The sequence below is a fragment of the Lepus europaeus genome, chromosome X (assembly GCF_033115175.1).
Source record: "Lepus europaeus isolate LE1 chromosome X, mLepTim1.pri, whole genome shotgun sequence".
Taxonomy (NCBI): Eukaryota; Metazoa; Chordata; class Mammalia; order Lagomorpha; family Leporidae; genus Lepus; species Lepus europaeus.
Window position 1 is genome coordinate 107,047,485 of NC_084850.1, and position 72,089 is coordinate 107,119,573.

At 40.7% G+C, this 72,089-nt stretch overlaps 1 pseudogene; it reads right to left on the reverse strand.

Moving 5' to 3' along the window:
- Window positions 1-16,594: 16,594 nt before the first annotated feature.
- Window positions 16,595-46,593, reverse strand: LOC133752823 (liprin-alpha-2-like; annotated as a pseudogene).
- Between the last annotated feature and the right edge of the window lie 25,496 nt (window positions 46,594-72,089).

The window sequence follows — 72,089 nt, forward strand, 5'->3', positions numbered from 1 at the left end:
ATCAAGATTCATTTTCAATTCTCTTTATATACAGAAGATCAATTTAGTATAAAGATTTCAACAGTTTGCACCCACATAGAAACACAAAGTGAAACATACTGTTTGAGTACTAGTTATAGCATTAAATCACAATGTACAGCACATTAAGGACAGAGATCCCACATGAGGAGCAAGTGCACAGTGGCTCCTGTTGTTGACCCAACAAATTGACACTCTAGTTTATGGCGCCAGTAACCATCCTAGGCTGTCGTCATGAGTTGCCAAGGCTATGGAAGCCTTCCAAGTTCACTGACTCTGATCATATTTAGACAAGGTCATAAAAGAAAGAGTGAGGATAGTAACCAATGATCCTAAGAGTGGCATTTACCAGGTTTGAACAATTATACAGCATTAAGTGCCACTTAATAAAATGCCACTTAATAAAATGCCACTTAATAAAAGTTTGTTTTTTGAAACCTACTCATCAATGTGATGGTGTTAGGAAGTGGGGGCTTTGGATGTCACTGGGTCACGTGAGCAGAGCCCTTACAAAAGAAGCCACAGAGAGTTGCCTTGCCCCTTCTACTCTCGATGAACCAGGAAGCGAGACCTTACCAGACACAGAATCTGCTGGTTCCTTGATCTTGGACTTCTTAGCCTTCAGAACAGTAAGAAATAAATGTGTGTTGCATATGAGCTATCCAACCTCTGGCAGATTGTTACAGCAGCACAAACAGACTAAAACAGATGTTGAAGAGTCTGGCTATTATTAGAAGCAAGCATTGCTTATGCAACTTCTAGTAGAAACTGTTCGCAGTGTCCCCAGAATCTTTAAGATATTCATTTATTTGATTCCTAAAATCACTTTTACAAAAGCCTGTAACTTATCAAAACTGAAGTCTAGCTATATAAGTGCAGCACAGGTGGAGCTTCTAAATTGTCATGTGAACTGTGTGCACAAGTACTTCAGAGTTTATGGATTAATGATAATCTATTATTTTTTCCTCAGGTTCATATGGAAACATCCTGATTATAAGCTAATCAGCAAAAAATCTCATCAGAGATGTCCAGACTAGCTTTTACAATTTTTATTATACAAAATGTCCACTGTATACAAAGGAGACAGACTTATATAACAGACCTCATCACTCATTCAGCCTCAATAACTACAACATTCTTGCTTCATCATACACTTTCTTCCATTTTCCATCTACTATTATTTCTATAGAGATATAAGGTATATACATCAGAAGCAAAAATCTTAACTGTACAATTTTGACAAATATACAATATAATAACAGATATAAAGTAAGAGCATTCTCATCACTTCAGACAGCTTCTTCATGTCCATTTCCAGTCAATTTATACCCCCAATCATTGTTCTGGTTTCTTTTTTCTACACCATAGGTTAGATTTACTGATTCTAGAATTTCATAAGTAGAATTGTGCAATATATGGTCTCTTTGCTCTTTTGTGTCTAGGATATTTCCCTCAGATAATGTTTGTGATACTTATCCATGACAATGCATTCCTTTTTTTCCTAACTAGGATTCCAATGTATGAATATATCACAATTTATTTGCCTAGTCTCTTAAAATTTGACATTTAAGTCATTTCAAGTTTTTCCTTATTATAAATAAGACTTCTGTGAACATCCTTGTGATTATGTGTATGTGCTTTTGTGTCTGTCTGTCTGTGTGTGTGTGTATGTGAGAGAGAGAGAGAGAGAGAGAGAGAGAGAGAAACATGCTTTTTCTTTTCTTTTGAGTAAATATCTACAAGTGGAATTCCTAAGTCAAAGGGTAAGTGAAATGCTATTTTGTAATATATAAATTAGCTTTCTAGGTTTCCACAAGTGACTTGCAAATATTTCTTTTGAGAAAACCAAAGCATCTTTTAAATTGTTTTTCTGGATAGAGTGTCCCTCAAGAATACATTTTTGCTGTGGTAGGGAGCAACATGATATATGAAGCTAGTACTTGCTAATTAGAAATAATGAAATAGTCCTCTAATTTATATGTGGAAGCTAAGTAAGTCCTGGGGCCCCCTGTGACCCAGTTGCAAAGTTGCAAATGTTCTCTCCACTACCTTTTACCCTTGATAGTTCCATCTATTTGTATATTACATAATAGAAAAATATAATAGAAAATTAATTAAATGAAACTTTAAGAGGGAAAGAAAAGAATGAAGAAGGGGAAACAAACTGTTTGTATTTGTTCTTCTTCAATAAAGTTCTAGAAGAAAAGAGAAACCCCAAAGCAACCATGCATTTCAAGGTAACTTAGCTGAAATTACCAAAACAATTTGTCTTCTCTAAGCTGATTTTTCAGAACGAGTTGGTCAAGGATTGTTTCACAGGAATGCCCTTTTATACATAGCAATAAATTCATCTTGTTTTCTATGTTTAATCAGGGCTTACAATCCAGGTAAGGTTTCAGGTAGATGAGTAAAGTCAACTCTCTTCTATTACTACAGCACTGCCCCCCATCAACATTAGTGTCAACAAATAATTTGGAAAGTTTGTTAAAATAGATTCCTGTTCCCCACTCCACACTTACAGCATCCGAAGCTCTCTAGTTGGAAAGTTTGGGAATATGTCTACTTCGACACAGTCCTCATATGACCCTAATGCTTTTGGAGGACAGCATTTTGAAAAATAAGCCTTATATAATATCTTTCATACACCGCATTGCAATCTCAATTTCCTATTCACCGTATGGCTTTCTTGCATTGGATCTACTTTTCCTAAGAATTGGCCACTTACATAAGATTCAAAAGAATCAAATTTGGGTGTTAGCATAAAAGGATCAGAAAGACTAGTTTCAGGTTTTAGTCTTACACAAAAGGATCTTTCATGCTACTCAGTTTGGCTCACCAGAAGTCATATTGGAATTCAGATTAAGTATCTCTTATGCAAAATGCTTGGTACCAGAAGTGTTTCAATAATTTTTTTTTTTTATTTTAGAGTACTTGCATATACAAAATGAGATTATAGTGATGGGACCTACAGGCTGTAGGTAGTTTTATTTTTGTGCATGAAGAAAAGTTTTTTGATGTGGAATTTTCCACTTGTGGCATCAGGTCAATGCTCAAAATGTTTTAAATTTTGGAACGTTTCTGGATTTGGGATTTTCATGTTAGGGATGCTTGGCATGCAATAATACCAAATGGCCCTAACTGCTGGGGCTGCGCCAGGCTGAAGCCAAGAGGCTGGAACTCCATCCAAGTCTCCCACATGAGTGGCAGGGGCCCGAGCACTTGGGCCATCTTCTGCTTTTCCAGGTGTGTTATCAGGGAGCTTGATCAAAAGTGGAGCAGCTGGACTTGAACAGGGTCCATATGGAATACTGGCATTGCAAGTCGTGGCTTAACCCACTGCACCACATTGCTGGCTCCTCACTGCTATCTTCCAAGCCTTACACACTCAGTTATCTAGAATAGGTACCACTTTACTGATTAGTGAAACAATCTTAGGGGTACAAGAAGGACCAGCACACATGGTTGTATACAATTCCAGGGATTGTATATATGTGTAGGTGCCTTACAGAGTTGTGTGGTATACACTCTGCACAACTATTCACAGTGTACAAGATGATATGTATTAGAACTGATAAGTGGTGTTTTATTAAATTAAACTAGATTAACATGACTGCCTTCATTTTCTAAGTAATTTTACTTGTAACTCTGCCCATCCTATTTTAGCCTCAGTCCTAAAATTTTTAGACTTTGCTTATCAGTCCTTCCCCCACATCTTTCCTATATATCCTCATTCCAAACTTGAAAATTTCTGTTCTATCTCCCTCTCTGCCTGGGGCTCAGGTCTATTTTTTTTTATTTGTCTTTACTTAAGTTAAGAGATATTTCTATTGGACAATTGTTTCCAAGTTCTCAACTCTGTGAGTTTTTAGAAACTGATTTTTCTCTGTTGATTCACTCTGAAACTTTTCTCAATGGAAAACGTTTATAAGAAGCCAGATCCAGCTGTCACAAGTAGACATTTTTATTCATGGCTCCTTTTCCACTGCTTTTGGTTCAAACGTCCAAGGATTCATTAATGTACTTGGCCCCAATACAGTAAGAAAATATTCCTTGCTAGCACACAACATGGCACATGGAGTGAAAAACTTAGACAATAAAGGATGAACAGAACTGTGGACCAAATACCACCTAGACCTCAGCTTTCTCATGTGCAAATGATATGAGCAAAAGTGAGTTCCAAGCCTCACTCTTCCATAAGAATCCCTATTGGGTGCTGAAAATGAAACTCTCAACAAATGAATTTCGGGGGGACACACTCGAACCATAACACTCTGTACCAGATATTTTTCTTTTTATGCCATACTCACCATGTAGTTGGTAAAAACAAAGCAAGTGAGTTCCAGTTGCAGTAAAATTGCAGTAAACACACTCCATCCTGTCTCCCCAAATGATTACAAATAAGAATATTAGGGAACCATTCTCAGAGAAAGTAACTGTAGCACAGTTTGAAAGAAAGTAACTGCGCAGTAGAAAAGTAACCACTCTAGAGCTTAAGTTTGAAAAGGGATGGCCTGATTGGACGGCCTAACTGTAAACCACAAACCAACTGTCATAACCGTAGTTGCCATGACTACGGGACCCTGGGAGGTCAGCGGGTGGGCGGGGCTAGCCTCTAGAAACTGTATATAAGGGGACTCTCAGACGCTGTAAACCAGAGGTTGCTCAGCCTCTCTCTGCGGTCCGTATTGCCTTGTGCCCGTGGGGAGAAGCTCCTGGTCCATAGCGTCTTGTGCCTGCAGGAGTAGGCTTGAGTGATCTCTCCTCCTAGTCACCTAGAGTACCAACAAAATGTGTTTAGCTTGACTTTTCTCAGTCTCCTCGACTGTTTCTTCGTGGCAACCCGGCCAGTTCGGTGAGGGAGAGATCCTGACAAAGAATCCTGTAAAAAATACATAAAGCAGCCACTTGGGGGGTGAGCCAACAGAAAAAGAAAGATCTTTCTTTCTGTCTCTCTCTCTCTCACTAACTCTGCCTGTCAAAAAAAAAAATACATAAAGCAACTAGCAGAAGACTGAAAGGATGATAAGAGCAAGTGGGCTGGATGTAGAATTCAGTACTCAAAGGACAAGTCAGCAATGAGTAGCCTGTTTTCTTCGCTGTCTTCTATACCCCGGCTTAAGCTTTATGGTGACCTGAAATCAAAACTGGGAACAGGCACAGATAAAGTGAGATTCAAAAGAAGCTCACTCTCTTTAACCACAGAAGCAGGAATGAGGTTGGTGTGGAACAAACTCATTCTGACTCTCAAACCTGAGGAAGAAAACAGAGTTCCTTGTCCTCAAATAAGATGGCCAGCAAAGGAAAGGCAGCCGACTCTCCAACTAGTATGGCAGCGACTGCTCCTGTGCGAGGAAGGAGTCCTTATTTTTTTCTTTGAGAGGCAGAAAGAGAGAGTGTGTGCCAGGGTGGGAGCAAAGCTCATTAGTTGCTCACTCCCCAAATACCCACAACAGCTAGGGCTAGACTGAGGCTGAAACCAGGAGCCAGGAACTCAATCTAGGTCTCCCACATAGGTGACAAAAATCCGGGTACTTGAGCCCTCACTACTCTCTCCCTGGAAGCACATTAGCATGCTGCTGGAATCAGGAACAGAGCTAGGACTGAAATGACTGAAACCTGGGTGTTCCGATTGGCAAGCAGCATCTTAACTGCTATGCCACCGCCTCCCACCCCCAGGAGTCCTTTGTGACTCCTTGTACACGACTTTTGGCAAAGGTGGTATCCATAGGGGCAGCGGTGGTAGTCCCAAATGTTCTTTGCTGTCATTATTTTATCCCAAGTAGGCCCAGTTATAAGAAGTACATGAAAATGTGGGAAGGCTAAAACTGAGTTTGTAGCCAGACTGGAAAAAGGATATCTGGTGATCGGAGAGAACTGCTGAGATGATGAAGCTGGAGAAGGGGGATTTAAAATGTCTGTGTGAAGTCTTGGGCTCCCTTCCAAGCTGCTTATGTTTGAAACCAGCTGAAATGGACACCGTAAAGGCTTTACTAATTGAAACACCACCGATCACCACCTAGGTCCAAGATTGGCAGCAAGAATGTGAAACAGACTGCAAACCAGAAGAGGACTTCAATAGCTTTGAAAACTAAACTGACATTGGAACCATAGCTTACATAAACTGGTTCAGGACTTGCAGTCCAGATACAACAGACTTGGCTGCTTGCTAGAACAGATTTACTTATTTATTTGAAAGTCAGAGTACAGAGAAAGAGGGAGACTACGTTCCACTGGTTCACTCCCCAGATGGCTGTGATGCCCAGGGCTGGGCCAGGCTGAAGCCAGGAGCCAAGAACTGCATTGAGGTCTCCCACATGGCTGCAGGGACTCAAACACTTGAGTCATTCTCTGTGCATTTCCCAGGGCATTAGCAGGGAGCTGGATTGGAAGTAGAGTAGTCAGGACATGAACTGGCACCCATATGGGTTGCTGCTGTAGCAGGCTGTGGTTTTACTCACTAAGCCACAACGCCAGCCTGAGTCACATCATATTTTTAAAAATGGATTAAATACTTAAACTTGTAGGGAACAAAACATAGGAAAAACTCTTTGGGACTTCAGGCTAGGCATAGACTTCCTACATATGACACCAAAAGCACAATCGGTAAAAGAAATTGAAAAAGTGGACATCTATTTTTTTTAGAGATTTATTTTATTTATTTGAAAGACTGAGTTACAGAGAGAGGTAGAGACAGAGAGAGAGGTCTTCCATCTGCTGGTTCACTCCCCAGATGGCCGCAATGGCTGGAGCTGCGCTGATCCGAAGCCAGGAGCCAGAAGCTTCTTCTGGGTCTCCCAAGAGGGTGCAGGGGCCCAAGGACTTGGGCCATCTTCTACTGCTTTCCTAGGCCACAGCAGAGAGCGGGATCAGAAGAGGAGCAGCTGGGACTCGAACCGGTGCTCACATGGGATGCCACACTGTAAGCCAGGGCTTTAACCCACTGCGCCACTGTGCCAGCCCCTAATTTTTAAAATTTTCTTTGTGAAAAATACAATAAAGTTAATGAAAAGACAAACTGCAAACTGGGAAATACATTTGAAATTCATATACCTGACAAAAAATCATGTAAAAGTGTGTAATAAGAAAAATAACATGATTTTAAAAGGTGGGCAAAATAATTGAAGAGATATTTCACCAAAAAAGATATATGATGGCAAGCATATAAAAAGATGCTCAACATCATTAGTCCTCGAGAATATGCAAATTAGGGTGGGCATTGTCTGCCAATGTTCGAGGCCATGGAATACCTACATACCATATCAGAGTGCCTAGGTTCAAGTCCTACCTCCACTTCTGATTCCCCTTCCTGGTAATGCATGCCTAGGGAAGCAGGAGAGTCTCTGCCATCCACATGGGAGATCTGGATGGAGTTCCTGACTTCTGGCTTAGGGTTGGCCCAGGTCCAAAAGTGGAGGGCATCTGAGGAGTGAACCAGTAGATGGAAGATTCATTCTCTCTCTCTCTGTCTCCACCCTCCCTCCCTGCCTTTCAAATAAATACTTAAAAATGGATATGCAAATTAAAACCACAAAGGGATAGGATTACTCTCCTGTTTAAAATAGCAAATAAAAGGTACTGATAATACCTACTGCTGGTGAGGCTGTGGAACTACTGAAGCTCTCATACATTGTTGGAGGGAATGCAAAATGGTATTGTCACTCTGGAAAACAGTTTGACAATTTCTTATAAGTTTAAACACACACCTAAAAATGTTAAACATGCAATTAGCATATGACTAAATAACCCCACTGCTAGGTATTTACCCTGGCGAAATGAAACTTACATTCACATAAACACCTGTACATGAACATTTATTTGCAGTCATCAAAATGCTAAAACAACCCAGTGTCTCTGAACAGGTGAATGGATAACCTACCCCAGCAGCCAGCAATCCAAAGGATAGATGCAACAGCACCTATTGATAGATGCACAGCAGGAATGAATCTCAAATCCATTAAACTGAGTAAAAGAAATCAATCTCAATACTAAAGGATTTATTTCATATGGTGTTCTTTAGAAGGCAAAAGTATAGGGACAGACAGATCAAAGGACCAAAGGCAGGGAGAGTCTCTAATTGTGAAGAGGCCACAAGTAGGAATCTTTGGAGAGTGTGAGAATTGTTCTATATCCTGTCAGTGGTAGTTACAAGATCTATGCATGTGTTAAAATTGAACACTGAATTTTTCTATACTCATCTATAATGTAAAATAAGAATACAAAACAACAATTAGCAAATCTGAGATACTGATATTTTAATAAGTATATCAAATACATAATGCAAAATTTTGTGAAATGAAATAGAAAGACAATAAAAAGAAATTAGAGCAAAGTAGGAAAAAGGCATCATGGAAGCAAATATAAAGATATAATAGGGGGCTGGCACTGTGGTGGAATGGGCTAAGCCTCTGCCTGCAGTGCTGGCATCCTGTATGGGCGCCGGTTCGAGTCCTGGCTCCTCCACTTCCAATTCAGCTCTCTGCTATGGCCTGGGAAAGCATCAGAAGATGGCCCAAGTCCTTGGACCTCTGCACCCATGTGGGAGACCTGGAAGAAGCTTCTGGCTCCTGGCTTTGGATCAGTGCAGCTCTGGCCATTGCAGCCATCTGGGGAGTGAACCAGCAGATGGAAGTCTTCTCTCTGACTCTGACTCTCTGTAACTCTGACTTTCAAACAAATAAATAAAGAATAAATAAATCTTTTAAAAAGATATAATTGGTTCCAACTGACCCTTAAAGAGAAAGGGTCTGTTTTCTTTGTTTAATGTGTCTTCCTTATTTTGAAGTAATGATCACTACAAGGTTCTAATGTGCTGCTACAAACTCAGCTGTGTTGTTCATAAAATGAAAACCTTGAACTTGTGGAAATCATCTCTAAAAACTGAATCAACTCCGTTCTAAGTTAATTAATCTATTTCATAGTTGATCCAATTAAATGTGTAGAAACTCATCATGATACCAAATCCAATGAGTAAGAAAATGTTCGGGCCAGCGCTGTGGCATAGTGGGTAATGCTGCCATCTGCAATGCTGCCTTCTCATATGGGTGCCAGTTTGAGACCCAGCTTCTCCATTTCCAATCCAGCTCTCTGTTATGGCCTGGGAAAGCAGAAGATGGCCCAAGTCCTTGGGCCCTTGCACCCACATGGGAGACCCAGAAGAAGCTCCTGGTTCCTGGCTTTGGATTGGCCCAGCTCCAACCATTGTGGCCATTTGAGGAATGAACCAGGGATGGAAGACCTCTCTCTGTCTTTCCTTCTCTCTGTAACTTGGTCTTTCGAAGAAATAACAAATCTTTAAAAAAAAGAAAAGAAAATGGTCAATATAGGGGCAGGTGTTTGGGGTAGTAGTTAAGACACAAGTTAGGACATCCACATCCCACATCAGAGTACTTGGATTCAGTATCAAGCTCCAGCTCCTGACTCCAGCTTCCTACTAACCTGGACCCAGGAGGCAGTGGCTCAAGTAATTGGGTTCCCACCAACCACATCGGGACCCGGATTGAATTCTCAGCTCCCAGCTTCAGCCCTGGCTGAGTCCCTTTCCTTCTATCTCTCTACCTCTCAAATAAATAAATAAAAATTGTAAACAGCCAATTCAGGAGACATATACAGACATAACCTAGGATTAAAGAAAAATTATCCTACCAGATAATGTCCCATTTTTTCATATTCATAAAAATAGCTTTTTGTTTCTATAAACCTGACTACAGTTTTTAAAAGTAACCAAACATTGTAATTTATTTAAAAAAATGTTTCCCCAGCAATTATATGAATTCTTCCAAATTGAGAGGATGAGAATATTTGTAGTGAATCCAGTTTGAATAACGCGGTGGCCTTGTTTCTGCATTTAGAAAAGATGGTTTCATCAATCACAGGCAATGACACTTCTGACAGAAAGAAAATAAGATGTAAATTAGCTAGAGGAGAGAACAGAGCAGTGACTATTCCATTTGGAATAAGAAAGGCTCAGAAAAGCAAATTGTCATGCAGGAATTATGATCCTGTTGCAGTTCCATCACCTAATTTCCAAATGACTTGCAGCCTTCCTTCCAATTATGAAATCTGCAACATTTGGCTTGTTAAAACTGGCCGAAAGAGAAGAGAATCATTTGGCAAAGGCAGAAAGGGAGCAACCTTTTAGGAACCTGATCCATCTCTAGAAAGAAGCACTGTTCAGTAGAACCACTATAATATAAACCATATTTTAACTTTTCTTGCAGCCATATTTTAAAAAGTAAAGAGAGGTAAGATTGATTTTAATATTTTATTTAATCCAATATATCAAAAATAGTGTTATTTCAACATGTAGTCAATATAAAGGTTATTAATGAGATCTGATTTTTTTTCATATTAAGTCTTAAAAATCCTGTGCATATTTTACATTTATGGTGTGTCTCTATTAAAAGCAGCTACATTTTAAGCACTTTATAGTCACACATAGCTAATGGCTAACATTGAACATTGCAGCTCTAGAGTTTTTGTATCCATGGAAATGGGAGGCAGGATCATTTGCTTCACTCAGTAGTTGGCACTAAGGATAAATATTTAGAGGTCAATAAAAATTGGAAGAGAGTTGTTCAGAATGACTTCCTTGAAAAAGATGATAAAATGTGTCATTAGGTGTTAGTAAAATTGATGTTATCATTTTACCATAGTTAAGGGTCATAATGAATATCAGGTCATATATTTTGTTTCATATATTTTGTTTCCTTTGAGAAGAAGCTAAAATCTCACTTGCACCATGAGGCTTTTCTTGATTACTTCCAGCTCCCTATACACCAATTGGTTCGATTTGTTTCTTTTCCTCTTCTTTATTTTCTGCCCTGCCCCACCCATGACAGGTAGTGAGGGACAGTGGCAAGTGCACAGGTTGTGAAGTGAAATGAGAGAGAAGCACTCCTCCTAGCTGAGTCTCACTTATTGCCTCTTGCCCTCCTTATCCCGGTGCCTCTCACTATAAGTACCTGCTCACCAAGTCTGTTAGAGGACAGAGGCAGGACACATAATAGGAACCTCAGAGTCCCCATGGGTAGAACTTAGACTCAACAACAACGATGAGCATTTCCAGACCTCTTATGCTGATCATAGCACTCAGTTTCTGCCTGGGATTTTCCGCTGAACACTCTTGAAAAACTCAGTGTCTAAGCTTTCATTGCTATGATTTGTCTACTGGAGTAGACTTTACTTGGATGCTGAGTATCACCCGAAGCATGCTCAGACTTGCTCAGCCTGTCTTGCTGGGGCGATTCTCTGCAGCTAGATGAGTTTGCCAAATTCCCGTGTCTTCCTGTTAGAGATCCCTCCCATCAACCCCCTAATTTCACACCAGCCTAGAGCCCACTAACAATATGAAGACAGAGTAACTGTATTACATTGAGCAAATAATTTAGCCTTGACTTTCTTATTTGTAAAGTTGAAGTTAATAATAAGTGTTTACGAGATTATTATGAAGATCAATGAGACAATGCATGAGGAAATGTTTTGTAAACTATAAAGAGCTAAGCATTAGTTACTAAGTTTTTGCTTAGTATTTATTATCCTAATGGCATTATACTTAAAAATAACAATCCAAGAGCCACAAGCATTGCGGAAAGTGATATATTGCTGAAATGTTTACATAACACCCTTTGAATGGGACTGTAGGCTGTTATTTAACTGATCATTTTACAGAGAACTTTAAATAGTCCAAGAGAGCAGATTGGAAGCAATATTATTGAAGTCAGGAGCACTATATATGACTCATAATTTAGGATTTCTCATTTTCAAATGTTGTTTCTTCCATATCCTCCCTTGATCAAGTTTATATTGGGTGCTTAATACTTCAAATGTCAAATATAGTTGAAAATATGAGAATTATATATTTTATTCTTAGAAAGGGTTTAGGACAACCTGAATTACAGTGGGCATTGCAAAAATAGTTTTTTTTTCTACAATTTCCAGAGAAATAAATATTAGTAACCACAGATTATTTGGGTAGTGAGACAGATTCATAAACCACCTCACCAAATAAAAACTATAAAAAAACAGATTTAGACTTGGTGTCATGGTGTTCCCATCCCAACCAAAACCCTACAGATCTAATCAAAGATTCATTTGTGCATCTGATACTATACATTTGAAGGAAGAAACTCTCTCAACCATGTTTTAGAAGCAATTGATTCAGATACCAGGACTGCTGGATTACCCAACAGATGAATCTCCTTGCCCATGGTGGCACAGCAGACTCTGACTCAATCTAGTATGGCATCCCTTGCCAAGTGAGGCTACTCAAGTATGTGGCCAAGATGAAGCATGTAGTCAAGTTATATTAGACAGATCCTGGCAGGAAAACATCATCCCAGATGGCTCAAATTAAGAAACTTTATCTAAGGTCTACTTATAAAGTTGAGAACAGAATTAAGGGAATAAAAAAAATGGACATTGAGTCATACAGAGACTGGCAACAGCAGGACGCCATTAGTATTCCTAAGCTTAGGAGAGCCAGAGACTTGAGAGAAGGGCCACCTTTTTAAATTTATTTTTTTTTATTTTTTACCCAGAAGCATTTTATTTAAGGAATACAAACTTCATGCATTTCATAAATACAACTAACTTTAGGAATATAGTGATTCTTCCCACTTTATCAGCCCTCCTCCTCCCACTGACACTCCCACCTGTCTACCTCCTCCATTTCCTATTCACATTCTTACCTTTTACTAAGATCTATTTTCAATTAACTCTATACATATATGATTAACTCTATACTAAATAAAGAATTCAAGAAATTGTATGAAAAAAAAAACTGTTCCTCAACAGTCCACATAAGGGCTATTCAAAGTCATGGCATCTCAAAGTGTTAATTTTACTTCTATAGATTGCCTTTTAGGTGCTCTATTAGTTATCACAGATCAGGAAGAACATATGGTATTTGTCCTTTTGGGACTGGCTTATTTCACTAAGTATGATGTTGTCCAGGTTCATCCATTTTGTTGCAAATAACAGGATTTCATTTTTTACCACTGTGTAGTATTCCATGGTGTGCATACCCATAGTTTCTTTATCCAGTCTTCAGTTGATGGTCATTTGGGTTGATTCCATTTCTTAGCTATTGTGAATTGAACTGCAATAAATGGGGGTACAGATAACTCTTTCATATGCTGATTTCATCTCAGTTGTATAAATTTCGAGGAGTAGGATGGCTGGGTCATATGGTAGGTCCATATTCAGGTTCCTGAATATGGCTTTAACAGTTTGCATTCCCACCAACAGTGGATTAGGGTACTTTTCCCCCCACATCCTCCTTGTTTGTAGATTTCTGTATGAAAGTCATTCCAACTGGGGTGAGGTGAAACCACATTGTGGTTTTGATTTGCATTTCCTGGATGGCTAGTGATCCTGAGCATTTTTTCATGTGTCTACTGGCCATTTGAATTTCTTCTTTTTGAAAAATGCCTGTTTATGTCCTTTGCCCAATCTTAACTGGGCTGTATGTTTTGTTGTTGTGAAGTCTCTTGGTCCTGTGGGAGCTGTAGACAAGAAGAGCTGCTGCTGCAGCTACAGCTGAGTACCCAAGCAGGGAGCTCCTGCCCTCAGATCCGATACTGGAGACTCTCATTGGCCTAATCCAGATAATAAATACTTTAGGCTTTGTGACCCAAACAGTCTGTGTTACAGTTACTCAATTCTGTTTTTGTAGTGTGGCAACAACCATTGATGATAGATAAACAAATGAGTATGGCTGTGTTCCAATTAAATCTTACCTACAAAAACAGGCAGTGGGCTGGATTTGGCCTGTGAGCCAAAAAGCTATTCAAAAAGGAGCCCAGCTGAGGCAGTCTGACAGAGTCAGCCTATTGAGAAACAGAACTGAACAGAGAAATGGACAGAAATGTAACTGGGGCCAGGGGAAAGGCCCAAACATCTAATAGCCAGCATACAGTTGTTCAGGTGGCTCACATTAAGCATACAGAAATGACTTCGTCTTCACATAGAATGTGAAGAGCAATGTTCACTGCCAAAGGTGCAAGGAGCGGATCTAGGAGGAGCTGGGTCAGGGAGCAAAGGATTCAGTCAAGGAAGGAAGCTAGAGCTCAGGATGTCATCCAGAGCTAAAACAGGCAACAGTCTCCTAATCAGGGAGAAAGCTAGAAATTCAGCCACACACCTGAGGCCTACATGAGAAAACGGAAAACAAAGACTGGTGCCGAGTGAGCCTGGGAGTGTCTGGGACTCATGCCAGCTAGTGTTTTGAAATTCTCAGCAGTTATTCATCTCTGGGACTCAGAAATGAGAAATCAGAATTTCTGAGCATTCCCAGGAATTCTCAAATTCCCAATGTATTCTTAAAATACCTCTGACAGCCCTCATACTCTTTACTCATTATTTCTAACATCTGGAAAAAATATTTATTACACAGCAATGCTACGTTTTATAATATTTACAAAGGACTGTAGCCATTAGCAAATATTATTGAGTAGTATTTAATATAACATTTGTATCTCCTAGCTAACTTAATAATACTACATAGAATCACATATCAAAATTGCCAATTTAAGGACTTATTTTGCCCACAAACTTGCTATTTCTTGGAATACCACTCAAAGTATTTGTTTAGAGTATGCAATGTATATAAACTGACTAGTATTTATTTTATTTGCAAGGATGATTCACCACTGGCCCCAGTCAGGCCCGCTTACTTGATGGCAACAGCTGCAAGTCAAGCCAATCAATTTGACTGTGACCACTTCTCTTCTATCTGTTCCTTCTCCCAAAGGGTTGACCTTGATCTCCCACTCAATCAGGCCAATGTTTCCTGTTCTTGCCTTTCATTTGAGACCAGTGAATTCCTTCCGATTGGTAACACCTCTTTGTTGCTTGTTAAGCTTTAATTCTTGCAGGAGAATTATTGTAACACATTTTCTAATTTTCTCCACTGATTTTTATATGGATGCTGGAATTGAAAAAATATGTTAGGTTTCTTGGGAAATTCTAGGAAAGAACTTCCACATGAAACCACACTACCAGGCCCAGCATTTGCAGGACTCATGGTAACTATGTTTGTTTCCACTCTGCCTGTCCATGGGACAGGTCTGAATGAACTGCCAGGCTGATCCTCATACATTTAGGGACTGAGTAAGTAGTTTAAGACCATTTTGTTGCAGTGGGACTGGAGTAGTCACATAAGGAGCAGTCATACTGATTATGGATTTTTTTTTGGAAGTATTTGTTTTTATTGACGATGGAGAGGGTTTCTGTTACCATTATCTTTTGACTGAATCTGTTCAACAAAAGTAGACATCAAAACAAATGTTTATGTACGTGCAAACATAGTAAATTAAAATACAAAAAAAGAAATTACTAATGACAGTTCTTGCGCTTAGTAAGATCAAGCAGTGGGAAATCAGCAGTTAGATAAATGGTCATATTAAATAGGTTTTACTTTGAAATCTCCCATATAAACAAAGAATAAACAACAATAACACCACCAAATGAAGCCACAGGGAAGAGATTACTCTTCTATACTTTTATACACTATATATGTTAATCATTCTGTCTCTCATTTAGATCCTCTGATAAAACTGACTTCAGGGAAGTCGCAACAAGGCCACCTCGGCTAAAAGCTTAGAACGTTGGACATGAGGGTGGCTGATGCCCTGCTAAAATTGACAAAAGGAACAGTTTTCCAGGGTTTTGTTTCATCCGGTGGAGATGAGCTTCCCACGACTGTGGCTGGCAGTCACTTTCGGTCGGCTCAGGATATTTTAATGAGCATGTGGTTTTTTCCCCCCGGTTGGCCCACAGGTAACAAGAGAATATAATGTATCTTATATATTTACATTTTTTAAGTAATTGCTTTTGACTCTTGTAAACATTTGGGCTTTGTTTTGTATCGAAAAGGAGATCGAGCCATCACAGTGCTATTTCTAAAGGTAAAGGACACCCCTGATTGCTTTTAAGGTCTTGTGGGCTCCAGTTCCAGGTTAAATCAATCTTCTTTTTTTTTTTTTACATGATCAGAGGCAGGAGTTCAGCTTTAAGTACTGACAGACTGGAAGGAGAAACATGTTGAAGCATGAAACATGCTTCAAGGAAACATTGATTTGCCTGTTACAATTCAAAAACTGTAAAAATGGTGGAATGGTAAATACAAACAGTACTAGGAATTGTCAAATGTTTACACTCAAGACTCCATGAACTATATATTTTATTTTTTAAAAAATCATACTTATATCCATTTACATAAGACTTACACATTTAAAAAGAAATACACAGTAATACATAAATGCCTAGTATATTACAATAAAACATGAAAAACCAAGTGGTTCCATTTCATAAGAGCATCTGTTGCACAGAGTTTATGATGTGGATGATGTTTATTATTCAAATGACTCAAGCATTTTAATTATAGTAAACTAATCAACTTAACATCTGACTTCCCTCAAAATCACATCTTTAGTGCTTAATAAACCATTACTTATCATGAGAACTTCATCTTCACAAAGGTTTTCACTGCTTGTCCTCTTGGATGGTAGTGCACTTTAGGTAGAGTAGACTGAAAAGACGGCATAGCAGGTCAGTGCTGCCTCCTTTGAGTGGCTTCTCAACCTGAGTATGTATGGACAGTGGCGTGGTCTAACCTCTGCAGTCTTGATGAAGCAACATCTGTTGTCATTTTCCGTGACTGCCCAGATGTTGTGGTTAGCCTAAATCCAGCTGGTAATGTTTCTGCGGGCCCAGGCATCATGCTGATTCCATGGACTTCACGAGGAGGAAAGTGCCGCCTCCAGGTCGACCCACGTCTGAAATTCTTGTCATCACTTTCATCCAGTCGTCGTTCAGTTCCCAGAGCCAAGAGGTTATTGTATTCCAGTTGCAGGATGTGCCATGCCTGGGTGCTCTGTGTTGGAATCTGTAGTAATAAAGCTAGGCTGCTGTAGTCAAAGTTCTCATCCAGGGCTATCAGTGAACCATGCTCACCACTCTCAAGAATATTATTTGCATATTCTCGAAGACCGATAGCTTGTATCCAGCGAATAACTCCATCATTGCTCCACACCAACACATCTTTTATTTCATGTTGGCTTGCTTCTCTCTAGTTCTTTTCTGTCATAATTCAACCTTTTTAAGCACATAAATCCATACTGTAAACTTGTTCGATGGAAGCTATCCACCATTTTTAAATGGACACGAAGATCTTTTTTTGTTAGGTGATCTAGCATTCTTGCATCTACCAAGCATTCCATAAAGTAACTTCTGTACTGGGGTAATCCCGGGCTGGGAAGCCATTCATTTCCAATCCATTCGTGGTTCATATCTCCATAAGCCAGGGTCTGTAGAAAAACCAGACAAGTTCGGGATGTTGGAGGAGCTGAAGGGCTTGTTAGAAAAACCATCTCCTGGATTGCTAATCAGAGCTTTAAGCGAGGCAGAGGATGGCTGATCCCAATTTCTCTCTGTATCTCAGTGTCAGATAAAGCAGACGTGATGGCACCACTCTTCACATTGGCTCAGCAGGCTGCCACATACCAAGCAGGCATTCCCAGCCAGAGCTCTAGCCATGCAACCACAGTGGGCCCAGCCCACTGGACAAAAGGTAATCCCTTTCTCCGGGCTTCTTCAAGAAGTTCATGCTGCGTCCAAGAGCATGATGAGGCTGAGGGCAGTTGTAGGAGTTGAACAGTAAGTCTGTTTCTTGACTATGAACAGTTGGAAACATGCATGACCACATTTTCTCAGCCTCTAGTACATCCCAGGAGGAAACCAGACACCTTGGCAAAGCCCAATCTTTACCTCAGGCCACTTGTGTATTATTAAAAATAGAAAAAATAACTGACTAAATGGCACCCAGAGATGTCCATCGAGTCCTCCGAGATGTTCAGGTAAGTCTAACAGGTCTCTAGGCATGGGGTAGGGGACTTCTAGGTAGGGAGAGACAGAGGGACTCCGTGGCAAGCTTCCTCCTTCTGCCAAAGATGGCCTGATTATGGATTTTTGAGCTTTCTGATAGTCGGTGCCATAAATATGGACAGAAATGTCCATGATCTGTCATGCCAAGAAAATATTCCAATACAATATGGACCCTGCTCCAAAATGTCTTACCAGAACCCAAGTATATGCTCAGTTCAACAATATTAGGAAAACTGAGATATTACAAGGGTAGAATGATTTCCATTTAAATTTCTGAATGGAAATCATCATATGCTCCATCATTAAGAAACCAGTTCTGTATACTAGTTGAACATGATTCCATTCTTTGCACAGATATCCTTTTCCCACCTCCTGACACTTCTTTTGTAGAAAATATTTGTCTCTCTATTTCTTTTGAAAGGTAGAATGACAAATGGAGAGAGAGACAGAGAGGGAGACAAAGATCTTCCATCCACTGGTTTTCTTTCTTTTTTTTTTTTTGTGACAGGCAGAGTGGATAGTGAGAGAGAGACAGAGAGAAAGGTCTTCCTTTTTGCCGTTGGTTCACCCTCTAATGGCTGCCGCGGCCGGTGCACTGCAGCCAGCGCACTGCAGCCAGCGCACAGCGCTGATCCGAAGCCAGGAGCCAGGTGCTTCCTCCTGGTCTCCCATGCGGGTGCAGGGCCCAAGGACTTGGGCCATCCTCCACTGCACTCTCGGGCCATAGCAAAGAGCTGGCCTGGAAGAGGGGCAACCAGGACAGAATCCGGTGCCCCAACTGGGACTAGAACCCAGTGTGCCGACGCCACAAGGCGGGGGATTAGCCTGTTGAGCCACGGCGCCGGCCCATCCACTGGTTTTCTTCCCAAATAGTTGCAACAGCCAGAGCTTGCCCAGGCCAAAACCAGGATCTAGGAACTCCATCCTGGCCTCCCACATAAATGTCAGAGGTCCAACTCTTTGCACCATCTTATTCTGCTTTCCTAGGTGCATTAGCAGGGAGCTGGATGAGAAGTAGAGAAGCCAGGACTTGAACTAGCACTCTGGTGTGAGATGCTGGCATCGCAAGTAGTGGCCTAACCTGCTGCACCACAATGCTGGCCTCTTTCCTGGTACTTTTTTCAGTAGGGCTCCAGAACACCCAGGTTGCATTTCCAATCATTCATTTTATTTATTCATTCAACAAATGTTTATTATATGCTAGGTGCCACACCACCTTCTGAAGACAAACTATATATATGTATATATAACCTGCTTTTAGAAATCTTAATATATATATAGTAGGAAAGATAAGCAATATACAAATAATGATACAGAATAATTAGTCAAATAATGTACTCCTCTGAAAAGTAGAAATTACAAGCTATAAGATGTGCTATGAGCAGGAGAAGTAACTTTGTATATAATGGAAGGTGAGGTAGGAGGAGAGGGACTGCTGGAAGAAAAAGGAACAGCAGACATAAAGGTTTGAGGGGGAAGAGCATTGTAGGAGTTTTGAGAAAGTGGATAAATCCAGTGTGCCTGGATCACACACACTAGGGACATAAGTAGACACTGAGAAGAGCCACCCAGCTCCCCTCCAGGTAAGTACTTGTCTTAGCTATCTCCATCATCTGCCAGGGCTGCAGACATCTTCTTTGCCCACCTTTGTGTCTGAAGTCATCCCAAGATCATGCTAGACAGGATACAATGGCCTGAAGCAGGACAACTCTGAGGGGCAAAACTCACTCTAGAGCCTCCCACTGATTTGGCCTAGGATTTGTTGAGCCTGTATCAGAGATTGACTTCTTCCCCTACCCCATCTTGCTTCTTCCTCCTTTGTTTTCACAAATTTGATGTCTACTAGTAAATGTTGTGTGCCCCAAGCTCTGTCTCAGTGCAAACCTAGATGGAGTAAGTTACAAGATGAGAACACAAAGGGGTCAAGTCATTCAAGTCTTCGTTAAAGATTTGAGTCTTTTATACTAAGAGCCATTGAAAGTCATGTAAGGGTTTTAGGCAGACAAAGGGTATTATCTGAGTTACACAGTTGAATGCTGACTTTGGTTGCTGTATGAAGAAGGTTCAGTAGGAAGAGTGGTAGGAGTGGGTGGTAAGAGAGGAATAAATTGTGATTTTTGCATTGAATATGCTGAGTTTGAGGTGCCTTTGAGCCATCTAAGTAGAGGTACTTGGATGGCAGTTGGGTCTATGGATCTATAATGCAGAGAAGTCTGGGTTAGTCATCAGCAACGTAACGGGGCTCCCAATACAAGGGATTTTCAAAAAAGTTCATGGACAACATGTATTATGAAAAAACTATGCTTGGATTTCATTTTCTTTTTTTTCTTGAATTGAAATAAACTTGTCATTTAATTCCTTTTTCCATGAACTTTTTGAAGTACCCTGGTACTTACCTGCCAACTAAAATTGAAAAACACAAGTAAAAATAAGCAACAGGAAAGGAAACATAGTACAATAAAAGTACTTCCCATCTGCCCTAGAATACACCTGTCTTTTATAGCTTCCTTCCTTCACCTGTGAGCTCACAAACTCTCCTAAATTAAGCTTCAAGATTTTTTAATGTATAAATGGAACCTAAGACAGGAGGTAGAATATTACAGCCATTTTTGTAAGCAAGGATTCTTGTCAGCTAGATTTGGTTATATGGGGAAGCTTTCTATATAAAGAAATTCTTAAAATAAATTGGAGATCAAAACCAATGCTCAAGATGCCATGGGAAATTCTCTACTCTGTCCCTCAAAGGACCTTCCAGGGGGCCCTCTTGAGCTAGCTTTAGGTTTCTGTGAGATCCTGATACCCCAGAGCTACCACACGGCCCTTCCCTTGGGACTGTCAGAAAGGTTAGTAGGACAAGGTAAAGGGAAGAAACTGCAAGGAAGAAGCTGCAGAAGGCCTGATCCTCCACTGCCAACTCTTTGAGTGGCTTCTGTTAGCATGGGGCTCCATTTGCAAATGGGCCAATCAGATCATGTAAGGTAACACCTGTAACCTCTTGAATTTCTTTTGTCTTCAAAGAAGGACCATATTGTTCACTACCCCATGGTAATTTTTTCACTTCCTGAGTCCAACATTATGGGAAGTCTTTAACTTCTGAAATCCTTAATAGGAATGTTGACTCTTGTAGTGATGACACCCAAAGGAACATGGTGTTAACACAAGGCAAGCATCCAGACTTAGAAAAGCTATCGGCCTTCCTACTGTGGTGCATACTGCAGCTCTCACTATCAAAGACAGAGGACACACACAGCACAGACTTCCAATATCTTACCCCATGGTTTCTGCTATCAGTGAACCACGGTGATTCTACCAAACCTCCTAATAACCATCATAGCAGTTCAGCTATTATTCCTGAGTCAGTCAGTCTCTCTCTCTCTCTCTCTCTCTCTCTCTCCTTCTTTTATTTTTCTTTTTTTAAAGATTTATTTTTATTTATTTGAAAGAGTTACAAAGAGAGGCAGAGAGAGAGAAAGGTTTTCCATCTGCTGGTTCACACCCAAATGACTGCAATGGCCGGAGCTGAGCCAATCTGAAACCAGGAGCCAGGAGCTTCTTCTGGGTCTCCCAAGTGGGTGCAGGGGCCCAAGTGCTTGAGCCATGCTCTACTGCTTTCCCAGGCCATTGCAGAGAGCTGGATCAGAAGAGGAGCACCCAGGACTAGAACTGGCACCCCTATGGGATGCCAACACCCCAGGCTGGGGCTTTAACCTGCTGCGGCACAGCGCCTGCCCCTCTCCTCATCTTTCTTATCTGACCAGTACACATTCTCCATTCTCAGATTAGAATTAAGGAAAATACTTACCAGTTTTAGTTTGCTTCTGAATTAGCTTTGAGAGGACTTGTTTTTTCTTGGTCAGTTCACTTTTTCACAGTTGGCAATCAGTCCTACAGTCATTTTGATTTGGTTCATGAGGTGATGGAGAAGGCCAGATTAACCATTTTTCCAACTTGTGTTTTTCATCTTACTGAAACTGCTTTTCTGTAAGATTTCAAGAAGGAAAATACAATGGTTTGTTACTCAATATGAATTACCTGTACCTTTAACCACAACCAGGATAATCACCACATCTTTCAACTCCTAAGAAGTAACTTTCTGATTTCATAATTTTTTTTACTCCTAAGCTTCAGGGACATTCTAACCATAACATATAGTTTAATATAATATTCTATTCAATCTCATTTCCCAAACTTCCTTAAAGTTACTGTTATTTCTCTTTTAGACTGTTCATAAATATTTTCTTTAGGGCTTGAAAGTCCTCTTTAGTCTTACCTTAAACTTGCATTTTGGGCACCATTATCTATGTTGCTTATGACACAATTGTATTTAGAAATGTGAGAGAACTTGAGGTTCCTTAAAATAAGTTGGTTTATTTTTTTCTAAATCCAAAATTAGTTTACAAATTGAAAACTTCCCACCTAATTGATTCTTTTTATAGAATTTCTTTATTTATTTAACAGAGTTAGACAGTGAGAGGGAGAGACAGAGAGAAAGGTCTTCCTTCCATTGGTTCACTCCCCAAATGGCCGCTACGGCTGGTGCTGTATCAATCTGAAGCCAGGAGCCAGGTGCTTCCTCCTGGTCTCCCATGCGGGTACAGGGGGCCAAGCACTTGGGCCATCCTCCACTGCCCTTCCGGGCCACAGCAGAGAACTGGACTAGAAGAGGAGCAGCCGGAACTAGAATCTGGTGCCCAAATGGGATGCCAACACCGCAGGTGGAGGATTAACTAAGTGAGCCACGGCACCGGCTCTGACCACCTAATTGATTCTTAACCAATGAGATGCTGGTGTTTCAGATTATTTTGGCAGTGAATCAAATTCCTTCAACAATTTAAAATATTAAATATAGCAGTGTACAGATTTGTTGCCTCTTTCCACATATGGTATTCCTTCTGTTTTGTTATAGAATTTTACTACAGTAAAAATTTCCAGGTTATACTTTATGTCTAGGTAGCTTCTGGAAAAATTAACAGAATCAGAATCCTCGGTGTCTTCAATGACCATTGGCCAATAATCTTTATGTCCGCTAGGAAGTAAGGATCTCTGTAGGAGAAGCAGCAGTTTTTTTAGGACTTTCTCTCCTCTCTGTAGTAGCACAGGTCACTCCCATGCCTCACCAGTTCCTCCTCCATTAAAGAGATTTTAGCAAGGAGATTTTCCTAAACCATAGGGACTTAATCTGGAGACCCTTTGGGTTATAAGCTGTGGCACTGGGAGAGACACCATCCACTGACCACAATCTTTAGTCTTCAACCAAGTTAGTTGCAAACATCAGTGAGGAAACATGAACCATTGATTCCCACAGATCTGCGAGTCATCTGGGAGGCAAATGACCTTAACTGGCTCACCTAGGCAAGTCTGTTTCTCATGTGCACATTCCAAGACTCATACTACAGGGACAGAAGTTGTCCAGTACTTAACATGAGATGACAGAGGCCCAAGAGGGTGAACAGAAGCTCATGAGCTTCTTAAGGCCTAAGCTCAGAATAACACACTGACACTTCCACCGACATGCCATTGGCCAGCACAAGTCACATGGCAAGGCCAAAATTGGGGGGGTGGGGATATCTTCTTCTCATAATGAGACCATGATAAGGATGTGGATGAATGGAAGGGTGAAAATCTGGGGCTAATAACTGTATCTTCCGTCAAAAATCTGATCAACCTATTCCCTGCTTTCTGCTAGCCTCCCTATATGCAGTTTTGCTTCCTTTGATCTCAGCTACCTGCAGTTAATCTCAGTCTAAAAATACAATACAGTACAATAAGATATCTTAAGAGACACAGAGAGATCAAATTACTATAATTGCTCTATTTCAATATTAATGTTATTAATCTCTTATTGTGCCTAACTTATAAATTATACTTTACCATGGGTATGTATCCATAGGAAAAAAGAGACTACATATATGACTTGGTGCCTCTGTGGTTTCTAATATCTGTGGAACATGTTGTAATACACTCCCTGCAGATGAAGGGCAACTCCTATCTGGAGTCAGGATCTAAGTGCCCAATGTGCAATTAGAATGCAAGGTGGTATTAGGAAGAACATAACTGACATGGCGGTTTTCACTTCTCAGGTGGACAAAGTTCTGTATCACAGGAACAGCCAGTTGGAGAAACAAGGGGTTATTTCATATGTGAGAGAAAAAATCCAAAGGGTCGCATCCAGTGTAATTTCACCTTATTTACTTCTGAATTCATTTTAGGTAATTCTTGGAGAGGTTGATTATGCTGCCTTTCCTCACTCATGGAACCACTGGGAGAAGTCACAAGAGATTCTTCTACAGAGATGCTTTAAAAATTCATAACTTGATAGGAATTATATACTACCGAAGTATTAATGAATTCGTGACTACTTTAAAATTTATATGAGTGAAGTTGAACATCTTTTCATTTGATTATTGTTTATAGCCTCGGCCTATTTTCCTGCTGGACTATGGGCTTTTTAGTTTTTATTTGCTGAATTCTTTATTTAGTATACTCACTAAGCCTTTGACTAAAGTATAAATTAAAATTTCACTTAAAAAACTAAACTATTAACATTTTGAAAATGCATAATAAAAATCAATGAGGTTTTATTATCTCAGCTACAAGTTTCATCTCTAAGGTTCCAAAAGCTTAGGATTATTTGGGAGGTAGGGCTGACTTTTTCCTCTGTGATGCCAATTTTGGACATAATTATATCTTAATACTGGTTACCACTTGATTAAATATGACCCGTCTTTCACTCATTGTTCAGGCCTAGCTTAGATTTCACCTCTTGTGGGCAGCTTTTCTCTACCCCACCCCCAAGTCGAAATTGATTCCCCTGATCTGTGCTCCTTCCAACCCCTGTCCCTCCCTCTTTTACTGTTCTGCAATTGATGCTTTCCTCATTATCTACTCCCGTTCTACTCTCCACTCTCTCAGTCATTGAAGTAGGCAGAACCTTGCTCATCACTATAGTGAGCGGGGGGTGGGGGGGGGGGTGTGTGAGACACAGAAGGAGCTCAATCAGTGTCTGCAGATGGAATGAATAAGCCCAGACTCAAGTAACCTTGGAGTCACTATCACACGACCTTGAGCAACAGGCTTTCCCTTTCTTCTTCTGTAAGGTGAAGTAGTTCGACGAGATGATTTGTTCTCAATCTCAGTGTCTGTTGTGATTCAGAGGTTTATTGTCAGTATAATCATTAGTTATAAAGTTTCAACAAACTCAAGAGTTACTTCTCAGAAAATATGTGACAAAAGTTCTATTTGTTAAAGTAGTGCCACACAGATGGATTCTAGAGAATGTTGAGGGCAGTGACATTACTCTGTATGCTACCAAAGTGGTAGGTATATGTCATTATATATTTGTCTGAACCCATAGAATGTACAACACTAAGAATGAACCCTAGTGTGAATTATGAGTTTTGAGTGATGATGATGTGTCAGGATAGGTTCATCAATCATAACAAATGTACCACTTATTGGAGGTTGTTGATAATGAGATGTGTGATGATAATGAGATAATGAGATGTGAGTTGATAATGAGCATGTATGAGTGTGTGAGAAATCTCTGTACTTTCCACTGAATTTTGCTGTGGCCTAAAATTGCTCTGAAAAAATCTATTAAAAATAAAGATGTCATACTTATGTGCAGGCATTCTTATATGAATTCTTGAGGGAAGATAAAGATTACTGTCAGTCAGCACACACAAGGAATTCTTGAGTGAGTCTATGAGACCAGGTTAATCTCATCAACATCATCCTTCATATATATTGCAGTAAGAAAATAAAAGAAATCCTCATATCCATGGGATCTCCAAATCACTTTCAAATGAGATTTCAAAACACTTCTTCCATGCATTTATATTTTTGCCTCATCATCTTAGAGTAGCAGAGGTAACACTATTAACTAAATTTTGTTAAGATTAATGTCATCTAGGATTTTTGAAAGTTAAAATTAACACAGAAAGAAATAAATACTAAATGAAAATGGAACTTTCAGTACAAGTGTAAGGGTTTTATGTACAATTTCAGTTATGAAAAAAATTGCCTGTCTGCACATTTTCATCTTCTTTGTGACCATGGAAAATTGAAGAAGTTGTCAGGAAGAGGCGTGATAGGAAAGTCATTCAATTTCTTTTTTCCTCTCTGATTTATGGTAGCCTTAACAAGGTCAAATGCAAATCAAGAGAAGCCCCTGAAGTGACATGTACCCCACAAAGGTCCACCAGGATAAACACGTGGGCAAAGGGAGGTGATAAAGTGTGACCATTAAAATCTTGTTGAGAGAAAATGTGGGGTGTTTTTTATATTTAGTTTTATAATAATGGTAATAGCTACCCTTTTTAATGGTTACTCTGTACTAGGAATAGCTTTTTTTTGAAGTTTTTATTTAATGAATGCATTTTTCATAGATACAACTTTAGGAATATAGTGGTTCTTTCCCCCATACCCACCTCCCACCCCAACTCCCATCCCACCTCCCTCTCCTTCTCCCATCCCCTTCTTCATTATGATTCATTTTTAGTTTGATTTTATATACAGAGGACCAACTCTGTGTTAAGCACTGATTTCAACAGTTTGCACACACACACACACATACACACAAAACATAGAGAGTACAGTTTGAGAACAAGATTTGCGGTTAATTCTCATAGCACAACTCATTAAGGACAGAGGTTCTGCATGAGGAGTAAGTGCACAGTGACTTCTGTTGTTCCTTTAACAATTAACACTCTTATTTATGATGTCAGTGTTCACCCGAGGATCTTACCATGGGCTACCAAAGCTATGGAAGCCTTTTGTGACCATAGACTTCATCAGTATTTGGACACAGCCATAACCAAAGTGGAAGTTCTCTCCTCCCTTCAGAGAAAAGTACACCCTTCTTTGATGGCCCCTTCTTTCCACTGAGGTCTCACAGAGATAGGAATAGCTTTTAATGCTTTTCTCTTTGCTAACTCATCTAATCCTCAAGCACATAATGAAGTATATGCCATTGTTATCCCCATATATACAAATAAGAAAACTGAGACACAGACACAGAGATGGGCAATAACAAAGCCAGAATTTAAAGCTGGGGAATCTAGAGCCATAGACTTAGTCACTCCATAGTAATATTCCATCAAAAAAAAAAAAAACTAGGAACAACTATGAGTCACTGCAATAGGATAATCACATGTCAAGTATCCAGGCTTCCTCCCTTACTCCTTTGTTATTTACTTTGGCCATACTCTTGTTTTAAATCAAAAAGAAAAGAACAGGTTCCAAGCTGGTGTGGAAAGTAATCAAAATTTATTTTTTTGCTCTGCATGATTATTGGTAGATCATCTGGGATTTTTTTTTTTTGCTTTTCTTTGTATGGAAATCTTCACACAAGCACAATTACACCATTCAGAGGCAAAACATGAATGAGAGACAGAGAATGAAAACTATGTTTCATATCAACAAATTATAACTAATCCCTCAGCATATAATGGTGTCCAGAATTGGGTCACTTAACACCTTTGATTATGCCTACCTTAATATATCAAATTGCCCTAATGGTTAAAAGCCTAGGGTTGAAAATAATGCAGATCTGAGTTCAAGATCACATGTATTTCCTCCTATTTGTATCATTTTAGGGTATTACTCTCTAAATGTATTTTTCTTTTACAAAATGATAATAATAACATTTTCCTTATACAATTATCATGTAGTTTAAATAAAAATAAAATATCTAGCACAGTGCCTGATGTCTGGCAAATATATAGTAATTACTAACTGAATCAAAAACGAATAGTGGAGGGGTGATGTCAGTAAAATTGGCTGAATGGGTTTCTCCAAGGACCAGTCCCTCCTTAGAAGCAATGAAAAATTAGCAAAAATTATCACAGTCATCTTTGTAGGACTCTGGAAAAAGGTCCAAAATTTATAGCAATCAAACAAATGCTAAACCAAGAAAAAGACAATTTTCAGTGTTTTTACCTGCCCTTGTCTCATGCTACTTCCTGGCTTTGCAACCAACAGTCATAAAGCCTATAATCCAACTGTGGGAATCTGGTCTCTTACTCCAAAGGCCTTTGTTTCAAATAACTACCAACTCTCTCATGGAGGAAAAGAGGCTATGCAGAAGGGTTGTTCCTCAAAAAAATATTCAAAGGCGAATGAACAACACATTGCTGCCTGGAGCAACAGATTACAGCTGCAACAAACAATAGGCACACAAAAAGCCTGGAGGGAAAAACTGGACACAGACTTTTAAAGAATTGAATCATTGAAAAGTGCCTGTATATACTGGGAATTTAGCAACCCATGCATTTCCAGTGTAGAACTCTAGCTCCAAAAAAGGCCTGGGAAAACCTTAAGTGTTCACCTAAGGCTGAACTTTTTGTTTACTTAAAACATTCAAGGAAACCTCTGTCAAAGCGCAAGCTAAAGGAACAGGGATTTCTGAGGCTACATAAGAAAAGAGAAACAGTCAACAAAATGGTTAGTAAAGTCACTAGACACAGAACCAGATGTAGCCCATACCAAACAACAAAATAACCCTTGAAGAGAGAGGAATAATCTGGTTTTCAGAGTTATCATGTTATAATACTCAAAATGTCTAATTTTCAACCAAAAATTACAAAAACAAATGCAAAAAAAAGAGTACAGATCATTCACAGGAGAAATTGACACAAATTGTCCCAGAAGAAGCAAAGACATCGAACTTACTAGAACATTTTAAATCCAATTCAACTATCTTAAGTATTCTCAAAGAGTTCAAAGAAACCAAGAGAATCATGTATGAAAAATAGAGAATATCAATCAATAAAGCTAAAAATTGAAAAATAGAAATTCTAGAGCTGAGAAGTATGATAGCTGAAACGAAAAATTCACTAGAGGGTCTCAACCACAGTTTTGAGCAGGCAAAAGAAAGAGTCAGTGAACTTGGAGATAGGTTAACTGAAATTACTTGAGTCTGAGGAACAGGAAAAAAAGAATGAATAAAAATTAATTAACTTCAGGAAAAAAAAAGATCTGAAAAAAATAATGATGAAAAACTCACCTTTATAAGGAAAGGCACAAATCTCTACCTCAAAGAAGCTCAACAGGTAGAATAAATGGGAAGAGGATCACATCAAGACACAAATAGGCAAAATATAAAGGCACAAGGATAATTTTGAAAGTAGCAAGACAAAGGCAGCTCATCATATACAAGGTATCATCAATAACATTAACAGCTGAAATTTCAACTAAAACCATAAAGGCTGAAAGTCATTGGAAATACATATTTTAAGTGCTAAAGGAAAAGAAAAGTATATCAACCAAGAATCATATCAACTAATGCAATCATTCAAAAGTGAATCTGAAAGTAAGACGCAGATAAATGAAAGCTAAGCAAATTCACCAGTAGCAGATTTCCCCCATAAGGAATGCTAAAAAGAGTACTTCAAGCAGAACTGTAAGGCTACTAGACAGTAACCTGAAAGCACTATGAAGGAACAAAGAACACCGGTAAAGATAACCACATAAGTAAACCTGAGAACCATTTTAAAAATATTTTTGGTGTGTAACTTACTCCTTTATATATGCAATTTAAGAGACAATGCAAACAACAAAAAGTATAAATCTATGTCAATGGGGAGAATTTTAATAATGTTTGTAACAACAGCAAGTGGGAGGCAAGACAGCTCCATAGGAACAGAGTTATGTAAACTATTGAAGCTAAGGTAGTATTAATTCAAAATAAGTTGTTATAAATTGAAGAAGTTGATAGTAATCCTCAGTATAACTACTAAGAAAATAATTTTCAAAAAGAAAAACAGTTAAAAAGGGATTAAAATATTACACTACAAAAAAGACAAAAGGAAATTGTAGAGAAATTGAGGGACAAAAAGAAATGTTATGTAGAAAAAAATACCAAACTATTCGTCCTTCCTTATCAGTAATCACTTTAAATGAAAATGGCTAAACTTTCTAAATAAAAGTCACAGATTAGCAGAGTACATTAAAAATATGATTTAACTGTTTATTAGCTACAAAACACTAACTTTATATGCAAAGACATAGATAGATTGAAAGTGAAAGGATAGAAAAATATTGCATGCATATATCCATAAAAGAAATGTTAGAGTAGTTATACTAATATTAGACAAAACAGACTTTAAATAAAAATTTATTTCAAAAGACAAATGAGAATATCATATATTCATAAAAGGTCCAGCACATCAAGAAGATACAATAGTTATAAATTTATATGTACTTAAGAGGAGATAAAATATGTGAGGCAAAAAAATCTATAAAACTGAACAGAAAAATTATTCTGTAAGAGTAGTTGGAGGGGCTGATGTGGTGTAGCCAGTAAAGCCACAGATTGCAAGGCCGGCATCACATATGGCACTGGTTTGAGTCTTGGTTGCTCCTCTTACGATCCAGCTCCCTGTTAACAGCCTTGGAAAAGCACTAGAAAATGGCCAAATGGTTGGGCCCCGTCAACCACATGGGAGACCCAGAAGAAGCTCCTGGCTCCTGGATTAGGCCTGGGCTCAACCAAGGCTGTTGCAGCCATACTGGGAGTGAATCAGTGGATGGAAGATCTCTCTCTCTCTTTCTCTTTCTCTCTCTCTCTCTCCCCCTGAATGTGTGTGTATGTGTGTGTTGCTGTCTCTTAACTCTTTCAAATAAATAAATCTTTTTTAAAAAAGAGTAGTTGGAGACTTCAACACATATTTTTTTAAAAGATTTATTTATTTATTTAAAAGGCAGAGTTAGAGAGAGGGAAAGAGAGAAAGGGGGGGGGGGGGGAGAGAGAGAGAGAGAGATCTTCTATCTGTTCATTCACTTCCCACATGGTTGCAATGGCCACAACTGGGCCAGGAGCCAGGAGTCAGGAGTTTCTTGCAGGTCTCCCATGTGGGTGCAGGGGCCCAAGCACTTGCAGGAAGCTAGATCAAAAATGGAGTAGTGGGGAATCAAGCTGACACCAATAGGGTGCTGGCACCATAGGCGATGTTTTTATCTGCTATGCCATAGTGCCAACCCCAACATCTCATTTTCAATAATGAATAGAACAAAATAGATAAATAAGGACATAGTGAATTTGAACAATAACAATACCAGAAACCAACTACAACTAAGAGATATATATAAAACACTGCACTCAAAAACAGGAGAATACACATTTTTCTCAAATATACATGAAATGTTCTCCAAAGTAGACCATCCAATAGAGCAAAAAACTCAATGAATTTTAAAAGACTGAAATCATATGAAGTATTTTCTTCACTCACAATGAAATAAGAAATCTATAATAGAAGGAAAATTTAAAAATTCACAAATATGTGGGCATTAAACACACCATTTAAAAACCAAGAGGTCAAAAAAATAAAAACATTAGAAAAGACTTTGAGATGAATGAAATGAAAACACAGCATACCAAAGTATATAGGATGCTCAGAAGGAAATCTATAGCTATAAGAATATTCTACATTTAAAATAAGGAGTAAATCAATAAACCGATTTTACATCTTACAGAACCAGAAAAAAAGAGCAAACTAAACTGAAAGTAGAATGAAGAGAATAGTAAAGATCGGAGAGAAAGTAAATAAGAATATAAAAATAGTAGAGAAAGTCAATGAATCTAAAAGTTGGTTTTTTGAATCAACAAAATTTACAAGCATTTAACAAAATTTCTTAAGGAAAAAAGAGGTAATTATTAAAACCATAAATGAATGAAACCAGAAATGTATCATGTCCAGATGTGGCTTCTCTTGATTGTTAGACCTGTGTGTCATGAGCAGACAAGGTGACTGCTTTGTTTGTAATCAGTGTACATGATTTAAAAAGGAGGAGGATAATCACAACAGCCATTCCTTTTTTATAATTTCATTTTAAAAGAAAAACTTAGGAAGTCTGGAGAATAACAGCACTGTCTCATGGTAATATGACCATTCTGGGGATACATGTGGAGAGTGGCCTGTGCTCTGTGCTTGAGACAGAGTCTTTGCTGACTCCTTCATTCTATACCTTGGTAGCTCTTCAACCTGTTGCTTTCCAAGGAATCATTGTTTCTTCTCAGAAATCGTTTTCTTTAACCATTAGCAACATTATCCACATTGTACTCATTGACCAGGACTGAACAAAGCATGCTTCCTATGAACTGGGCTGCCTTGTTGGCATGCTTCCTCTTTATAAGATAACTTCTTTATAGCTTTATCTTCCGGCACTTTTGAAGTACATTTGGTTGTTTCTGACAGTAAAACCCTTTAGAAAGTGTGTATTTTTGTGTTTGTGCATTTGTGTGTGTGTGTGTGTGTGTTATTCCAGCCAGGTGTCAGCCTTCTGAAACATGACATTTTGTCTGGTTATGTTACTAGTGTTTTAGCATGTATTTTAGATATATCTTGTGATCACCTTTCTGTGATTTTGAACAATTGAAAATTTTATTTGGACACAACTAGTTAATTTACAGGATTTAGCAATAGCTGTCATGATTACAACCTTTATTTTCAAGTCAACATGGATTTCAGTATGAGTGTGCTGGCTTTCCAATTTATTTCTTACTGTATATTTTATCCGTAAGATTAAAAAAGGCAGACTTGCCAACCTTATAATAAAAGCAAAAATAATAAAAAACCATAAATGAAAAGGGGACATTATTACTGGCCTAGAAAAATTAAAACAAAAAAGACTGTCATAGAATCAATCAGTAATTGTGTCAGTAACAAAATCTTCCTAAGAAAGAAAAACTCAGGAACAGATGACTTTACTGTCGAATCTAAAGTATAATTTGCAGCAGCTCTTCTCAAACTCTTCCAAAAAAAAAAAAAAGATATCACAATAGAAGAAAAATTACAAACAATATCCTTTATAAATAGATGCAGTGCCTGGCGCTGTGGAACAGCAGGTTAAGTTGGAGCCTGTGCCACCGGCATCCAATATTAGAGGGTCAGGGGAGTCCCAGCTGCTCTGCTTCTCATGAACTTCCTTGCCAATAGTCCTAGGAAGGCACTAGAACATGGCCCAAGTACTTGGACTCCTGCCACCCACTTGGGGGATCCAGATGGAGCTCCTAACTCCTGGCTTTGGCCTGGTACAACTCTGACCATTGTGGCCATTTGGGGAGTGAACCAGCAGGTGGAAGATCTCAAGACCTCTCCCTCTCTCTCTCTCTCTCTCTCTCTCTCTCTCTCTCTCTCTCTCTCTGTGTGTGTGTGTGTCACTCTGCCTTTCAAATACAATAAATCTTATAACAAATAGATGCAAAAATACCAAAATATCAAAAATATCAAAATATCAGCATACTGAATCAAGTTATATGTCAAAAGAATTATACAGGGCATCTGTTAAGCCACCAATTGGAACATCCTTATCAGAGTGCCTGGGTTCAAATCTCAGCTCTGCTCCAGAATCCACCCCCCTGCTAATGCACAGCCTAGATGACACAAGTAACCTACATGGGAAATCTTGACTGAATTATGAGCCCGTTACTGCTTTGGCTTTGCTCTATCCAGGCTGTTGTGGGTATTTGGAGAGTGAACCAGCAAATGGGATCACTGTCTATGTCTTCTATCTCTCTCTCTCCCTCTCAAATAAAATAGAAGAGAGAGAGAGAGAGAGAAGGAAAGGAAAGGAAAGGAAAGGAAAGGAAAGGAAAGGAAAGGAAAGGAAAGGAAAGGAAAGGAAAGAAAAAGGAAAGAAAAGAAAAGAAAAGAAACTTTTAAGAAGATTTACACACTATGACCAAGTATTATTTTTCCCAGGAATTAACAAGGGTTCAACATATGAACACCAGTAAGTATAATAATACACCACAGTAATAGAACAAAGGGGAAAAAATCACACACACAATCATCTCAATTGATACAGAGAAAGTATTCAACAAATCTAACACCCTTTCATGAAAAAACAAACTAGAAGTTGAAAGAATTTCCTCAACCTCAAACAAGTGGAATCATACAACAACGGAAGCTTTTGTGTCTGTGTACTGCTTCTGAGGTATATGCATGTTCTAGCATGTATCAATACTTTATACTTTTCTATGGGGAATAATGCTGCATTGAAAAAATTCAGAATAGGTAACTCGACAGAACACAGATAGCTGAATAATGGTTGCCAGAATCAAGTGCAAGAGGGGAACAGAGTGACTGCTTAACTGCTTAATGGGTGAAGATTTGATTTCAGAGTGATGAGCATGCTTTGAAATTTGACAGATGTGGTTGTACAACATTGTGAATATATTAACTGCCACTGAATTGTAAACTTTAAAATTATTAACTGTGTTATGTGAATTTCAGCTCAATTTTTAAAAAGGCACAATCTGGCCACTATTTTTTCTTTTTTCTTAAAGATTTATTTATTTATTTGAAAGTCAGTGTTACACAGAGACAGGAGAGGCAGAGAGAGAGAGAGAGAGAGAGAGAGAGAGAGAGAGGTCTTCCATCCGACGGTTCACTCCCCAAATGGCTGCCATGGCTGGAGCTGCGCCAATCCGAAGCCAGGAGCCAGGAGCTTCTTCTGGGTCTCCCATGCAGGTACAGGGGCCCAAGGACCTGGGCCATCTTCTACTGCTTTCCCAGGCCATAGCAGAGAGCTGGATCAGAAGTGGAGCAGCAGGGTCTCAAACTGGTGCCCATATTGGATACCGGCGCTTCAGGCCAGGGTGTTAACCCGCTGCACCACAGCACCCACCCCACTATTTTTTTCCCCAATAAAACTTTATTGACATATAATAAATACATGCATACATAGCAATCATGCATTTCTCTGAGAAACACACTGTTTGACTATTTCATCTTTGTGCCACCATACAGAGTGTGATTACACAAACCTAGAGGTTTGGTCCACTGCACACCCAAGCAGTGTGGTGCAGACCATTGTATAGGATCCATGGTTGAACAAAAGAGCACTCTGGGACATGGCCATGTTTGTCTTTCTGTGTCTGGCTTAGTCACATAGCATGTGTCCTCCAGATTCATCCACGTTGTCACACATGGCAGAAATTCCCTCCTTTTTAAAGCGAAATAGTATGCTCTTGTGTGCATTGCACGTTTTCTTTATCCACTCATCCACTGGTATGTACTTAGATTGATTCCACAACTAGGCTATGGTGAATAACACTGCAACAGAAAACCACTCTCAGCTATATCTAGTCAGTGGGCCTTGGCTGGCCAACCTCTGCTGCGTACCCCTAGGAAACGCACACACGCTCTCAGAATTCTGTCTGCAATGCAGAGGTTCAGAGACCTCTGGATGCCACACTACAGACTTTGCCCTTGGACTCTGGGCTAGGACCTTTGCTTCCAAAGGCTCCGTGAACCCTCAGATCTGCTGAGTCTGATGGAGAAGTACCTGACCTTGTCCCACACATCAGCAAGGTGTGGCCAGGGATCCACAGGATACATTTCTCCTCAAGTCTCATGAAACCTCAGGCCTCAGACAAAGAGAGATCCATGAGGATGGTTGAATGAGGACACCAGGAAAGCCCAGCACACAGCTGGGCCCCATACGTGCCAGTTTCATCCAGAAGCTCCAGGGATACTTCCTGTACAGTCACTGGCTCAGATGCCCCACCCCCAAACACAGCGACTCTCCCCAAGGGATATACACTGTGGAAGGAGCTAATGGCCAGGGAGACTTCAGAAGCTTTCCAAGAGGCCTCTGATACTAAGGAGCTTGTAGCTACAACTTGAAGAGAATGCATTTGGATTCAGGGCCAGGGTGGAGGCAGAAGTGGGATAACCAAGATCAGAGACTGGATATTGAGTGCAGCTGATCATTTCTTTTTAAAAAGAAGCCAGGCCTTCTCAGCAGTCCTTACTTTAAAGACAGCTGGGGGCCAGCGCTGTGGCACAGTGGGTTAATGCCCTGGCCTGAAGCGCTGGCATCCCATATGGGCACCGGTTCAAAATCCGGCTTCTCCACTTCTGGCCCAGCTCTCTGCTATGGCCTGGGAAAGCAGTGGAAGATGGCCCAAGTCCTTGGGCCCCTGCACCCATGTGGGAGTCCCGGAAGAAGCCTCTGGCTCCTGGCTTCAGATCGGCACAGCTCTGGCCATTACAGCCATTTGGGGAGTGAACCAGTGGATGGAAGACCTCTCTCTCTCTCTCTCTCTCTCTCTCTCTCTTTCTCTCTCTCTCTCTCTCTGCCTCTGCCTCTCTGTAACTCTACCTTTCAAAATAAATAAAATTTAAACAAAAGCATGTGGGAAGCCATATATACCGGTATAGTTGGCTTTAGAAAATACAACTGTTACTTGTCCAAGATTGGTTCCTTGCAAACTGGCCTCTCAGAAAAGGAGTTAACATCTAGCAAAGCTGTGTGAAAACAAGCTATGGCCCAGTATCAAGTACAGTCAACTTTTATTCAATTGTAAGCCATAGGCCCTAGCTCCCTGACTTTGCCAGGGAAGGGACTAACTACTCCCTAATCATGAATGGTGAATTGGTGAATCTTAGCACTATTTGGCTTTCTCATGAACTTGTAACTGCAAATATTATAGTACTTTAGAGACCTTGAAATAGCAGAGGAGGGGCCAGTACTTCTGTAATTGTATCAGTCAAGATTCAATCAGAGAAGCAGAATCAGTAGGAGATTATATAGTTGTGTCCATAGATGCAGATAATATAAACTAATAGGACGTGAGATTGCATACAAGAATATATATATTCAAATGTATCTGTGTATGGATCTATACAGGGAACTATCTTACACGGTTGTAGTAGCTAATTAAGCAGTCTTTATTTATTTATTTATTTTTTATATTTTTGACAGGCAGAGTAGACAGTGAGAGAGAGAGAGAGAGAGAGAGAGAGAGAGAGAGAAAGGTCTTCCTTTTACCGTTGGTTCACCCTCCAATGGCCGCCGCGGCTGGCGCGCTGCGGCCGGCGCACCGCACTGATCCGAAACCAGGAGCCAGGTGCTTCTCCTGGTCTCCCATGGGGTGCAGGGCCCAAGCACTTGGGCCATCCTCCACTGCACTCCCTGGCCACAGCAGAGAGCTGGCCTGGAAGAGGGGCAACCGGGACAGAATCCGGCATCCCAACCGGGACTAGAACCCGGTGTGCCGGCACCGCAGGTGGAGGATTAGCCTATTGAGCCGCGGCACCGGCCAATTAAGCAGTCTTTGATGCTAGATGTTGACGTCCATAGGAAAAGCAGTCAGGAAAGGAAGAACAGGAGCAGGCTGAGATCCTGTGATCACAACGTGCAAATCCACAATGATGGAGAGAAATCAGTCGTTTCTTGCTGCCCCTGAGACCAGGTGATCCCAGGGAAGGCGGAGCCCTTCATTAAACAGCTAAACACACACACACCTAAGCCATGAGGGGTCATGCCAGTGACGTAAGTGAGCAACAGGGTATTTAAACTATAATGGCAGCTCAGGGCTGGCGCTGTGATGTAGCTGGTAAAGCTGCCGCCTGCAGTACCGGCAACCTAAATGGGCGCCGGTTTGAGTCCCGGCTGCTCCAATTCCCATCCAGCTCTCTGCTATGGCCTGGGAAAGCAGTAGAAGATGGCCCAAGTCCTTGGACCCCTGCACCTGCTTGGGAGACCCAGAGGAAGCTCTTGGCTCCTGGCTTCAGATCGGCACAGCTCCAGCCATTGTGACCATCTGGGAAGTGAACCAGCAAATGGAATATTAATCTCTCTCTCCCTCCCTCTCTTTCCCCTTCTCTCCAACTCTGATTTTCACACAAAAAATAAATCTTTTTAAAAAGAAAAAGAATCATGTCATCTGCAAAGAGGGATAGTTTGAGTTCTTCCTTCCCAATTTGTATCCCTTTAATTTCTTTTTCTTGCCTGATGGCTCTGGCTAAAACTTCCAGAACTATGCTGAATAACAGTGGTGAGAGTGGGCATCCCTGTCTGGTACCAGATCTCAGTGGAAATGCTCCCAACTTTTCCCCATTCAATAGGATGCTGGCTGTAGGTTTTTCATAACTTGCTTTGATTATATTGAGGAATGTTCCTTCTATACCCAATTTGCTTAGGGTTTTCATCATGAAACGGTGTTGAATTTTATCGAATGCTTTCTCTGCATCTATTGAGATAATCATATGGTTTTTCTTCTGCAGTCTGTTAATGTGGTGTATCACGTTGATTGTTTTGCGAACGTTGAACAATCCCTGCGTACCAGGGATAAATCCCACTTGGTCTGGGTGGATGATCTTTCTGATGTGTTGTTGCATTCTATTGGCCAGAATTTTATTGAGGATTTTTGTATCTATGTTCATTAGGGATATTGGTCTGTAATTCTCTTTCAATGCTGCATCTTTTTCTGGCTTAGGAATTAAGGTGATGCTGGCTTCATAGAAAGAATTTGGGAGGATTCCATCTTTTTCGATTGTTCTGAATAGTTTGAGAAGAATTGGAGTTAGTTCTTCTCTAAATGTCTGGTAGAACTCAGCAGTGAATCCATCTGGCCCTGGGCTTTTCTTTGTTGGGAGGGCCTTTATTACTGTTTCAATTTCTTTCTCAGTTATGGGTCTGCTTATGTTTTCTATGTCTTCCTGGTTCAATTTAGGTAGGTTGTATGTGTCCAGGAATCTATCCATTTCTGATAGATTTCCCTGTTTGTTGGCATACAACTCTTTGTAGTAATTTCTGATGACTCTTTTTATTTCTGTGGTGTCTGTTGTTACATTTCCTTTTTCATTTCTGATTTTATTGATTTGGTTCTTTTCTCTTCTTTTTTTAGTTAGTTGAGCCAATGGTGTGTCAATTTTATTCATTTTTTCAAAAAACCAGCTCTTCGCTTGGCTGATTTTTTGCAATGCGTTTTTGGATTCAGTCCTGTTGATTTCTTCTCTGATTTTAATTATTTCTCTTCTACTGGGTTTGGGTTTGGTTTGCTACCGTTTTTCTAGATCCTTGAGATGAATTGAAAGCTCATTTATTTGGTGCCTTTCCAATTTCTTGATGTAGGCACCTATTGCTATAAACTTTCCTCTCAACACTGCTTTTGCCGTATCCCATAAGTTTTGATATGTTGTGTTGTTATCCTCATTTACTTCCAGAATGTTTTTGATTTCTCTTTTGATTTCTTCTATGACCCACTGTTCATTCAGGAGCATGTCTTTGAATCTCCATGTGTTTGCATACTCTCTAGGGATTCCTGAGTTGCTAATTTCCACCTTCATTCCGCTGTGGTCTGAGAAGCTGCATGATATGATTCTAATTCTTTTGAATTTGCTGAGACTTGCTTTATGGCCTAGTATGTGGTCAATCCTAGAGAAGGTTCCATGCACTGCTGAGAAGAATGTAAAATCTTTAGATGTAGGATTGAAAGTTCTGTAGATATCTGTTAGATCCATTTGGGCCATAGTGTTGATTAAATCTGCTATTTCCTTGCTGATCTTCTGTCCGGATGATCTGTCTATTGCTGAAAGTGGAGTATTGAAGTCCCCCAGTACTATTGTATTGGAATCTAAGTCTCCCTTTAAGTCCCTTAACATATCTTTTAAATAAACCGGTTCCCTGTAATTAGGTGCATATACATTTTTAATAGTTACATCTTCCTGTTGAATTCAACCCTTAATCATTATATAGTGTCCCTCTTTGTCTCTCTTAACAGTTTTTGTGTTAAAGTTTATTTTGTTTGATATTAATATGGCTACACCTGCTTTTTTTTGGTTTCTGTTGGCATGGAATATCTTCTTCCAATCTTTCACTTTCAGTCCACATGCATCTTTGTTGGAAAGATGTGTTTCTTGTAAGCAGCAAATAGATGGGTTTTTTTTTTTAATCCATTTAGCCAGTCTATGCCTTTTAACTGGAGAGTTAAGTCCATTGATGTTCAATGTTACTATTGATAAGTAGTGACTTTGCCCTGCCATTTTCCCAAAGATATTTTCTAATATATGTTTTGAGCTTCCTATAATCTTTTACTGGTAGGTTTTCTTCCTTTACCTTCTTTCATATTGATGGCCGTGTTTCTGTGTTTCTGTGTGTAGCACATCTTTAAGTTTTTTTGCAGGGCTGAATGAGTGGCGACAAATTCTTTCAATTTCTGTTGACCAGCCCTTGCCATGACTGTTGATGAACAACTTAATACGTTAGCCCTCTTAGTATTTATTTTGCTTGTTCTACTTAATACTATTGGTAGAATTCTGTAATTAATACACAGTTATTCTTAAGTGTTGAAACTTAACTGAAAAGTGATCCCTGTTAAATATAACAGTGGGAATAAGAGAGGGAAGAGATGTACAATTTGGGACATGCTCAAGCTGACTTACCCCAAACGGTGGAGTTAAAAACATACCAGGGGATTCCAATTCAATCCCATCAAGGTGGCATGTACCAATGCCATCTCACTAGTCCATTTGATCAATTTATGTTCACAATTGAACATAATGATAGGACTAAGAATCAAAGGGGTCACATAAACAAGACTAGTGTCTGAAAATACTAACTGATAGTACAAAAAAGGGAGAGAAGAATCCAACATGGGAAGCGGGATACACAGCAGACTCATAGAATGGCAGATGTCTTAAACAACACTCTGGCCTCAGAATCAGCCCTTAAGGCATTCAGATCCGGCTGAAAAGCCCATGAGAGTATTTCAGGCATGGAAATCCAAGACACTCTGTCAAAAAAAAAGACCTAAATGAAAGATCTCTGCGAGTGAGATCCCAGTGCAAAGAACAGGTCATCAAAGAAGGAGGTGCCTTTCTCTGAAGGGAGGAGAGAACTTCCACTTTGAGTATGACCTTGTCTAAATATGATAAGAGTCAGCAAACTCAAAAGGCTTCCATAGCTTTGGCAACTCATGACAAGAGCCTAGGGTGGTTACTGACTCCATAAACAAGAGTGTCAATTTGTTAAGTCAACAACAGGAGTCACTGTGCACTTACTCCTCATGTAGGATCTCTATCCTTAATGTGCTGTACATTGTGATTTAATGCTATAACTAGTACTCAAACAGTATTTTTCACTTTGTGTTTCTATGTGGGTGCAAACTGTTGAAATCTTTACTTAATATATACTAAACTGATCTTCTGTATATAAAGAGAATTGAAAATGAATCTTGATGTGAATGGAAGGGGAGAGGGAGCGGGAGAGGGGAGGGTTGAGGGTGGGAGGGAAGTTATGGGGGGGAAGCCATTGTAATCCATAAGCTGTACTTTGGAAATTTATATTCATTAAATAAAAGTTTAAAAAAATTTAAAAAAATAAATTAAACATATAAAAAAAGAAAAAGAAAAGTTTTAACCAACAGCTTATTAGTAGTAATTACATGTGTTTTTTGTTGGTTGGTTCGTTGGTTGGTTGAATTGTCATATTTAGGAAAAATCTTTTTTCAAGGAGAAAGCCTTCAGTTTGGGTTGGCTTCAGTCTTACACATTTGATGATTATGAGAATTTTCCAGTGACTGAAGGGCAATCTCTGGTTGGATGTAATGAAGGTCACCCTTTGAGGATCCTTAGGAGTCAGCCAGCCAGCCTTCCCTTCAAAGGAGTTCACGGTTGATACTTGTTCTACAACAGCCTGTTGTTTCACATGGTTTGCCAAGGGTCAGTAAAAATGTTACTTAAGATGTAAGATGATTGGCAAGATGAGAAACACCATGCACAGAATCTTTTGCAATTTCTCTTGTCCAGTCTTTGATCATCTTAATATCTTCACTAAAGAGTATTTTTTTTTTTTGCCAGAGTACTCCTCTTTCTTATTTTCTTTCGAAGCTGCAGTGAACATTTTTGCACGTCTCCAGAGGAATTGCTGCATTCTGGTGTATGTGCACTTGCAGTTTTACTAGATAGCCCCCAATTTATCCAACTCCTAATTTACCTCACTCTATAGCCTTAACTTCAAAGACTCCTGGAACTTTAATCAACAACAGTCTAGCTTTCATCTACCTCCTCTAGTGCAGCCTTCTAATCTCTAAATTCTCATGGTCATGTTTTTGTAAATTTTGCAAATCTAAGACATTTTACCTACAATCAAGGTCACAATTTGTTTCTAACCCAACTTTACAGCAGACCAGACCAGTTAAAGAGTTATCTGTGTGCTTCCAGAGCTAGCTGATGACAGGACCAAAATTAAGTCCCAGGCAGCAAGGTCTCCCATGTTCCTTCTTTTCTCATTCCTCTTGTATCCGAATTTCATCTTACCATAATTTTAAATGTAATTTCATCTATTTTAAATTTGAGAGACTCAAATCATCAGAACAGCATCTTCCTCAATTATCTCTTACTTTTCTCTCTTGAAGTTATAAAAGATTTTGAGTTTTCAGAACTACTAAAATCCAGAGAATAATACCATGAATACTCATGTACTCATAACCTGGCCTAATTAAAACATAGCAAATAAAATTCAAGTCCCATACATTATCTCTCTCTATTAGTTTCCTACCCTCCACCACTTCCACCAAAGGAGCTATACTCCAGAGTTTGGTGTTAAGTATCCTTATAGGATTTGCATACTTTCTTTTACAAATGTTAATATCACAAAACAATACATAATGTTGATTTTCATGTTTTAAAACTATATATAAATGGTTCCATCCTGTATCTACTTTAACTTTGAATTTTCATGATTTATCCAGGTTAACATAGATACTGCTAGCAGAATATTACATTGCATGAATTTATTACAAATTATACATTCTCTTGCTGATGACTAAAAGCTGCAAGGCACCTGTCTCCAGGGGAATTTCTGGATTCTAGGTATATATACTATCAACTTTACTAGATGCCTGTAGCTTGAATATGAGTTGGTTCCTGAACTCAAGCAAAACTTTAAACTCCAAAATCATAATGATGAATGAAGAGGATGATGATTTAATCCTATCATGGTACTCAGCAGGTGGCCTAGTGGGAAATCCTTAGCTCATCAGAGACATGCCCCTGGAAAGTAGTTCTCATGAAAGGGCTGGTTATAAACTGGAGAAGCCAGCCCTCACCCCTTTCCTGGCACACCATGTTATTCTGTCATAATATACATTTCCCATTTGTTGATCATTTTTCCATTTGTTGATCTTTCATGAATGGTAGCTTTGATGTAAACATTTTTGAATTTCAAGGTAGTTGAATTTACCATTTTTTTCCCATTATGCTAGTGTTTTGGGGGCCTTGTTTAACAAATAATTTCCTATGCAGGTCATAATGTCTTATGTATTTTCTTTCCTACTAAAATTCCCTTTTCTGCATTTGAGTATGTATTCACATGGAAGTCTGGCTTTAATATGATGTGATTTAGGAAAGCAATTTTTCTATATAAATAACCAATTACCTCAACAACATTTATTGAGCACTCTTCTTTATTGCCTGTAATGGTTTGAATTCTGTTGCCCCAAAAGCTATGCCCAAGTCCTAATTCCCACTACCCGTGAATAAGATGGTATTTTGAAACATGCTTTTGCAAGTGCAATTAAGTGAAGGATTTGGAGATGAGATCATCCTAGACTGAGCTAGTGGACCTAAAGGCAGCGATGAGCATACTTACAAGAGAAGGAGGGAGAAGACACACAGGGGGAAGTCCATTTGAAGACAGAGGTAGAAATTGGAGTGATGCCGCTGCAAACCAAGGAGCACCTGGTGCCACCAGAAGCTGGGAGAAGCAAGGAAGGATTTACTCCTAGAGCTCTTGGAGGGAACAAGGCTCTGCCAGTACTTTGGTTTCTTTTTGTTTTTAAAGATTTATTTATGTATTTATTTGAAATGCAGAGTGATAGAGAGGGAGAAACACAGAGAGGGAGAGGAAAAGGGGGAGGGGAAGGGAGAGGGAGAAGGTAGGGGAGAGAGGGAGAGAGAGAGAGAGAGAGATCTTCCATTTGCTGGTTCACCCCCCAAATGGCTGTAACAGCCAGGTCTGGGCCAAGTTGAAGCAAGGAGCCAGAAATTGCATCTGGATCTCCCACAAAGGGCAGCAAGGATCCAAGCACTTGGGTCATCATCTTTTGCTTTCCCAGGCACATTAGCAGGCAGATGGAACAGCAGCAGAGTATCCAGGACTTAAATCAGCACTCCAATATGAGATGTCAGCATCACACTGCACCACAACATTGCCCCCCCCCATATTTTGATTTTAGTCTTCTGGTCTCCAGAATTATGAGAGAATAAATTTCTATTGCTTTCAGCAACAAGTTAGTAATCATTTTTTATGGGAGCCCTAAGAAACTAATACACTCTCAGTGATCGATAGTGCCTCTTCTGTGAAGCATCGAGTCCCCACAGATGGGGAAACTATTAAGGCACTTCTGATTTGTCCCATTCGTGTATGTGTATATTTCCAAGATAATACCATGCTATCTTCTTAATTACTGTAAGTTTTAATAAAACATGTTATCTGAAAAAATAGATCCTCCCAACTCTTCCTAGCATCACTTTGATTATTCTTGACCTCTTTTTTTCTTATGTATAAATTTGACAACAAGGCTGTAAATTTCCAAGAAAATTTTATGTTGTATTTCAATTGCATGGAAAGAACTAATGTATTTAAAATATCAAGTGATCTCATCTATATCTCTTCATTTATTTTGGTCATATTAATATTTTTAATTGAATGTTTTGCAATTTTCTCCAAAAAATATTGATTTTTTGTTAGATTGTTCTCTAGATCTTTTGTGTTTATTATTATTATTTTAGGTTTAATTTTTGTGTGTATTATTTATATAGAAAATTACATATTGTGAAACCTCTTTCTTATTTTTCTCTCTTTCCAGTTCATATATGATCACACAATGTTGAATAGAAGTAGTGAGGCTTGTTGCTCTTTTTCTTGATTTCAAAGGGAATAAGCACTTATTTTTCAGCACTGTTTGATGATGTTTAATGTATTTTTTTCTTTTTCTGCGGAGAGGATCAAGCTGTCTTTGTCCTTTACTCTGTCCTTTTCATGATGATGAAACAGTCCTATATCAGCAATTTCATGATTCAACATAATACATTAGTAGAGATTCCAATGTTATTCTATCTTTTCATGCCATCATTTCATGAGGCTGACTTGGTCAAGCTGGATTTCTTCAAGTTGGCCAAATTAGTCACATGAAAAAATAAATTACAGAGTATGTTCCTTCTTTTTCTCTTCCCTAGAGTAATGTATATAAGACAGGGATTGTATAGTCTTTGAATACATTGTGGTTTTTTTTTTTTTTTGGACAGAGTGGATAGTGAGAGAGAGAGAGAGAGAGAGAGAGAGAAAGGTCTTCCTTTTGCCGTTGGTTCACCCTTCAATGGCCGCTGCGGCAGGCGCATCTCGCTGATCCGAAGCCAGGAGCCAGGTGCTTCTCCTGGTCTCCCATGCGGGTGCAGGGCCCAAGCACTTGGGCCATCCTCCACTGCCTTCCCGGGCCATAGCTGAGAGCTGGCCTGGAAGAGGGGCAACCGGGATAGAATCCGGCACCCCAACCGGGACTAGAACCCGGTGTGCCGGCACCACAAGGCAGAGGATTAGCCTGTTAAGCCACGGCGCCAGCCTGAATACATTGTTAAAACTATCCTGAAAGGTAATCTTCACGTGATATTTTTGCATGTGGAGGGAAGGTGTAGATTTTGTCTGCTAATTCAATGGGTTACTTTTTAAGAAATTTACAATGCTGTCTAAGTTTTTCAAACTCATTGGCATAAAGCTTTTCATAACATTCTGTTATGTTTTAGTGTCTGATCTATCATAGATATGCCCTTCTCATTTCCACAGTTGTTTCTTTGTGTCCTCTCAAGCTTGCCCATCTTCTCAAAGAACTAGCTATTGTCTGATAATGCTTAGTCTTCTGTTTGTTCTTTATGTTAAAAAGTTTTATTCTAATCCCTTTCATTCTGATATTTGTGTTTCCTTGGGGCTACCATTTTTCATATTTTTAATAACTTCTTGAGTTGGATACATGAATCATTAATCTTCAATCTTTCTTTTCTAATTTGATATAGTAAGTAAGTAAGTAAGACTATAAATTTTGTTTTTAGTATTGATAAAGACTGAAACTCACACTATTTAGTATTTCATTATCTTTTACCTCTTTTTTCTAATTTTAACATTTTCTTTGGCTTATGAATTATTTAGGAGGGAGTTTTCTAATTTTCCTTATTTGATGTTTGATTAGTTACTTAATTCTACCTTATATATTCTACCTTAACTGCACAAGCATACTTCACAAAATCTGTGGGGAGAATGGAATTAAAAGAAATTTATTTTGGTGCAAAAATTTTTGAAATCCATTTTTGGGGTTTTTTGGTAATAAACATTTTTAATGAATGTTTTGGAGACCCCTCATTTAGTAGACTGCCTAGTCTGAGTCTCTGTGATAAGTACACACTTTCCTGATAGCACTTATCACGTTGTGTTAAAATGATGCAGGCATCTGTCTAGCTTCTGAGTAGACAGCAGGCTCCTTGAGAACAGAGACTGTGTCTTTTATTATACTAACCCTAGACTTCTCAAAATGGCAATGCAAAGAGTAGGTGCTTAACAAATTCTGATAAAATAGTGAGTGAATAAACTGTACCATTAATAATTTTACCTAATTTTATACAGTTTCTATTTTCTACCCAACAGAAAATTGGGTTCAGTTGTTTTAAAATAGCTTAAACAAAATATCTATCTTAAAAATTAGACAAAACTAGTATATTCAATTAATTAAGCTAGAGTTAGCAAAATTTCAGTAGCTAGTAGATGGGTCATGGCTAATATGGAGACACTTCATGGAAATGTTGGTAAAGTATTGCCTGTGTGGTCAAATAGTGTGTAGTTCGCAGCATCATTCTCTTGTGACGATGCTGAAGGTGCCTGGGTAAGAAGCTTCAGATTAGATGATGTCATCGTCTAATGATCTGAAACTATCAGACACTTAAGGTATTAGAAAAGAATTTTAAATTAGTAGATTGCTTTCATAATTTATAAAATGTGAAAAATAAAGATATCAGTATCTAAATAAGAGAGTTCTAAATAGTAATTAAGCTGTGAAACCATCCATTTAATTTTTATTACTATAAGATTTTATGTAACAAGTTGTCTATCTCAGGCATTCGGTCGAAATAGATATAAATAAAAGTACTATTTTATTCATTGGATAAAGAAAAAAGCACGATCCATCAAAGAAAGAGATCAAACACTTCTCCACTTAAAAACTTGAATCTAATGCATACAATAAATTTCAGAAGTTTTTAGTACATGCAATCATTTACTTCTGTATGAAAAAAAATTCTCCCAGGCAAAAGTTTCTCCTTTTACTAAGTGTCAAAGCTTTATGGAGCTATTATGACATAAAACTGTTCCTTTATAATGCTGTAAATAGTAAACAACTTAACAACTGAATAAGTAATGTGACTACCACTCATGAGCCACTGCAGTTGTGAGGCAAGATCCATTGGATTCTATTCACATTTTCAATTATTGTCAGGAAAATGTTCGTCTTTGAAATGGGCCTAATACAGCATTAATTATATTTTTTGACAGGTAGAGTTAGACAGTGATAGAGAGAGAGAGAGAGAGAGAGAGAGAGAGAGAGAGAGAGAGAAAGGTCTTCCTTCCGTTGGTTCACCCCTCAAATGGCCGCTAAGGCCAGCGCGCTGTGCTGATCCGAAGCCAGGAGCCAGGTGCTTCCTCCTGGTCTCCCATGCAGGTGCAGGGCCCAAGGACTTGGGCCATCCTCCACTGCACTCCCGGGCCACAGCAGAGAGCTGGATTGGAAGAGGGGCAACTGGGATAGAATCCGGCACCCCAACAGGGACTAGAAGCCAGGCTGCCAGTGCCACAGGCGGAGGATTAGCCATATGAGCCATGATGCTGGCACGCATTAATTATTATTAAATTGTGTTTCTATGTGTGAAGGGAGAGAGAAAGAGGGAAGGTGTTAGTTCTAACCCCCTGATTGCCACCACCAGAAACTCACAAATTGTTTTAAACTTTTATTTAACAACTATAAGTTTCCAAAGTACAACTTTTGGATTATAGCTGCTTTTTCTCCCCATAATCTGCCTCCCACCCACAACCATCCTATCTCCCGCTCCCTCTCTCATCCCATTCTTCATCAAGATTCATTTTCAATTATCTTTATACACAGAAGATGAATTTAGTATATATTAGGTAAAGATTTCAACAGTTTGCACCCACACAAAACACAAAGTATAAAGTACTGCTTGAGTACTAGTTATATGGTTAATTCACATAGTACAACACATTAAGGACAGAGATCCTACATGAGGAGTAAGTGCACAGTGACTCCTGTTGTTGATTTAACAATGGACACTCTTATTTATGACATCAGTAATCACCCGAGGCTCTTGTCATGAGCTGCCAAGGCTATAGAAGCCTCTTGAGTTTGCTGACTCCAATCTTATTTAGACAAGGCCATAGTCAAAGTGGAAGTTCTCTCCTCCCTTCAGAGAAAGGTACCTCCTTCTTTGACAGCCCATTCTTTCCACTGGGATCTCACTCACAGAGATCTTTCATTAGGTCATTTTTTTTTTTGCCACAATGTCTTGGCTTTCCATGCCTGAAATACTCTCATGGGCTTTTTAGCCAGATCCGAATGCCTTAAGGGCTGATTCTGAGGCCAGAGTGCTGTTTAGGACATCCATCTTTCTATGAGTCTGCTGTGTATCCTGCTTCCCATGTTGGATCGTTCTCTCCTTTTTAATTCTATAAGTTAGTATTAGCAGACACTAGTCTTGTTTATGGGATCCCTTTGACACTTAATCCTATCATGGTCAATTATGAACTGAAACTGATCACTTTGACTAGTGAGATACCTTGGTACATGCCACCTTGGTGCGATTCAATTGGAATCCTCTGGCATGTTTCTAATTCTGCCATTAGGGGTAAGTCTGATTGAGCCTGTGCCAAACTGAACATTTCCTCCCTCCCTCTCTTATTCTCACTCTTATATTTAACAGGGATCACTTTTCAGTTAAATTGTTTTGATTGTATTGAGGAATGTTCCTTCTATACCCATTTTACTTAGAGTTTTCATCATGAAAGGGTGTTGTATACTAACTTGGAGGGGCTCCAAGATGGCAGAATAAGGAGGGAGCTCACTGATAGTCCAGGAAAAGATAGTTTAATAAAAATGGAGATAGTGAAGTCTCAGGGAAGAGTTAGGGAAAAAAACTGCAGAGGGACACAGTGGATCTATGTGGAGAACAAGGGCACCCACAGCTTAGGAGCCCAGCTGCCGAGAATCTTTTCTTCCTCACCAGCGCTGGAAAGAGAGGTGAGGTGAAACCCCAGTAGTCCAAGACACTGGCAGAAAAGTGGCAGGAAGAGCCTAAAGAGAATGAGGCTTGAAGCACCGTGGGGGAAAGTACACCAGCCTAACTAGAGGAGAGAAAAAAACAAATGGGATGGTACGGACAAGATTCTCTCTCTCCACACACCATACAAAGGCATGGGAGACAACAGAGCAGGTGCCATTTCGGACATACATAACAGCTGCACCAGATCAGGGCTGTGCCCACCCTCAGCCAAACAGAAAAACTTGACTCTGGTTGGGAATGTGTGGAGCTTATGAACCGAGATTGTGAAAAAAAAACTGAGGGTGTGTGGGAGAACTCACAGTGTGGCTGAGATGTGAGTAGACTCGGTGTGAGATGCCACAAACTCGGGTGGCCTTGGCTACCCAGTGAGAGACATTGCAGGGGAATCTGAGCTTACACTGAGGATTACATAGATCCTTTGTGTGGTCCTTGGGACAGAGCGGACGAATATTATACCCAGTGGGGCTAGCGCTCAGGCACTGACTGCCATCAAGAAGAGCTCAGCTGAGCGGAATTAATTCCCTTCTGAATAAAGAAAAAAAGAGGAAGGGAATTACTGTGACAAACCTGGGTGTGTCACTTTGTCACACCCTTAAACATGAAGAACTGAACAGAGCTCTCTGGCCACACTCACCACAAGCCTCTAGAGATTCACCAAAAGCAGACAGTAGTCCACTTAATCTAGAGTCATAGTATAACGAGAAAAGCCACCACAGCAAAAAAAAAGAAGAAGAAGAAGAAGAAGAAGAAGAAGAAGAAGAAGAAGAAGAAGAAGAAGAAGAAGAAGAAGAAACTAAGAAACTAAGGAATATCTCTACAATGCCAAACAATAAATGCAGAAACCAAGGATACAAGATCAAGGAAGACATCATGACGCTCCCAAATGAACATGACACTCCAATACAAGATTATGAAAATGATGAGATAGAAGGAATGCAAGACACAGATTTCAAAAAATTTATGATAAGAACATTTAGAAGTTATCAAAAACAAATGCATGAACTACAGAAATCCATCTAGGACAGGACAGAAAATCTCTCTCATGAAAATGAAATCTTAAGGAGGAATCAAAATGAAATGAAGAATTTAGTAGAACATGAAATTGTGATATTGAAGAGAAATCAAAATGAAATGAAAAACACATTTGAGAGTCCTAAAAACAGAATCAGTGAGGCAGAAGAGAGAATATCAGACTTAGAAGACAGAGCACAAGAAAGTATACAGTCAAACCAAAGAAAAGAAGAGGAAATTAGAAACCTAAAAAATATTGTTGGGAATCTACAGGATACTATTAAAAATCCAACATTCAGGTTCTAGGAGTTCCTGAAGGCATGGAGAGAGAGAAAGGATTAGAAGGCCTTTTTAGTGAGATACTAGCAGAAAACTTCCTGGGTTGGGGGGAGGAAAGAGACATCCTAGTACAGGAAGCACATAGAACCCCCAATAACCATGACCAAAAGAGATCCTCGCCACGACACATTGTAATCAAACTCACCACAGTGAAACATAAAGAAAAGATTCTAAAATGTGCAAGAAAGAAATGTCAGATTACTCTCTGAGGATCTTCAATTAGACTCACAGCAGACTTCTCCTCAGAAACGCTACAGGCTAGGAGGGAATGGTGAGATATAGCCCAAGTACTAAGAGAAAAAAATTGCCAGCCCAGAATATCATACCCTGCAAAGATCTCATTTGTGAATGAAGGTGAAATAAAGACCTTTCATAGCAAACAGAAATTGAAAGAATTTGTCATCACTTGTCCAGCCCTGCAAAAGATGCTTCAAGATGTGTTACACACAGAAACAGAGAAACACGGCCATCAATATGAAAGAAGGTAAAGGAAGAAAATCTCTCTGCAAAAGATCACAGGAAGTTCAAAGCATATATTAGAAATATCTTTGGGAAATGGTAAGGCAAAGTCACTACTTATCAATAGACACATTGAATGTAAATGGCCTCAACTCTCCAGTTAAAAGACACAGACTGGCTGAATGAATTAAAAAAAAATCTATTTGCTGCTTACAAGAAACACATCTTTCCAACAAAGATGCATGTGGACTGAAAGGGAAAGGTTGGAAGAAGATATTCCATGCCAACAGAAACCAAAAAAAGAGCTGGTGTAGCCATCTTAATATCAGACAAAATAAACTTTAACACAAAAACTGTTAAGAGAGAGACAAAGAGGGGCACTATGTAATGATTAAGGGATCAATTCAACAGGAAGATGTAACTATTATAAACGTATATGCAACTAATTACAGGGCACCGGTTTATTTAAAAGATATGTTAAGGGACTTAAAGGGAGACTTAGATTCCAATACAATAGTACTGGGGGACTTCAATACTCCACTTTCAGCAATAGACAGATCATCCGGACAGAAGATCAGCAAGGAAATAGCAGATTTAATCAACACTATAGCCCAAATGGATCTAACAGATATCTACAGAAAACTTTCTGGAAGTAAATGAGGATAACAACACAACATATCAAAACTTATGGAATACAGCAAAAGTAGTGTTAACAGAAAAGTTTAAAGCAAGAGGTGCCTACAACAAGAAATTGGAAAGGCACCAAATAAATGAGCTATCAATGCATCTCAAGGATCTAGAAAAACTGCAGCAAACCAGACCCAAAATAGTAGGAAAAGAGAAATAATTAAAATCAGAGAAGAAATCAACAGAATTGAATAAAAAAAATTACAAAAGATCAGCAAAACGAAGAGCTAGTTTTTTGAAAAAATAAATAAAATCGACACTGCATTGGCCCAACTAACTAAAAAAAAGAAAAGACCCGAATCAATAAAATCAGAGATGAAAAAGGAAAGGTAACAACAGCCACCACAGAAATAAAAAGAGTCATCAGAAATTACTACAAGGACTTGTATGCCAGCAAACAGGGAAATCTATCAGAAATGGATAGATTCCTGGACACATACAACCTACCTAAATTGAACCAGGAAGTCATAGAAAACCTAAGCAGACCCATAACTGAGACAGAAATTGAAACAGTAATAAAGGCCCTTCCAACAAAGAAAAGCCCAGGACCAGATGGATTCACAGCTGAATGCTACCAGACATTTAAAGAAGAATTAACTCCAATTCTTCCCAAACTATTCAGAACAATCGAAAAAGAGGGAATCCTCCCAAATTCTTTCTATGAAGCCAGCATCACCTTAGTTCCTAAACCTGAAAAAGATGCAGCAGAGAAAGAGAATTACAAATTTTTCATTTTGATATGTCATCAAATTTAGTAGAACTATTTTCTACTATAAACCGCATCTGAGCACAAAATACACAAGGAATCCATGAACAAGTTGCATAAAAATTATGTAAATGTATAATATATTCAGTTCGTGGGGACATTCATTAGCCTTCCTTGACCCATGTGCTCATAATCTATGATGCCACAAAACACAATACATAAATACAGTCATCATTAATATATTTGTGAGGGACTTAACATTGAGGATAAACTAGATAAATATTTTAACAAGCATTAATTGAGCACTTATGGTATTCTCACCATGGTGAGAAGATGAGGTTCTTCCCTGACAAAATTTATAATGCAGTTGCAGAAAAACAGCAAACTCAGATCCCCATACTTTTTTGCCTGCCATCCTCTCTGCCAGGTACATTTCATCTAGAAACACCATTCATCCTTTAAAAGAAGGATCAGGTAGTGAGTGATCTGTGGGCCATCCAGTCTCCACCACAGCTACTCATCTATGCCCTTGTAGCATGAAAGTAGTCATAGACAATAGTAAATGAGGGGGTGTGGCTTTGTTCCAAAAAAAGCTTTATTTACACAAATCTAACGCAAGTCATTTGTGACCTGAGGACTATGGTTTACCAATCCACTGTTTAAAACTGTACATATTTTGAGAAGCAACAGAATATCATGAATAAAACATGGGCTCTGGAGCCTGACAGCCCGATTTTTAATTCTGGCTCTGCCATTTAAAAACTGTGTGACCACAAGTAAGTAATGTAATACTCTGTGCCTGTTACCCATCTGAAAAATATAGAGTATGATACCCATGGACGTGTAGACCTTTTGTGAGCTGTAAATGAGTTAATAAGTGCTAACAGAAACCAGAAAAGTGCCTGAGATATAGTGTTATGTAGTATATGGGTTACCAATTATGACCACATATCACTCTGTATATTTTCTTATTCTAGGTGATTTAGTATGTTATTTATTTAGAACAGGAATGCAGGAATTAAATAAGAGCTACAGGTAGAATCAATTGCAATAACTCATAAAAGGCCTTGAAATGAGAACACAAAATTTAATCTAAATAAGGAAAAGGGTAGTTTTCTAACAGAATGAAAGATATGTGAGTACAGCAGTAAGTAACTAGATGTCTCCAGTGCAGTACACTGTAAAAGTAGGATAAAGGACAAAATTATAAAAAAGGAATGAATGCCCCAAATAACAGGAATAAAGGAAAGGAAGGGAAGTAAACAACTTTAGTATAGTATGAAGCAGAGAGGGGAGTCTATCACTTGAATTCTAGGTTTCACTGGAATACTACCAGTTGTTTTGGTTATATAAAGATCCACCATGTTTATCATAGCTCTATTCACAATAGGCAAGATATGGAATCAACCAAGATTTCCATCATCAGATGAATATATAAAGAAAATGTGATATATACAGACAGTAGAAAACTCTTCAGTCTTCAAAAAGAATACAAAAAGAGTGAAATCCTGCCATTTGCAGCAAAATGGATGTAACTGGAAGACATCCTATATATAGTAAGTCAGACACAGAATGACAACTGTCACATGACCTCTCCTATATGTGGAAGCTAAAGAAAGAAAAAAAAAAAACCTCAATCTGAACACAGAATGCTGATTACTAGAGGCTGGGAGGCATGGCAGGGATAGAGGGAGTTTGGATACTGGGTGCCAAATCAGACTTAGATCACAGGAGTAAGTTACTAACACTGGATAGCATTATGGTGAGACTGTAGTTCGTAATAACCTAGTATATATTTTAGGCAATGAAGAATAAGGCTCCAACCATAAATTAATGATAAGAGAGGAGCACAGTACACATTGCATACATATACCAAATTGTCACAATATAGCCCACAAATATATATAATCATTGACAATAATTTTTTAAAAGTTTCACTTGGTCAAATGGAATAAATGTTGAGCATAATGTTCAGAATTTACAATCAGGTTCCAGAAACTAATGCTTAAATTCCAGTAAGACAGAGAGACATCTTGGCAATTCGTGCAGCAGGCACCTACATTCCACATAGGAGTGCTTGGATTTGAGTTCCAGCTTCCTGCTAATGTGTACTCTGGGAGGCATTGGTGGTAGTTCAAGTGACTGAATCCCCGCCACTGACGTGGGAGACCTGGATCAAGTTCAAGGCTCCTGAATTCAGTCTGGACCAGCCCCAAACATTGAGGGTATTGGAGAGTAAATCAGCAGATGAAAGATCTCTCCCTGTCTCTTTTTCTGTTTTTTTTTTTTTAATGTATTTGTTTTATTTGAAAGGCAGAGTTATGGGGGTGTGGAGTTGGGGGCGGGGAGAGAAAGAGAAAGAGAGAAAGAATCTTCCATCTGCTGGTTCACTCCACTAATGGCTGCAATGGCCAGGGCTGGGCCAGCCTGAAACCAGGAGCCCAGAACTCCATCTGGGTCTCCCATGTGGGTGCAGGGACCCAAGCACTTGGGCCATCATCTACTACTTTACCAGGTGCGTTAGCTGGGAGAAGGATCAGAAGTGACACAGCCAGACTTGAACCTGTGCCCTTGTGGGCACATCACAGGTGGCAGCTTAACCCACTTTGTTACAATGCCAATCCCTCCCTTTCTGCTTTTTAAATAAATATAAGTAAATAAATAAAAATTTTAAAATGACAGAGATAACTTCAGGTTCTAAGAGAAGTACCTGGGTGAACAGGTATCTCACAGTTAGCTAGTATCAAATCAAGAGAAGTTGTCTGTGTTTTGGGATCCTTATTTGAAGATAGTAAAAACAAATGCTAAGAAGTGCCTTTCATATGGCTTCTGTATAAGTTAGTCTACATTAGGTACTGTTCTACCCACAAAAAAACCTCAAAACTTCAGGGGCCTTAAACAACAAAGTTTTATTCCTCACTCACGCTACGTGACTGTTATAAATTGGCACAGGGTTCTATTCCATGGAGTCCTTACTCTGAGACCTTGGCATATGGAAGGAGAACTCTAGAAAGTTTAGCACTGGCAATTTATGTTCCAGCCTGGAAATAATACTCCATCACTTTCAACTCAACTTCTAAAACAGAATTAATCAGGTGGCCTGATCCAACCACAGGAGGGCCAAGTGCTGAGAAGTTGGAGAGCCAGAAGTATTTGATAAGCAGCCATTAATGACTCCCATAGTTTTCAACTTAATACAAAACACAGTTATCCCAGCTTCCTTCAGACAAGTGGTTTTGAAAACACTGAGGGGCCGGCACCGTGGGAATAGTGGATAAATGTGCATCTGTCATCCAATATGGAGTGTCAGTTTGAGTACTTGCTGTTCCACTTCCAATCCAACTCCCTGCTAATTGCTCCTGGGAAAGCCAGTAAAAGATGGCCCAAGTCCTTGGGCCCCTGCACCCACGTGGGGAACCTGGAAGAAAACTCCTGGCTCCTGGCTTTGGATCAGCTCAGCTCCAGCCATTGTGACCATTTGGGAGTGAACCAGCAGATGGAAGACCTCTTTCTCTCTCTCTCTCCTTCTTTTACTCTGTAACTCTTTCAGATAAATAAATAAATAAATATTTAAAAAAAGAAGAAAGAAGAGAATACTGAAAGAGCCAGCTTCTAGGTTCTACAAAAAGAATTGTAAATACTACCATGGAGAATTCCCTCTTCCACCAAACAGCCTTGGCTAGTGGAGCAAGCACTGAAAACAGTAACCACTAAGGATGTTCCACAGGCAGACATGGCAGCGGGCACTGGCCACACACCTGTAAGAAGCTCCCCTGCCATTATCAAGCACTCCAGCCACTAAGACCAAGGAAAGAGCAGGACTGAGGTGGTGAGACGTTTGGGGTCCCAGTGTTTTCTTTGCAGGAATTTGAAGCCAGGGGCTGCCAAGGTTACGTCCATGTCCTCGAGGCTTCAGAGGTCCGGGGAAAGTATGAGTTTGTCAGTGCTGTCTCCTGGTGGACACAGGCCTATGCTCTTTTTGTAAGGGCTCATGTCTTGCCTGGAATCTGACAGGAGACTGTGGAGCAAATAGGAAGACTATATTCTCTTCTTAGAAATGAAGTGAAAAGCTATTCCCAGTGCTGGCCAAGATGGAGTAAGCCTCTTGATTATAATTCAAAACTCTGGACAAAATATTGAAAAACAGCAACCCACCGACTCTGAGAAGTAAACAAAAGCAGGCAGATTGTGGAAAGGAATCACATCTTGAAGAAGTGACCCGTATGGCAGAATGAGTTTTCCAGGTGTTTTTCCTCTTTTTTTTTTTTTTCTTATAGCCCAGAAATGAACACTAACTAGGAGCTGTGGAAGTGCCTGGATAGGCAATAAAATCTCTAAGAGAGCCATCATCTTTCTAGCCATAGGACCAAGAAAAGAGCCCTCTACAAGCTAATGTGTGTGTCAGTGGGGAGGGAGGGCGGAAGAATCCCAGAGAAGTGAGAGCTGGAGAAGGTGATTTCTGAATCCCGTGTGTCATCTCAGGCAAGACCATCTGAGACACACCCAAGCTGTGCATGCTGAGGGCAGAACAAAATCAGCAAGGAAAGACTTTGAGAACTAGACCAAGATAGGAATCACTCCTAAGTCCTGGAACCATCCCGAGTGGCTTACGCATGGGGACAAAACAAAGAGAGCGTAGCAGAAGCTTTGAGAGCTGAGATGCACTATAAACCACTTCCTTGTTTCCAGATCGACGCCAAAGTGGTGCACACATGGGACAAGCCCAAAGAAAGGACTTTGAAAACAGAACAGACCTTGGAACCACTAACAACAGAGAATAAAATAACAACTTGTGGTCTGTATCTAACTGGATTGATTGTCTGATACACGAAACACATGTACACACACACATAGGTACACACCCACAAACACACATACATGCACACATCATTTTCTAGATGAATATAAAAGGATTCAGTGTTTCACAGCACAAATTTGAAGATGTACAGAATATTGCCCACAATTATTTAATGTGCAAAGAACTGGAAAAATATGACCATTTTTAAGGGAAAAAAAGTAATCAATAGGAACCAACTCCAAGATGATTGTGGTGCTGAGATTATAAGACATTAAAGGAATGTGATAACTATTTTTGATGAGGTAAAGATATACACACTTGGGGCCAGCGCTGTGATATAGTGGGCTAAGCCTCTGCCTGCAGTGTCAGAATCCCATATGGACGCCGGTTTGAGTCCTGGCTGCTCCTCTCTGATCCAGCTCTCTGCTATGGCCTGGGAAAGCAGTGGAAGGTGGTCCAAGTGCTTGGGCCCCTGCACCCATGTAGGAGACCTGGAAGAAGCTCCTGGCTCCTGGCTTTGGATCATGCAAGCTCCTGCCCTTGCAGCCATTTGGCGAGTGAACCAGCAGATGGAAGACCTTTCTCTGTCTCTCCCTCTCTCTGTCTGTAACTCTACCTCTCAAGTAAATAGAATCTTAAAAAAAAGATACACATCAAAGAAAAATTACAGTGAGAAGGAAAAAGTAGCTTATTGTCATATACTTGGATTTCTCATATTCATTTTTAAAGTCTACTTCAGGAGGCACAGTTTCCCCAGGAACTAATATGATTTCTCTTAGGAGTCTTATGTTTGTAAGAATCTGATTCTGGTTCCTTTTTGGCATTGAGTTGGACAGCATATAGGCACAGAGAGATAAGTGTTTGAAATCTGTGGTTCTGATTTTTAATAATTCCCAATAATTGTTTACTATCTTTTGCTCTAGGGACCTTAAATAATTTCTCTTATAGAAATTGAATTATTGGCCGGCACCGCGGCTCACTAGGCTAATCTTCTGCCTGCGGCGCCAGCACACCAGGTTATAGTCCTGGTTGGGGCGCTGAATTCTGTCCCGGTTGCCCCTCTTCCAGTCCAGCTCTCTGCTGTGGCCCAGGAAAGCAGTGGAGGATGGCCTAAGTGCTTGGGCCCTGCACCCATGTGGGAGACCAGGAGGAAGCACCTGGCTTCTGGCTTCGGATCAGTGCAGTGCGCTGGCCACAGTGGCCATTTGAGGGGTGAACCAATTGAAAGGAAGACCTTTCTCTCTGTCTCTCTCTCTCACTGTCTAACTCTGCCTGTCAAAAAAAAAAAAAGAAATCAAATTATGTCATTACTGCTGCTACAGTCAATTCAATGTTTTTGGTAACTTAGTGGTCTTTGGAAATTGAGATTTTCATTGCATTAATTTAATTATTTAAGCCCATTTTTCATCTCTGAAACTTTGCAGTTCTGCTTGGTTCCAGCTATACTTGGAGTCAAAGTGATTAGTATGATCATGCCTAAAACAACTTAACCTGGGAGAGATAGGCCTTATTTTTTTCAGGCTAACAATGTCCCAGATGCATGCTCTTTGAAGCATTTGACTGTTTAAAGTTGAATAAATGAAGAAGATGAAGAATACTGTTGGAACTTCTGAATCTCGAAAGAAAATAATGGCAAGATGTAGCAGCTGTTGGTGTACCCAAAAGGCTGTTTGTTAATGGTGTGCCAAGAGGCATCCTTTGCATGGTCACACCAGCATTACATAGTTTGGAAGGATCCATGGGAATAAGAATGCCACTCTTTGTTGAATCTCTTTCAGAATAAGAATGCTACTCTGTTGAGTCTCTTTCTTGGTAAGGGGAGTGTCCTGGTTTTTGTCTTCTGTTGATCCTCATGCACTGGGTTAGGGGTAGGGGAAGGGCTTAGGGTATCTTTGTTTTGACACGGAATGAAGGAGTTAGGGAGGGAAGAATGATTTAGGTTGGACTCAGAGGGAATGAAAAAAAAAAGATACACACACTTTTTATGAATGGAAAGGTACAAGTTCCCAGAAAAGATATGGAAGCTAAAAGAAAAAAAAAACTTAAAGGAAAAAAAAGTCCCGAAAGCAATCAGGAAAAAAAAATGTTTTATGTAGAAGAACAATGAGTTTGAATCGCTACTGATTTTTTCATAAGAAACTAGGACGCCAAAAGACATTGGAATAATATTTTTATTTTATTTATTTTATTTATTTTTTATTTTTTTGACAGGCAGAGTTAGTCAGTGAGAGAGAGACAGAGAGAAAGGTCTTATTTTTTCCGTTGGTTCACCCCCCAAGTAGCTGCTATGGCCGGCGCGTCGCGGCTGGCACCCTGCGCCAATCCGAAGCTAGAAGCCAGGTGCTTCCTCCTGGTCTCCCATGCAGGTGCAGGGCCCAAGTACCTGGGCCATCCTCCACTGCCTTCCCGGGCCACAGCAGAAAGCTGGACTGGAAGAGGAGCAACCGCGACAGAATCCGGCACCCCAACCAAGACTAGAACCCAGGGTGCCAGCGCCACAGGCGGAGGATTAGCCTAGTGAGCCGCAGCACCGGCCTTGGAATAATATTTTAAAATCACTTTTGAAGATTTTATTTCTTTATTTATTGGAAAGGCAAAGTGTAAAGAGAGAGAGAGAGAATCTTCCACCTACTGGTTTATTCCCAAAATGTCTACAATGGCTGGGGGCTGAAACTAGGAGCAAGGAACTTCATCTGGGTCTTCCACATGGGTATCAGGAACTCAAGTACTTGAGTCGTCATCTGCTGCCTCCAAGGCACATTAGCAGGAAGCTGGATTGGAAGCAGAAGTGGAACTGTATCCCAAGCATTCTGATATGAGATGTGAGCACCTCTAGGGGCGGCTTAATCCACTGTGTCACAATGCTCACCTCTGGGAGAACATTTTTAAGTGCAGAAAGAAAAAGCATGTCAAAATTCTAAATAAAGCAAAGATACTCTTCAAAATGAAGGCAAAATAAAAATAGGCTTTGATGAGGACAAAATAAGGGAATTTTCCACCAGCAAACATACTACCAAAGAAATGTTAAAGGAAATTATTTAGACAAGAGCAAAATGATACATGACAGAAAATTGCAACTTTAGAAATGAAGAATAGCAAAAATCATAAATATCATAGTCATTATAAAATGTTATTTTTCTTCTGTTAAATTCCTCAAGGTATGTATAATTCTGAAAACAAAAAATAACATTACATAGTGGGCTTGTAATACATTTGACAACTGTGACAGAGGAAAGAATAAGGAAATGTGGGGCAGGCACTGTGGCATAGTAGTGTAAGCCTCCACTTGCGGTACAGGCATCCCATATTGGTGCTGGCTCAAGTCCTGGAGACTTAGAGTAAAAAAACTATTTGCAACGTAAGCATAGCTCAAAAATAATAAAGTCGGGGCCAGCACTGTGGGGCAGCAGGTTAATGCCCTGGCCTGAAGCACCAGCATCCCATATGGGCACCGGTTTGAGTTTGGCTGCTCCACTTCTGATGCAGCTCTTGGCTATGGCCTGGGAAAGCAGTGGAAAATGGCCCAAGTCCTTGGGATCCTGCACCCACGTGGGAGACCCCAGAAGAAGCTCCTGACTCTTGGCTTCTGATCAGCACAGCTCTGGCCGTTGTGGCCATTTGGGGTATGAACCACAGATGGATGACTCTCTCTCTCTCTTTGTAGTTCAGCCTTTCAAATAAATAAACAAACCTTTAAAAAAAAAAAAAGAAAAGAAAATGGTCAATATGGGGGCAGGTGTTTGGGGTAGTAGTTAAGACACCAGTTAGGACATCCACATCCCACATCAGAGTACTTGGGTTCAATATCAAGCTCCAGCTCCTGACTCCAGCTTCCTACTAACCTGGACCCAGGAGGCAGTGGCTCAAGTAATTGGGTTCCCACCAACCACATGGGGACCCGGATTGAGAGAGAGAGAGAGTCTGTGACTCTGCCTCTCAAATAAATAAACAAATCTAGAAAAATGCAGACAGTTGTAACTATGTTTACATTTTACTTAAAGTAGTGAAACATTATTAGCTATAAGGAGAAATATAAATATATATGTATAAAAATCCTTAGAACAAAAACAAAGATTAATACAAAGAGCTATAGCCCCAAAATATACAAATCAAAATAAGATACTAAAGAAATTCAAGTAATTCCAATAAGAAAAACAAAAAGGAGAGAATAAACAAAACAAAATGATACAGTTGAATCCAAGCATATCAATAATTGCATCAAATTAAATGGTCTCAAAACACAATTATAAAGTAAATATTGTCATATTGGTTAAGAAACAACATCCAATCACATGTTATATACAAAAAATCCATTTTAAATAAAGAGTATATATATGCAAAAAATAAAATAATGGGAAAAGCTATACCATGAAAGTTCCAATCAAAAGGAAATTGGAGCCAGCGCCGTGGCTCAACAGGCTAATCCTCCACCTGCGGCACCGGCACACCTGGTTGGGGCACCGGATTCTATCCCGGTTGCTCCTCTTCCAGGCCAGCTCTCTGCTATGGTCCCGGGAAGGCAGTAGAGGATGGCCCAAGTCCTTGGGCCCTGCACCCGCATGGGAGACCAGGAGAAGCACCTGGCTCCTGCCTTCGGATCAGCGAGATGCACCAGCCGCGGCAGCCATTGGAGGGTGAACCAACGGAAAAAGGAAGACCTTTCTCTCTGTCTCTCTCTCTCTCTCTCACTGTCCACTCTGCCTGTCAAAAATAAAAAAAAATTAAAAAATAAAAATAAAGGAAATTGGAGAGATTATATTAATATCAAGAAAAAAAAAACATACTTCAGAATAAGGAAAATTACCAGTGATGAAGGGGGATATTATCGAATGATGAAAGAGTCAGTTCACCAATAAGACACACAATCCTAAATTTGTATGCACTACCAACCCTAATTTAAAATAAATAAAGAAAAAAAACTGATAAATCAAAAAAAAAAAAAAAAACAAATCCACAATTACAGCCAGTGATTTCAACATTACTTTCTTGATAATTAGATAGAATAATTAGAAATTTGAAAGGGCATTGCTATACACTGAATTGTGCTCTCCCAAAATTCATGAAGTACTAATTCCCAGTGCAACTATATTTGGAGATAAGATTTTTTAGAAGATAATCAAGGCCAGCGCTGCAGCTCACTAGGCTAATCCTCTGCCTTGCGGCACCAGCACACCGGGTTCTAGTCCCAGTCGGGGTGCCGGATTCTGTCCCGGTTGTCCCTCTTCCAGGCCAGCTCTCTGCTGTGGTCCGGGAAGGCAGTGGAGGATGGCCCAAGTCCTTGGGCCCTGCACCCGCATGGGAGACCAGGAGAAGCACCTGGCTCCTTCCTTCAGATCAGCGCAGTGCGCCAGCCACATCGCGCCGGCCGCGGCGGCCATTGGATGGTCAACCAATGGAAAAGGAAGACCTTTCTCTCTCTCTCTCTCTCTCTCTCTCTCTCTCTCTCTCTCTCTCTCTCTTCACATGTGCACACCCAGAAAACGTCAAATAAGCACACAGTAAGAAGGGGACCATCTGCAAGCCAGGGAGAGAGCCCTCACCAGGAACAGAATAAGCCAGCACCTTGATCTTGGATCTTGTCTGCCTTCAAATTGTTAGAAATAAGTTGTTTAAACCATCCAGTCTATGGTATATTGCTCAGGAAGCCTGAGGTAAATATATAGATATAGACCTGAAGAGCAGTATCATTTAGCATAACCTGATTTGTCTACCATAAAAGAGGAAAATTCATGTGTTCTTCTTTACTTTTGACATGTGGAACATTCCAAAATAGACTATATCCTCAATCAAAAACAGGCTTTAACAAGGATAAATCAAGTGAAATCATACAAACTATGTTATCTGACAAAAATAGAATTGAACTATAAATGAATAATCTAATAAATGGCACACATCTAAATAATCCATTGGTAGAAAATATTTTAATTCAAGAAATAACAATATGACATTTCCAAAGACATGGCATGCAGTTGAACAGTGTTTAAAGGGAAATTTATAGCATTAAATGCTTATATTAGAAAAGAAAATTGGTCTTAAGCCAATGATTCAATTTTCAATCATAAGAAACAAAAAGAATTAAAACTAAAATAAACAGAGTGAATGAAGCAAATTTAAGAGCAAAAACCACTGAAATTGGAAACAAAAATAGCAAGGAAATAAAAGATGTGGACATCTTGCCAAAAATATTGAAAGAAATTCCTAAGGAGGAAAAAAAGTTTTAAGTTTGGTGTAAATTGGTTTCCATATCTGGGTGAGAAAATTGGCCCAAATGGCCTCTGTACATAGTGAACTGCAACCTAGCTTGATATGCAAGCAGGTTGTACTCTAACCTAAGTGTATATCCTGGTAGCCAAGCAAGCAAGCTTCAGCCAATCATAGCAGCTAAAAGCTCAGCCAATCCTAAGATGAAAGTTGCCAAATGATGCCCAAATTGAAGCAAATGTCAACTGCACCAATCAGGTAACTTCCTATGTAATTTCCTCTTTTTCTGGTTGTAAATGCAGTTCACCACAGTTGCAGGTGGGAGCAGTCTCATCCATCTTCAGTTAGAAATGCTTCCCTGTTTTAAAACCTTTTTCTTGAAAAGTTGCTAAGTTTAACTGGTTTTAGGGTTTTTCCTTCCAACAGAAGGAAAGTTATATAGGTCAGAAAAGGACTTACATAAAGAAAATCCTTGAAATCATTAGTGAAGCAATAAATGAGGGTTAAAAAAGTAGTTGTCCATATATGTGTGGATCCATTTATTGAATTTTCATTCTATTTCATTTACCTACTTATCTATCTTGATGTTAATCCCTATATTGACTTGATAACTGTAGCCTTATGATATGTTTTGAAATTAAGTACTGTTAGTCCACTAATCTGTTTCAAAACTGTTTTTGCTATTCTGGGTACCTAACATTCGCACATGAATTTTAGAGTAAGTTTGCCAATGTCTACAAAAAAGCCTGCTGGAATTTTAATTTGAATTGTATTGCTGGCATAAATCAATTTCAGAAGAAGTGATATCTCATCATTATTGAGCTTTCCAACCCATGAATGTGGTATATCTCTTTGTTTATTCAAGACTTCTTTAATTTCTTGAAAAATATTTTTGAAGTTTTCAGTAAACTGGTTTTGATAGGCTGAATTCTAAGATGGTCCCTCAAATTTCTACCTCCTGATATAATTTCCTCTATAATTTCCTTCCCTCAAGTTTGCGACTTCACTTTTATAATTAAGGTACCAATCCATTGATTTTGAGTTAACAAAAAGAAATAATATATTGGGTGGACCTCGCTTATTAGGGGAGTTCTTAAAAGAGGATGAAGCACCAGAGAGACAATCTCCTGCTGGCTTCAAAGAAGATGAACGATTTCATGAGTTCTTTAGCTTCCAGGAACTGAATTTAGTCTATAAGTTGAATGAGCTTTAAGATGTAGGGAACCAGACCGGAGGAACCGTGCCCCTAAGATGGCGCCGACTCCCTGCTTCCGGGTTCTTCCTCATCTCAGGGAGTTCCCGCTCTTGCTCGCTCCTTCCCGCCTTAGATTTCCCGCTCTAGCTCGCTCCTTCCCGCCTTGCCACGAGATTGTCCTATCCCCGCGCTTCTAGCCTATCACCTGATTTGTGACGTGTATTGTGCATATAAACCCTTGCTACGTGGGTGTAAAAAAAGTTCCTGCCCAGAAGAGATCGAAGCTGGATCTCCTGCTTGCCGAGCAATAAAGGAACCCCGTGCAAAGTGTTCGGTCTCTGTCTCTTGCTGGACGAGGACGGCGCCGAGCAGCTGGTGGCCCGTACGGGGAGCTTCCTCTACGTTGCCCGGTAAGTAGAAGGTAAGCGAGGTCAGTCTTACCGTCTGGGCCCCGCGAGTGAGGTATATCTCGTGGTTGGAGGGTGGACGCACCCTAAGATAGCGGACGTGTTTCCCCGCTTTAAACTGAAAGAATAGCAGACTTGTTCCCCCGCTTTAAACTGAAAATAAGATAGCGGACGTGTCTTCCCGCTTTAAACTGAAAATGGGAAATTCATCTAGCCATTCAATGTTGCTTAATCCGTTAAAAGCATTATTGCGTAGCAAAGGGATTAAGGTTTCTAAGACCACACTTGTCAGGTTCCTTGAAAGTGTTGATTTCTTTGCGCCGTGGCTCACCCACGAGGGCCAAATAACTCTTGAGTCTTGGGAGAAATTAGGAAAGGATCTCCGGCGCACAGTTAACGATCCCCAGGAACCCGATATCGACCCCGTTGTTCTCCCCTTATGGGAACTACTGCGGGCGTGCCTCCAAGAGGAGAGGTCGGTGGGAGCGGACCGCCCGACTCTTACGGCGGTTCGCGAGGCTCTCGAGGAAGTTCGTTCTCAGAGCTCGGACGGCGCCCGGGACCTCATACAATTTAAGGACACGGGATGCCAGACTTCCTCACTGGCCTCAGGCTCCGAATGTGGCTCCGCCTCCTCTGAGTCTGAGGGGGAAGGGGACGGCGATCCTAAATCCCCGCCTCCTACGTATGCGCAGCTGCGGCAAAAGTTAAAAGATGCCTGTTTACGCCCTCTAGTGCCTACGGCTCCTCCTATCGATGTCGTGCCCGCCCATCAGATTAAAGACGCAGCGCCTCCTACTGGCGGTCATGTAGGCGTGCCTCAGCCCCATCTAACACCCGTGCCGCCATGGCCATTAAACGTCCCAAATGTGCCACCTTTTTCAGGCAGACAGTTTCATCAACAAGCCTGGAAACAGTTGCGAACTGGCGCTCCCGCTGCCCCCGCTCAGGCTTACCCTGTTTTGGCTTTGGGCACGCGAGAGGCCCGGCACGAACCATTGGACATGACAGTATTGAAACAACTTAAGGCTGCGGTCCATGACTATGGACCCACAGCCCCATTCACATTGTCACTCCTTGAATCAGTCGGCCAGTCCATTTTAACACCTAGCGACTGGACCCAATTGGCTCGGGCCTGTTTAAGTCCAGGCGGCTTTCTTTTGTGGCAATCTATGAATACAGAGTGCTGTCATGACCAGGCAGATGAAAATGCTGAGGACGGCCACCCTACGTGGAATGCTGATATGCTTTTAGGGCGTGGACCTTATCAGGCTGACCAGACCCAATTCCCTAGACAAGTATACAGGCAAATTTCCAACTGTGCCCAACGTGCGTGGAGGCAGGCGTCCAATCCAAGTGACTCAGCTAGCCACCTCACCAAGATCGTTCAGGGCACGGCCGAACCCTTCGCTGATTTTGTCGCTCGCATACTTGAGGCTGCGTCGCGTATTTTCCCTTCCGAGGTTGACGTTCAGCCACTGGTCAAACAAATTATTTTTGAGCAGGCTAATAAAGAGTGCAAAAACATTCTTCGACAATATAGACATAAATCTCTGGACTCCTGGTTAAAATACTGCAGAGATACCGGTGGGCCACTTACTAATGCGGGCCTAGCTGCAATGCTGGCAAAAGTCAAAGAAAACAGTCCAAAATCTAAATCGACCCGACCCCCCATATCTTCAGGACTTTGCTTCCAATGTCATCAACCGGGTCACAGAAAACGCGATTGCCCCAATCTCAGCCATGGGTATTCCACGGCACAGCCTTCAGGCATAGAGCCTTGTCGCCGTTGCCGCAAGGGCCCTCATAGGGCAGAGGTATGCCGTTCTGCTTTCGATATCGATGGCAACCCACTTACAGGTAGCGCCCAGGGGCCAAAAAACGGCCAGAGGGGGCTCCCCAACCCAGCGAGGAGCCCCCAAAATCGAATCTACTCTCAGGTTCCACCTCCCGTGTCTGCGCTACACCCAGTGCACCCTCAGCCCGTGCCACTCACGGGTCCGCAGGCCTGGACCTCCGCGCCACCTCCCCTCTCCTCTTAACTCCGGAGATGGGGGTACAATTAGTGGAGAGCGACTGCTCCGGTCCTCTGCCCCCGGATTCGGTTGGATTAGTGTTGGGTCGGTCCTCCGCCGCCCTCCGAGGGCTAGCTGTGATCCCCGGGGTAGTTGACTCTGATTTCACTGGTAAAGTAAAGATCATGGTTCAGGCCCCTCAGGGACCTTTAGTAATCAATCCTGGAGACCGTATCGCACAAATGTTATTACTGCCCAGTCTTCACTCTTTAATCCCAGCTAAAAACCACGTTCGCGGCGCTGGTAACTTTGGGTCCTCTGGCATTAATTTTACCGGCTTACATATGCTTTTAAATGAACGTCCCACTTTAGTGTTGCAGATTAATGGCAAGGACATTAAGGGACTTTTAGACACAGGAGCCGACAAATCCATTATAGCAACAAAGGACTGGCCTAGTACATGGCCTACAAATGTGGCGGAACAAACCTTGCAAGGACTTGGTTTTGCTCATTTCCCAAAAATCAGTGCAGCCTTGTTGTCATGGCAGGATAGCGAGGGTCATAGAGGACAGTTTTCTCCATTCATTTTACCTCTACCCATTTCCCTTTGGGGGAGAGACGTCCTGGCCGAAATGGATGTTGCTTTGGTCACCACTTCCCCTGCAGTACGATCTATGCTACAAAATATGGGTTACGTCCCAGGCAAGGGACTCGGTGTCCAGCTCCAGGGCCACCCTTCCCCCATTGAACCAAAACAAAGACCAAGTAAAGTTGGCCTGGGTTTTTCCTAGGGGTCACTGTTTCGCCTCCTAAACCAGTGGAGCCTTTACCCATCTCGTGGCTAACGGACGTACCCGTCTGGGTTCCACAGTGGCCCCTATCTCAGGAGAAACTGGAGGCAGTCAACACTCTGGTCTTGGAGCAGGTCAACGCTGGTCATTTGATCCCATCCACCTCTCCATGGAATACGCCTATTTTTGCCATCCGCAAAAAATTAGGTCAATGGAGACTCTTACATGATCTTAGGGCAGTCAACGCACAGATGCAGCCTATGGGCCCTGTGCAACGTGGTCTTCCTCTGCTTTCGGCACTTCCCAACCAATGGCCTGTTATTGTAATAGATCTTAAGGATTGTTTCTTTTCCATTCCATTGGACAAAAAGGATACCCCACGTTTTGCTTTTACTGTCCCCACCCAGAACCAGGAACAACCGGACAAGCGTTGGGAGTGGACAGTCTTGCCTCAGGGTATGACTAATAGCCCCACCATGTGTCAAGTCTATGTAGCCCAAGTACTAAAACCTCTTAGAGACCGATATTCCGACTGCAGGTGCCTACATTATATGGACGACCTACTGTGTGCAGCCCCCACAGCAGAGAGGCTCCTGGCCTTATACAGTACACTCCAACAAGTGCTGGAAGGGGCAGGGCTGCATATTGCACCTAATAAGGTGCAATTGTCGTCTGTAGTTTCTTATCTTGGGGCTATAGTCGCCCCTACTCAAATTAGACCTCAAAAAATTCAAATAAAAATCAATGCTATCTCCACTCTAAATGACTTACAAAAACTTTTAGGGGATATCAATTGGATTAGGCCCTACCTTAACATTCCTAATGCTGCATTGCAGCCCCTCTTTAATATACTTAAAGGAGACCCGGATCTTGCTTCCCCCCGAACCTTCACCTCTGAGGCCAAACAAGCACTGTCAATTGTCAACGATGCCCTTAGTAAAGCTGCCCTAAAACGTTGGGACCCTGCGGGAGACCTTACTCTTTGGGTCCTCGACACCCTTAAACAGCCCACCGCGGTCCTATGGCAGGATGGGCCTCTCCTCTGGATCCATCCCTCAATGTCATCTACTAGATCTATTAGTTACTATCCCGTGGCAGTGGCGGAGATAACTCTCCTAGCCATTCAGAGGGCTATCCAACATTTTGGACGCGAACCATCCACCATTGTTGTCCCCTATTCCATGGAACAGGTACGTGTGCTAATCGCTTGTACTGATGCTTGGGCGGTTTTAGTCTGCTCCACTTCCGCAACTATTACAAACAGAACACCCTCTGATCCTTTGCTAACCTTTGTTCAGTCTCACCCAGTTATTTTTCCAAAGTCCACATCCCAAAAGCCCTTACAGGGAGCCCCAGTAGTGTATACCGACGGTTCTAAAACAGGAGTCGGTGCATATGTTGTTTCAGGATCTGTGCCAAAAACATTCCAATTCGCTACTAACTCCCCCCAGGTAACTGAACTTCTTATAGTTAACCAAGTCTTCTCTGATTTCCCCGGACCTGTCAATATTGTGTCTGATTCACGCTATGTGGTTAATTCTGTGTCTATCCTTGAGGCCGCAGGACTAGTCAATTCTTCATCCTCCGTAGCGACAGTTTTCCTCACCCTGCAAAAATCTATTTGGAATCGGTCTGCTCCTTTCTTTATTACTCATATTAGAGCTCATTCTTCCTTACCTGGACCCATGACCACAGGCAATGCTATAGCTGATCAAGCCACACGCCCCATTTGGATACTCCAATTTTCTTCCCCAGAAGAGCAGGCTATCCAGTTTCATTCAGAGTTCCATGTAAACGCAAAAACCCTTGCCGCCAAATTCGGTCTTTCTCGTGCTGCCGCTCGCGATATTGTTCGCCATTGTGCCGCATGCCCTACTTTAACCCCTGTGCCTTCGGTGGGGGTTAATCCCCGAGGATTACTACCAGGACATATCTGGCAGATGGATGTCACCCACATATCCGAGTTTGGGACCTTAAAGTATGTTCATGTGTCAGTTGACACCTGTTCCCAAGTAATTTTTGCTTCTCTGGAGACGGGTGAGCGTACCACCCATGTCATTAATCACTGCCTTGCTGCATGGGCAGCCTGGGGCAAACCAAAAACTTTAAAAACAGATAATGGTCCTGCATACACAAGTAAATCATTCCAAGATTTCTGCACCCGTATGCAGGTACAACATAAAACTGGAATCCCTTATAACCCTCAGGGACAGGCCATAATTGAAAGGGCTCATCGAACCCTCAAGGCTTTTCTCTTAAAACAAAAGGAGGGAATTGCCACGGGCAAAACCCCTCGAATGCGCCTCTCCCTTGCACTGTTTACTATAAACTTTTTGAATTTGACAGATCATTCTATGTCCCCCGCTGAGAGACACATGTTAAAGGAGCCATCTTCACGAGGCTATGTCCGTTGGAAAGATGTCCTCACGGGAAAGTGGTACGGCCCGGATCCGGTATTATGCTGGAACCGAGGCGCGGTCTGTGTCTTCCCACAGGAATCTGGAAGAGAACCTCTCTGGATACCGGAAAGATTGGTCAGAAAAACAGCCCCGCCGCCACAAGATACACCTCTATCACCTACGGACGACATCTCCCCCGAGATAACCGAGATTACCACGCTCTCACAGGACGACAAATTGCAACAAAACAACGAGACGTGAGATGCACCCCTTCCGCTTCTTCATACTGGCAGCGGCTTTGCTCCCTGGCTCTTATGCGGGCTTTAACTCCAACCCCACTGCTTTACTGCAGAACGTAGGCAACCCTTGCGACTGCAAGGGGGGGACCAGCAACACCGTACTGCAGCGTACTCACATCGCCACAGCTGATTGTGGAGACAAAACTGCATATCTGCCCCTCCAGGGGATCCCCGGCCTACCACGCGGCTACATATGGACAATGCCTCCATCAGGCACACACCTTCCTCGAGTTGTCTTGTTCCCCCTCTCATTCATTGGGCTGTATCACCCATCCCTGACGGGGAGCGAAAACTGGGTATGCGAGACCAAAGGTACTGCAGCAGGAGTCCACCCGGGGGTTCCGGGGGTCCTGGGAGAGCATATGCATATGCATGCAGGTTCAATTCCCAGCCTGCCCCAGCAAAAGGGAATAAAAACTGATCCCTAACGGAGACATCAGGGGTTGTGGCCAGGCCCTTGAAGTTCCGTAACTAACGGATCACAAGCACGCTGGGTATGCACCTCTACTCTCTGCCTAGTAAATATTCTCCCGGCCCTCATGAGCCAGGGCCGTCGGGGATGTGATTTGTGCAAAAACAAAAGGAGGGAGATGTAGGGAACCAGACCGGAGGAACCGTGCCCCTAAGATGGCGCCGACTCCCTGCTTCCGGGTTCTTCCTCATCTCAGGGAGTTCCCGCTCTTGCTCGCTCCTTCCCGCCTTAGATTTCCCGCTCTAGCTCGCTCCTTCCCGCCTTGCCACGAGATTGTCCTATCCCCGCGCTTCTAGCCTATCACCTGATTTGTGACGTGTATTGTGCATATAAACCCTTGCTACGTGGGTGTAAAAAAAGTTCCTGCCCAGAAGAGATCAAAGCTGGATCTCCTGCTTGCCGAGCAATAAAGGAACCCCGTGCAAAGTGTTCGGTCTCTGTCTCTTGCTGGACGAGGACGGCGCCGAGCATTAAGAGACTTCCAGGGGGCCGGCACTGTGCCATGGTGAGTAGAGCCATCTCCTCTAGCAGCACCGTCATCCCATATGGGCACCTATTGGAGTCCTGGCTGCTCCACTTCTGATCCAGCTCCATGATAATGTTCCTGGGATAACAGTGGAAGATGGTCCAAGTCCTTGGGCCCCTGCACCAACATGAGAGATCTGGAAGAAGCTCCTGGCTCCTGGCTTCAAACTGGCCCAGCTCCAGCCATTGTGGCCATCTGTGGAGCAAACCAGCAGATGGATGCGTTCTCTCTCTCTCTCTCTTTGCTCTGTAACTCTGCCTTTCAAATAAACAAATAAATCTTAAAAGAGAGAGACTCCCAGCCATCAAATGAGACCACAGCTCTGACTGACACCTCAGTTGCAGACTTGTGAGTTCTAAGCAGAGGATTCGGTTAAGCCATGCCCAGAATCCTGATTCACAAAACGCCTGCGTCTCAGTCTGTTCAGGTTACTATAACAGAATACCATAGACATGATGACTTATGAAAACAAATATTTATTTTTCACAGTTCTGGAGGCTGGGAAATCCAAGATCAAGGTGCTGTCAGATTTGCTGTCTGCCAAGAGCCTGTTTCCTGGTTCATAGACTGTGTCTTCTTACTAGACAGGCGCTTTAACCAGCTAAGCAATGGCACCGGCTAGACTGTGTCTTTTTACTGTGTCATCACACAGTGGAACAGGTGAGAGAGCTCTCCAGAGTCTTTTTTTTTTTGGACAGGCAAATTTAGACAGTGAGAGAGAGAGAGAGAGAGAGAGAGAGAAAGGTCTTCCTTCCG